Genomic DNA, 71,629 nt, shown 5'->3' with positions numbered 1-71,629 from the left:
GCTATCATCAAAGGTTACAGATGGTGCCTAAGGCATGGTTATGCGTACCAACCTACCTTTAACTGCTTGGGGAATATGAAATATTACAAGCATCTTTACTTAATTCGTTTTAGAACCCAATGTTAGTCAACCTTTTCTGCATACCAGTTGGTATCTGGATTTAAGCATGACATTCATGTTCTTACGCATTTTTGGTTGCACTATATATGTGCCATTACGACTCCACATAGTACTATGATGGGTCTTCAAAAATGTTAAGTAATTATGTTGGAAATGAGTTCCCAATAATTATCCGCATTTTAAACCTTTTTGACGGGAGATCTCTTACCGCTAGATTTGCGGGTTGTCATTTTAATGAGACAGTTTTCCCGTCGTTAGGGGGAGATAAGAAAAAGTATTTTCTAAGGGAACGACAGGAATTATCGTGTTGTGTTCCCACTGTGTCTCATATTGATTCTTGTACTCCACAAATGTAAATGTGAAGTGACAAAGAATAATCGATTTCAGAAAGTGCACTGATATCGACAACGTGACAAGATTACACTTAACTGCTGCAAATGTTCCTGCAAGGTTAGAAATCCTCAGTATGGGGTACACCATAGACTAGGGTGTTGTAACTACTACACTTGGTGCAAGTGTAGTTAAGGATGTGGCTCCACAAACGAAGATGGAGAGACCACCAGGTTCGATCAATACTCACCTAGAAAGGAAGTAGATGAGTAAGGCACAACCTAATTTGTATCATTAATGAAATCATCTCATTTGATTGTCTCTGACTATGTCCATGAATCAATACAGGAGGACGCTCCGAAGTTTAATGATTTCAAAGAACAATGAAATCCTAAAGGATTATGAGAACACACACGAGTCAATGGAAAGATCGTGAGAACATATTAATGATTATTTTTATATATAGTTGCTCAATAAAATAGAGCACGACGAGATCGAACCATGCTTCTTATTGCTTAATGTCAGCGAAGAGCATATTTGGTCTATATAATCCAGGTAGAACTTGGTTCTTTGACAAATATACAGGTATTTGGTGTGGTAGTGCTTACCAACCAAGTGTAAATCCTATTGGACATACATGATTATTTTGTCACAAAGCATAATGAGAGGAAAGCAGTCTTAAAGTATAAAGACTCGCCTTGTGGCGCGAGGTTTCTCACAAATCCCTGGAATTGTTCTCTTGTAATGAACTTTATAGTGTTCCGCTACTTAGTTAGCTTGGTAATTTCAAAAGGAGTTGAAATGCAGCATATGTATGTGGTTGTTACGTATCTCTGAAAGAATCAAGAGATAGAAGATATTTACAAAAGTACTTGATAGTCTTTTGTTGCCCAAATTAAGTGACTCTAAACCACAGAGTGCGTTTGAAGTAATCAGGCGGATGTGGTATACCCGTCTAAGTGACTATTTGATTTGGAGGGGATAAACAAGTAAGTTATTTTTCCTTGCGTATTCACAAGAAAGTTCCTGATTTGGAATTGTAGCTATCTATGTCGATGGTACAGACATGATGGGTACTCTTGATGTAATAAGAGACCTTAAAAGCTATTTGAAATCCGAATTTGAGATGAAAAGTCTGGGGAAAGCTCGACCGAATACTGAGCTTGTAGTATATTATTCCACCAGTTTGCATATGTCTAAAGTTGTCAGTAAATTTAACAAAGACATGCATCCTGATAGCACTCCCATGATTAGTCGAGGTTCAAATGTAAGTAAGAGACCATTTCTTCTAAAGGAAGATGACGAAGATGTGTTGGGAGATGAAATTCCCATATCTAAGTACAGTAGACGCATTTTTGTACTTAGTATAATAATGTACTCGATTAAATTTTATATCATCAGGGAACTTGTTAGCTAGATATAGCTCAGCGCCAACGAAACGTCATTGGAATGGTATAGTGAATGTAATCATGTACTCAAAAGTAACCATTGACATAATTTTTTTTTATCCCTACAAGGACATAAAAATGAATGCTACTGAAAGTGCAATCCAAAAGCTGTTGATTATGAAGGAACAATAATATCTTCTCCAACGAAAGTAACCAGGGGGAGATATGATAGACTATTTTCTAAGTCATTACCGATATTCAGTTTCGAAAACTACATGACTAAAGGAACTGTCTGGAACAAATCTGAAAGTAATCAGGGGGAGATGCCGACATCAGGGGGAGGATCCAAGGATATGATGTCGACATATGTTACTTAGAAATTGAAGTTGTGTTGTACTCTTTTTCCCTTCGATCGAGAATAGTTTTTCCCAAAGGGTTTTGTTACTCGACAAGGTTTTTAGCGAGACAACACTAAAAACATCAAGCATGTTGAACGTTGAAGACATAACGATCGCGTTGATATTACTGAAAATATTTTAATCAAAGAAATGAAACGCGATATTCTCTTAAGCAACGAAACTTCCAGAATCAACAACAGGGTCTTATAAACATTCAAGTCACCAAAGTAAAGTGTGATAAACTCATTTTGACTGCATTAGACTAATGAAAATTGTCTGACATCAGGGGGAGCATCTAGTGGTGTGTTGAACTATTTTCCTTAACCGAGGTTGCTTTTTCCCACAGGGTTTTAATACTCGGCAAGGTTTTTAATGATACAACAACAAACACCAGGAAGTAATTTGCTAGCTAAGGCTATTGTCTTCCCCACAAGGATTTTCTGCCTTATGAGTTGTGAAGCAACTAATCAACTTCAACGGAGCAAAGTGATCATCTGCAACGGATCACCTTTACTTACATCTGTCATGTTGTACTCTTTTCCCTTCGTCAAGGTTTTGTCCCATTGGGTTTTCCCTTGTCAATGTTTTAATGAGGCAACGTATACGCATCCAACTATGTTCTAAGTTTTCTTAATATTGTACTTTTTCTTTAGTTCAGGTTTTGTCCCTCTAAATTCTCCTAAAGAAGTTTTAACGAGGCAATTAACTTAGACATGTCGGTCTTTAAAGATCGTATTGCATGTGATGAACTACATGTAAAGTACGAGACAACATGTGAAGTACATGTGAAGAGTTGTAATAAGGTTTTGTCCCACTGGGTTTTTACCTTGTCAAGGTTTTAATGAGGCGACTGATTTCAGCACAAGTCATCAAGGAGAGAACAACATTTGAAGTACTATATGTGAAGCACTATGTATAAAGCTTTGTTATTGAACCGCACAAGGGGGAGTGTTAAGGGACTATGACCCATGGATGTGCGGTCCATTAGATGAATAAGTCTTCCCTTTCATGTATATAAGAGAACATTATATGTATGTAATAGTTTGATGCCTCTTTATCAATATCAAGTTATTCTCCTTCTCTATCTCTTACTTTTCCCGATTATTTCCACTGCAAAACTTTTTGGATACTAGAAAAGTATCTTAAATATGGATATTTAAACATTATTATATGTTATCCGTCGTTTACGCCCTGAAAAAATATTTTATGGGTTATTTAACCAATTTTGTGCTAATTAACTAGTAGTATAATGATCGTTCCCACAGAGAGATGTGTAATTGATAGGTTATTTGGATTAACAAAACAAGAATTAAATAAAATGATATGTGGGGATTGGTGGATTAATTTACTAAAAGGATAATATCTAAAGGCTTAAAAGCCTAGACAAATAAAGCTCCCACGTTGAACGGTGAGGAAACCTTCGGTTCCTATTGGCCGAAATAAGCTTCGTTTGAGTTTTGTGAAACAAGCGTTCTGGTGAGGACACTTGAAAACGTATGATTAGTTTAAAAATTACAAACTCAAAAGGAAAACTTAACTTACCGTGCTTGGATTTTTATGGAAGTCCAAATTCAATTCGGAATGCATGTACCTACCGTATTAGGACTCTTTTTCCAAAATAATACATAAAGGGAAAAAAACACATATTAAGGAAAAATCTGCACATATTTCCTATATTTTCTCCACCCATTAATGCATCGAGACAGGGTGGGGTGACACCAAATCAAAGATACATCGCCACAGGGCGGGCGAAGCCCCGCGTACAACAAATCTAAAAGAAAAAAATGCCCAGTGCGTAGCACGGGCGCTAATCTAATAAACAATAAAAATAAAAGATGATTAAGAATTCCTTTGCCGTTACCAAGCATTAACAAAATCAGTATACTTATATATCTTTTGACAGAACCATTCATCAACTACCGTAGAATAACAGCTGGCGCAATGTTATCCCAAAGTTCCTTTTGTAACTTGATACCGAAGCGCTCGCATATCAGATTCTATCCAAACAAACCACCAAGTATTAGCGAAATCAAGATGTAACCCAATCAGAAGCTTTAAGTTATGTGAACTTAGGTTGATCCTAGCAGTTAGACTCTTAGTGCAAGATCCCCTTACTAGTGTTGTCTTCACACACAATTGCTCCACAGAATCCCTCTGCGAGGTCTCACGTTCTCTACTTGTGTAGGAGATGCACGACAATTACGGATTGCTCCTACTCTCTACGGGCAATAAAATGATCAATAAAATAATCCAATTGCACACTTGAACAATCTAGAAATCAATAATAAACCCTAATTATAGTAAAAACAAACGATAACATGATTAAAACTCTGAATAGATTTATATAACTAATAAAGTTTTACGTCTAGAACACATTGAATTCATCCTTAACCAACAAAGGATTAGCTACTCATAATTAAAAGAAGAATTGTGGTATGAAAAGTAGAATTGTGTTTCCAAGGCGTGGAAGATGTCTTCTTAATGTATTGAGGGCCTTTTTATATAGTGCTCACAAGGTCTAGGGTTCAGATCCTTCCGGGACCGCGTATTCCTTGATTTAGAAGCCCAAACTCGTGCCAAACACCTTAGTTACGGTTGGGTTGAACCCAGCCGTAACTCTGACAAGAAAATCGTGTTAAAATACCCAGAGTTACGGTTCGGTCCGAGTCTCATGGACCTGGCCGTAATTATTCTTGTATACTTTTTTGTTCTTCACCATTTCGGCCGTAACTTCTTCACCCGAAGTCCGATTGACCTCTTTCTTTTTGGGTTGCATTCATATCGTCGTACTCTACAAGATGGTAATACCCAAATCTTCATATATCTTCACTTTATTTTACGGCTAGGTTGGACGTATCCGTAACTCCGTATGCAAATTGTGTTGGAAATTCATGTCTTTTACGGTTAGGTTTGGGGATGCTTTCCTAACTGTAAATATTCCTGGAACTTGTATTCAAGAGTTTTCTTTTCACCTTCCAACTTCTTCTTTTCATGCTGGAATGAAATCCTTTCCTCTTCTTAGATCCTTTTAACACCATTTCCATTGATTTCAGATAGTTCACCTAAAGAAACAAATAAAATAAAAAAGAAGAGTAATACAAGGATAATATGCAAGAATCATGGCAACTATTAGTATGAGCTTGACACTCTAAACATTTAAATTAAACACCTATTAAGCTGCACTTTTGAGTACCACTTTGCATACTTTAAACTTTTCACTTTAAGACATGTTTGAACAATTCTTGTTCTCTAACTTTAGTTGTCTTCTTGTTAAGTCTTGCACGACTTGAATGCTGACGACTCATTTTGATCGTCAAGTAGCTGGATTTCTGGTTCCACCCGTTGTTTTTGCATGTGTTTTCAAACCCTCCTAAAAAATATGGGAGATTTTTCTTCTCGGTTTTGGAGCACTTGCAATGGTTTGAATAGACAAGTTGACTAGGTTCTTTGACAACAAGTCGAACAATGAGTGGACTAAACCTCTGACTAGCATTACCTAGTGTTGTGCAACCATAAGTTATTGTTTTTTATTTTCTTTGGATTCTAGAATGCAAAATCCTTTTTCACCTTTTACCAGCTTCCGAACATTTTCTCACCATAAGAACGTCGCATCTCTATCCCATATGTAAGTACTACCAGGAACAATGTGACACATCTAACGGTACAACATCGCATGGTACCTGATACACATATTCCCCCATCAATGGCGAATTCGAAGGTGCATTTAGTCGTCACTGCAACTATGTATCCTTCTTCAACCATCCTAACAGGTATGGCTTAGAGTGTGGTGTTGGCTTCAAATTAAGCTTGTTCACAAGTTTCTCGGATATTATAAGTTTCATTGTACCCTCTATCAAATAAAGTAAAGACATATATATATATATATGTGTCTTATCGACTTGTGCACACATCTAAAATAGATCTTATTTATAGATTCTGATATCATTGGTTCTGGACTAGTGACTTTTTCTATTGTCGTAGTTGTGACTCATTTTCTTGTCATCATCATAATTTTGCCATCAAGTTGAGGCTATCTGTCAATTACCTCAACTTACTCTTCTTTGTTAATTTTCTTCTGCATTGTAAATGGTTGTGGTAGTTTGCTTACGGTCTTTCCACCATGCTTGCCTCAACTCCGGATGCAATTTCCAACATCCTCCCTTCTAATGCCGATCAGTTTTGCAGTTCTCACAGTATTGGTTGTTCTTGTTTGATATAACATGATATGTCCTCTCCTTTTTATAGATAGTTTTCACAATCTCTCTCTCTCTTCGGTTCTTGATTGCTTTGGTCCAAGGGGTTGATTCTTCATCTCAATATACATAGTTTTTTACAAGGATTGTCAATGTCAATCTGTGATAATAGTGCCAATTTTTTTTGTATTGAGAAAATTAGTCCTCATTTATATATCCCAATAGTTTCTGGATTTCTCATATTCACATTCAGTGTTATAGCTTACTTGCGAAATTCAGTAGTGTATTCTTGCACGTCCGTACCTTTGACTTGTCACAAAAACGGCCATCTTTCACGTAATTTCTCCTTATAGCCAACCGGATAGAATTGACTTTGTATAACCGTTGTAAATTTTTTCCAAGTAATCACCGGAGCCTCCAAACCTGATGTGTAAGCTTCCCACTAAATAAAAGCATGATCACCAAGTTTAAGCCTAGCAAAACTTACCCTTTGATCCTCGGTAAATCCCTTGGTGCTGAAATAAACTTCTAGAGATTTGAGCCAGTCATCCAAATTTTTCGGCCTCAAATCCCCGTTGTACACAAGGATTTCGATTCTTGTCTCCCCTTTGAATGACAAATTGTCATCGAACCCTAGTTGTTTTTCCATATTCAAAGTTAAATCAGAACCGTTTGTTGATTTGAAATGTGTAGGCTGTAATCCTTCTATCATCTCCATTAGAGTTGTCATATCATTCATCATTGTTTAGATATCTTCCTCCAATTTCTCCATATTTGTTCCTTGTAGATTTGAGGATGATGAAACTGATGCTTTTTTTTTATTCTATCAATATTAGGATCTAACGGTAATACCTTGTTACATTTGTATTGAAACCCTTCCATTTTTTGCCGCAAAATCTCTGATACCACTTGATCAATTTGAGACCCCAATATGATAGTTATAAAATAGTCACAAGTAGAATAAAAGAACAAACAAGAGTAAGAACTTTACAACGTTTACCTTTAAAGATTTTTTGCACTAGGTGCTCTAGAATGCCTACTTATAGATTAGGAATATGCTAAAACTAGTAATGGTCCGGATCATGGGACTCTTGATTTGAACACATAATTTATACACAATTTTATAACCGTCCATTATACTTCATCCAATGGTAGTAGATGCTAGTGAGGTGGCATCCTTTTTTAAGGCATAAAAACGTTATACGGCTTGAATCCAAGCCGAGCCGTTAACCACCGTATATATCTATCCATATATGACTTCTTCTCTCTCTTTTACTTTGATTCTGCTTCAAGATTGATTCTAAGATTTAGTTCGTTGTTCTGAATTCGTACTAATGTATGCCCATGTATGATCTTTCTTAATCCTAAGTACTCTAATTAATTTATTGTTTCTTATTTATTTGAAACAATTGAGCCGTAATTTTGGTCTTGGTTTGAGTAAATGTTTTTAGTTTCTTCTTGTTGAGAAAAGTATCATTCAGCAGGAAAAATTGTTCATTCAATAGTATAGATTGTCCTAAGAATCATTGACATATATTATTTTATTACATGTGATATGCCGAACGCTAATGTGGTGTTCTTACGTTAATTGCATTTCTGTTTTTCCCTTTCTATTTTTTTTTGGTTTATTGTAGCTAAGGTTACTTCATCTGGTTTTACTTTTATGCCAATTTTTTTCATTTCTTTCGGAAGTAATGCCCCTGACAGTAATCCCTAATCATGGTTGTCCAACAAACTAAGTCTCTTTCTTCCATCCGATTGAAGAGTTCCTGTACCAGCTCAAATAGAATGCCATCATAGAAATTTTTGATGCGATATCTAATGATAATCATAAGCAAGAAACAGAAAATGATCGTAAGCAAGAAATGGAGATCTTCTTTATGATGGAGAAACAAAGAAGAAGCTTGAAAATAATTTTCCTAAAAACAAAATTTGGAATCAAGCAAAAAAATAAAGAAGAAGTCGTGGTCGTAGCTAAATTCGGTAGGTTTACAGCAAAAGATGAGATAATATATGCACGTTTCCATATTTCTTTAGTCCCGGACTCAATTAGTTAACGGCTCGGCTTGTATCCAAGCCGCATAATGCTTTGAAAAGATGCCACCTCACTAGCATCTACTGCCATTGGATGAAGTATAATGGACGGCTATAAAATTGTGTACAAACTATGCGTTCAAATCAAGAGTCCCATGATCCGGACCCAACTAGTAATACCCAAATTAGAAAACTCCCTTACTTTTTGTAACCTTCTAGAAATAGAACTCCAATTATTTCTTTTAAGAATAGAAATCTACTTCTAGAATTACTCGGGGAGTATTCATATGTATTTTGGACTTTAGGTGTAGGGTATTCTAATGGGTCCATAGACTCCATACCTAAAAAAGGACCAAACAGTTGGTACACTAGTTGTTATTTGGCTTGTGTACATCTTTGTTCACAAGTTATTGTGTTTTTAATTAACCATGTTTTTATCATTATTATCTTTTGTAATGGTTCATGTTTGTAGATGTCACCAGATTGGGTGAAAGAATACCTAGCTCAAGAGCAAAGCAACATAAAAGCCAATGACTCATACACTGAAAGAGAATCTGTAGAAACCTGAAATGCAGAAAAAGGAACTACAGGAAGAGCTTGCTGAATTGGAGAGTAAGTATACAAGGCTTGTTAGTTTCATTGCAGAACAGAAGGAATATTTTCGAGAGATGAATGTCAGCAGAAAATGAAATTAATATAACATGAGGTAGGCACGGCTCGTGACACATATGAGTCCATCGAAAACTCACAAATCTCAGGTGCAGCCATCTAAAGAATGATCCTCCCCGGAATGGCTTTTTTCAAAATTACCAACAAAATTCATACAACTGAAGATATTATACATAATCTACAATTGATAATACAGAAAAGCGAGTCAAGTAAAGGGATAAAAGTTAGAGAAGAGTAAACTCCCAAGAAGGATGTATGCCGCAGAGTATGCCCAAATGACATATGCACATCTGCCACAGGACGCCATCAAATACGAAGAAAACCAATACAGAGGAGGGCTGGAAGACAAGAAGCGAGTTGCCACCTGTCAAAACGTGTGTAAGAAATTCGATACAGTTCACAAACCACAAATTGTGGTTCTTTTATCTAGCATCTACTGTTGTCCTCTCCAACAATACGTGGTTGAGTTTCTCACCGGGTTTAAGCCGCCCGATGCTGCATCACTACTTTTGGGTTTTAACCCCTAAGGGCGGGGTATGCTGGCTTGGTAAACATAGGTGAGCTTGGATTGGGTTTCAAGCACAAACTGAACCCAGTGAGAAGTCTAAAACATATAATACAGGAAGCTAAACGTGGACTTTGTGCATACAGATACTTCTGAGTTTCCATATAAAAACTTAGAGAAGAGATGCCTAACAGGATGACCCCTGATCCCTTTTCAATCCAATTTTTTAAGTCTACCATTGGTTTTCGCTCAAGTCTGATGCATCAATACTGACACCAACCTACTTCCAGCTCTTGTTGGAACTGGGTTGATTGAACCCCAGCAATTCATTAAGTTACATCCTTAAGCATAAATTATCCACCTGACCATTATGGTCAATCCAGCATAATTAGGTATAGTAGACGCAATAAGAAGAATTGGAGTTACAGACTACTCTCCTGAACTACTCGAATATGAACCTCTTAAAAACCCGGCATGTTAATGACGTACTCTAGCCAATGAAGGAAAGCAAAAAGACACTTACTTGAACGTGCATCACAAAAAATGCTGTGGCTGACATAAACGCCAGGTGTAGAACGAACGGAAGAACTGATATGGAAGCATAGTCTGACTTTGCTGGAACTACTTCATCGTTCTCTGATGGTATAGTGTCTAGAGAAGAACTAAGAGTTTGTTCTTTGCCCATCTTTTTCCTCTGTTTAAGAGTGGGATTTTCTGTTACAAATTGAACCAAAGCCACGTTGGACACTTGCATATGTTATATATACCAATACATAAAATTAAAGAATTGACAAGGTAAAGAAATATGTTCCATGCAGATGGGCATCTCAATATAAATAGCATAAATTATTTTACCACAGAGCTTGAACTTTGCTTGGATTAGATTTTCACTACATAATTGGTAATCTGTATGTTTTTATTCCGTAAAAAGTCCAACTGGCCAAAGCATGTAGATATGGTAGATGACGTCCCCGATGAAGAAATACACGAGAAATGGTAACTCACTTGTGCAAGTCTGTTTAGAAAACATACCTTTGAGGACTTCAGAAGAGAAGTTCGCTGAGACCTGAATATCGTTCAATCTTCCTTTTACTCCAGAAGGGTATAGAATAGCAGCTAAGTTCTTTTCCTTGTGAGAAGCTCGGAAACCCAATGAGATAACAATTTCAGGCCGCGATTTCACATAATGTGCAATTGAACAGAGTGCCAAAGATAGTATAGGCGACGCAAGAAGAAAGTTGGGCAACTGTTTCAGCTGGAAATACTTAAAGAAACCAACCCCCCTGCGGTAAGAATTGCAGAAGCCACCCAAGAAATGATAGAATGTTATTGCTAGTAATTTAGAGTCGTAATGAGAATAATTAGAATTGACCAGACATGCATTTAAATTACTCCACGATTAGCTGGCAATGCATGGTCAGCATCAACAATTTTTTCATTTGATAATGGTGAAAACTTCGTTTCTATAAACCATCAGGTTCTGCAGCTATCATTTATAGTTTAAGTAACTTAACTGACCTACCAAGTTACTGACCAAAAATGCAACCGATTCCATGATATTTTGACAAATTTCAGTAACTAATGGTTATGAAGTTGCAATTCGAACAAAAGGGTAAATTTTATATACATGAGCATACCAGTAATGGCCTTGAAGGAAGTCATACAAAAAAGGCACTCTTGCTTTGCACCAAGGCCTCATTTCATCTGATACGAGCCCCCGGCAAAGGTTGTGGTATCCATAAGCTTGAAAAGTAACGAATGGGGCAAAAATGCATAGAGATCGCAAAGCTCCATCTATAAGAGTCATCACAGCCAACTTCAACAAAAATAGTTAGAATAACTAAAACCCGCATCTACTTTAGTCCATCGCAGGATTGAGTGAGTACAAGGCAAAATTATAGCAATAGCATTCATATCACCCAAGCATATTTTCTAATTATCAGTTAATTTTTTGCAACAAACAGAGTAACAAAATAAATAACAACTTACCCCAATACGTTTTTTCTGGACGATAGCATCGTAAGCCCGATGTATTGCCTGAAAACAGATATAGCCGGCATTAAGCACACCATTTGATCTTGCAGCACCAGAGAGAGCAAACAGAAGCACAGCGATAGTGCTTCCACCAGATAGTAAGTGGTATATACCACCGAGAGAAAATAAAGAATACAAACTCTCTGTATATCTGTTTAAACAGGACGATGGTTCAGTTCAACCATTGCCACCAAAAAATGTCTCTCTTAATGAAGCTTAAAATTAGAAAAGGCGAAGGAATTACATTGATGAATAAAATATGGAAGCTGGATTGAAGCAAAATAACATGGATGCGCGAAATGCAGTTTTACCGTCCTTCAAAATAATAACTGAAAGCCTGTGATTGCAACATGGCAACATGGGATTCAGCACTTATATTATAAAATAGAAACTAAGCAACAATGATGTTTGAAATAACTGAAGTTATAACAAAACTACAATTAAATAAGGACAATAATGAGGTCATTTTACCTGTAAAAGTAAACAGCTGAAAGCAAAAATGCTACATTATTGATAAAGTATCCTGATAAACCTAACACCGCTCTGTATCCAATAATAGGTACCAGTGGAGCAAAAACTGAAACTCGGACGAATCAAAACCATTAAAACAATCTATAAATTCTCAAACCTCACTAATTAAACTTAAATACAAAAATAATTCACTGACCAGTTCGAGATAGTATATAAATAAAAATGGGTAGAAGAGGGAAAAATGCATAGGTCTGTTCATACTCATAACCACATTGAGCGATCCTGATGAAATAAACTCCATCCCACACAATACTTCCTTCTATGGCGGATCCAATTTTAGGCCAAATAGGCAATTCAGAAGAAGTGTACGAATCTGAAGAGAGACAGTTAGGGTTTAGTATTGCTGAAGTATCGTAAGGACTGAGTAGAGATCTCCATAAGATGATTAGAGATATAAGAAGAATTCTTGAAATTAGGGCAACTCGTAAGATTTTGTGGGATTCGTTGATTTTATTGATAGAAAGTTGGGTTCTTGGGGTATTAGTCGACATGGAAAATCATGTACCGGAGTATGACGAGTGAGAACTGAAGAGAGAATGGAAATGGGAGTTAACTAGATGACTGCTACCACGGTGGGGCCCCGACTTGAGTCAGTTGCTAACGGTGCGTTGAGGCAGTTGTTAATGGTACTTCACAGAGATTACTGGCTCCTGTCAGAGTTCTACTTGTTTTTCTTCTACTGGGTGCACTTTGAGGTTGCAACTGTATCTGGAATTAAACGAGTATTGGCACATCAACGAGTTCATCAAAGCTCATCATCTGCAATGGGAAGTCTAATTACAGTAAATAACTAATCGTTACATACAAATGTTTCCTGGTTGGTTTACATCTACAACAAATTTTAAGTGATAAACATTCCCTTATTAGCGCCCAACTGAAAACTACAAAAAAAAAATAGCTTCCTACAAAACCGAAGCACTTTGACTCATTTGCATCGCGCAATCTGTTCTTGTATACCATGCACAACTATTATTGGCAATAAATCACCACCAACTAAACACCAACAAAACCTGTTATCAACATGGCAACCTTTTATTATATATAATAATCAATACAAACCAATACTAATTTTTGTTTTAGTTACTGAAAGTTAATCAATGTAACAGCAGTTCTGTTTAATGAAATGCTTGTTTTTAATTGCTCAAACAAAACTACAAATACGTACCTACGTAAAAAGAGCCAGAAAAGTTCTAGTCCTATAAAATTTCAATACCCTTCAGAATAGATAGAATTAGTTTGCTGACTAACAAGCGTCACCTGCTGATACATAAAATTGTGTATCATTTCAATTTTTGGATTTCAAAATATCAACATGTAAATTGATTGTGGGGCAAGGAATGGGTTACCCACTACATTACTGTTAACACATAAGTCTTCGGAGGCATATTCCGGATCGGATGCACTGCTTCCCCTAGCGGCGTTTGTTAGGATGATTCTTCAGTCTCGATTAGGCTCTGGTGCTTTAGAATTTGCTTCGTCCAGTTGTTGGCTAGTCTTCGTGCTTTGGGAAATCCTATATTTCAAGTCTTGGTTCTCCCTGGCCAGAAGAGCTACGACATCTGCGTAGACCTGCTGGCTCTTTTTCAATTCTTCGAGCTCTACCATCAGTCGGTGGGACTGGTTTGATCCCTAATTGGGAGTTCCGGCTTGTGCCCCTACGGCCATAGTTCCCCCTTCGTCTACTGTGTGTATTAAGGGTGGCAGAGGATCAGCTTCAATTGTTGGTATCTCCAAGTTTGGTCCCCTTCGTTGAGCTTCCACCCACGGTGCTAAAACCACTGGTATGGTTTGATTCTGACCGTTGGTTGACGGCATTCCGAAGACTGGTGGATGTGCGGGCTGATGTGTCATAGATTCTGCCATCCCTTCTCTTTGTTGATGGATTTGGTTTGAAACCAAAGTCTTGTTAGCTTTTGTTTCCTGGAGGGCCGCGACAGTTGCGTTGTTCTTTGTGGCTGCTGATTTGAGAGACGCGGCTGCAATGGAGTTATTGTTCATAGGTGAGGTGATTTCCGCAGCATCCTGCCTCTGAGTAGCTTTTTTAGCTTTGTCTCCTTTCTGCTTGCTTCGGGTCATGACCGGGGTAATCCTCGGTGTCTCCTTTGATGAGGCTTTGGTTTTTCCTGCCTCTAGTATCTTTTCCGTTTTTAGTCCTTTTCTGCATAGCGGGATAAATAAAGAGAACCAAAGATATCCACGAGGATCGGGTTAGTGCCATTCGTATCCGCAAAATTTGTGGAATAAAAGGAAATGAGCTGCCCAAGGGCCCTAGTAAAAGAGAAACATAAAGACTCCTTCGGTCTAGTTTTCGCAATACAAATCCTCTAATAAACAATCATGGACCTTGTTTTCAGACTACTTTGGAAAAGGAAAACTCTTGAAAAGGCAGATCCGTAGCGAGAACTCATGAATCTGGATTATTAAGTCTTAGTTTTAAAAGAAACACGCCTCACGTGCAAATCTTTGATAGATAGTCGTGGACCCAGAATAAAAAAGGTTTTGAAAGCACGCTGAATCCAGAATAAAAAAGGTTTTGAAAGCACGCTGAACCCAGAATAGGGCACAACCATAATGCGCGTTTAAGGTGAAATCACGGGATAAGATAAATCTTTTACCGGGACAAAGTCCCTGTTTCTAGCGCCAGATTGTGAACACATAAATCACGAAGCCATCCACGTGTTCACAAACAATACTCGCATACAGTCTGATTCTAGAATTGTACGTTGTATGCGTAAAGGGGATGATTATATCGATTCATCGACTCGAAGCCTTCGAGCTTGTCATTGTCTAGTCGAATATTATCATAAATAATGTTCGCATAAAGTAATAAACAGAGAATCGAGTATAAATGTAAAGCACATGAAGTTCAACGATGAATGTAAAGTGCTAAGATGTAAATAAGACAAAGATTTACGTGGTTCAGCACTAAGGCCTACATCCACGGGGCTGGTGTTTCACTATGTATTGGATGATTAAAAAGATAGTCGAATGACTTTAGAGTGTACATAGGTCTGCGGAAGTAGGGGGATTCCTTACTCTTCTTATTTCTCTCTCCTATATTCTCCTATAATTGCTCTGGATCGGTCGACCCCTTCTCTCTTAGTGGAGAGGGGTATTTATAGGGTTTGAACGTGGGTCCTACTTCTGAGGTGACGTTGTAATCTTATCTTCTTGTGCTTTGTGCCCATTACGCAGAGGTCTTCGGTATATGATGCGGCCTGAGCTTGAATACGAAGGGTTATCCTCGCCTCTTCCACGAGTTGATTGACACGTGTATATCTCTTTGGTATTTAATGCGGGTAGATGGATGTCTGCTCGTGTCAGGCAAGTGTCTCTTTATCTGGTCACATCTGTGTCAGTCAAACTTCCTTTCAGCCGTTGATCTGGGACCTTCCTCGGGATTGGTTGTATTAACACCCAAGGGGTATTATCTGGTGCTCTTCTGAGCCATCATACCTCTGTGATCCTCTGTCCCTGACCGTCGGATCTGCTGACCGGTGGAATCTTCTGATGAGATGCTTGCTATCATGTTTTGATATCTTGTTTTGCATGCCTTCCACGTGTCTCTTTCTGTACACGTGGTGGATGTTGAAAGGTGTACATACAACTACACTTTGAAACAATATCTCACTTAAACACTGGACTTAGTATGGTTACATATTTAACTACAACATAGGATACCTCTCATCCATGGTACTAAGAGAGGAAAATGTAATTGTGTAATATATAAAGATTAATTTTTAGTGTAGGTAATTGCTGTTTTTGTTAACCCAAACACGGAGTTAAATACTATCACATGTGGTATTTAACACACCAGGTCCTTCAAAGTGTATGATTCAGGATCCCTTCTGCTTGGCCAATACAATAACGACATCATCTTCTTTGGGGGTAGTTATGTTTCGTACTTAGCTACTGCCGCTAGTAGCTTCAGTTGTGGAAATCACCAATGCCAGTAGAATTAGTAGCACTGCATATATTATTACATCAGGTATGAGTCTTGATGAAGTGATAAATCGATCTGGTTAAATTAGTAGACTTAAAACTGTTTTCAAGTCATAGAAGCATATCATCAAACAAGGTAGCTGCATACTTATCAATCAATTATAAATGAGATAGAAGAAGATGCATAATGTGTTCAAAATTGCAGAACATTGGAAAGAATCTACAACCTAATTCCCAACATACACAAAATACCCACTTCTCGAAATCACCCATTCACCAAATTTAGGCTACAAATATTATTCATGACTCATAACAAAACATATCAGAAATAAATTTCTTAACACCATCATACCTTGCAAATTGGAGCATCATCCATTTATATTCCTGACTTAGTCATGTCTTGCACTTTAATTAGATGTGGGTAGTTCAAAGTTTCAACAAAATCTTACGTGTGAACTGTGAAGATCGAGAATTCACCGATGTAAATAGATGTGGTTTTCTTGACTGGCATCAATGTTCCACATTGTTGGGCAATCTAAGATCCTGCGGTTTATAATCCCTTAAGGGCTCTCCACTCATTGCCAATTGGTTTTGAGTTGGATGCCCGTATTCTAACATGGTATCAGAGCAGGCTATTTACGACGAGTCTTTCGATCACGCCTTTACTCCGCGTCACCCGATTTAATTGTCCACGTGTTAGACCCAACGAGGCTACACGTGAGGGGGAGTGTTAAGATCATTAGTCTCACATTTTTGGGCAATCTAAGATCCAGCAGTTTATAATCCCTTAGGGCCTCTCCACTCATTGCCAATTGGTTTTGAGTTGAATGCTCGTATTCTAACAGTTTTGTTGTTGTCCTTCTTTCCGCATAATGTCTGTGGCATCAAAGTTTCCACTGAAGCTGCTTCTTCTTATATTTTCTTTCTTCTCTGTTTTATTTTTCGGAGAAATGCTGGGTGGAAATAACGTTGTTAGGAGAATTGGGTTTTTTTTCGGATTCTGTAAATCCGATCCGAGAATCCGTCTTCTTTACCTGAAGTGAAAATCTGAAGCTGATCTGTTCTGTTCTTTCTCTGTTTTTCTACTGTCCAATTTCTTAAAATCATAATCGGTCGACTGTTATACAAGGTAACTGCCCCATTATTTGTCTGTTACACTTTTATGGTCTCAAAATTGACCTTTTTTTCCAAAACAAAAAAAATCTCAAAAATTGTTTAATTTTTGGTCATTTCTTTTCAACTTTTTTAATCGTTATATCTCTCTAAAAATAAAGGGAATTTCGAAAAATTTCATCCATGAACGAATAATTTCAAGATTAAATTTCAATCACAAAAAGTATTTTCAGAAGATATTAATATTTTGATTTTGATCATTTTTAGTTCGTTTTTCTTCAAATTTCTTACATTATGCTTAATCATCATTATAGTTTATTTAAGTTGAAATAAATTTCGATAAATTTGATCCACAGACAAAGAATTTCGCAGCTGAATTTCTACCAGAAAAAAGGGTCAAAATCGGGTAAAACACGGGCGAAGAGCAAATTACCTGTGAGAATTAGCAATTACTACAACATTTATGAACAAAAATATATGTTCCAAATTTAGGTTGGCTCCTAAAATTTTCTGGTTGGCCCCCCACTGCTTCAGCGGTCATCTAGTGATTAAAATGTTCAATTAATTTAGGACATTTGGTTGCTTTTCTTGAGCTAAGTTGAATTACAGAGTGCAGAGTGGTTTAATTTGATGATTTGGTATAAAATTGAATTTTGAGTTTTCTAAACTTATCTTATTTGATCATAATGGTGGACTCCTCTTAGAACTTTGGAATCAAACTATTTAATTATTAAGAAATTTGTATTAATTAAAAACAATTTAATCAAATTGATGAATTTGATTGATTTATGATGAAATTGAAAACCAGTTTCAAATGGAGGAGAAAAATCATTCCATGACAACAAATAATTTAGTCACTGTATAAATGCCTAAAGTTAAACAACTACCAAACAAAAAATTGGATTGCAGTCCAACAATGTTAGACTTTGATCGAAATATTTGGGATCCAAAAACTATTGAATTTCCAATTTAATTTAATTTAGATACACAAAAGAAATAAAGCATTGTTAGAAAGAAAGCTTGTAAAACTAGATGTTATATGACTTGCATGATAAAAACTCTTTGACAATTGATCCTATGTGGCATGTACAATGGTGAAAAGATTTGTTTTTGTTTTTTTTATCTTTAACAACGTCATTTATAACTAGTTTTCCTTTATTACTTATCCTTTTAGTTTACAACACGGCACCAACTTAAACTCCATTAACTGGATGTGCATCTGTATGGATCAAAATCCAAAACCAATGTTTGGCTTGAAGGATATGATCGGTTGTGGATTCTTACATCCACTATTTTATGTAGGAATGAAGGCGCTCTTGGCTCGACATCGTTTGTTCTTTTCCACTAGAACAATCCATTTTTGTTGAATTTCTAGATATATAAATTTTCCTTGATCGATTTAGAGTTTTAAGAATGTTAAGTACTGGGTACAGATTTATAATTTTAAGAATGCTAAATACTCGGTGAAATTGAATTCTCCGTGAAGATACTTCGAGGTAATATATCTTCCTCGTTAATCTTATAGGTGGTTACTTGATAAAATTCAGAGAGACCATGGTGAAGATTATCATCTTTTTTTAAAGATTTATATCATGTGTTAAGGTAATAAGAACATTAGTAAAAGAGGTGAAATCGTCGGATTCAGAAGACGATAAGCTAGGTGAAAAGGCGGGGGTCTAACAACCACACCCAATATTTCGTTCAGCAATCTGTATGGACTAACTCCAATATGATTCCAAGAGAATCAACTAGACATTCAGGCTCAATCAAAGAAAGATATCCAAGAGTTATATCTCTATTTCTCATTGTAATCAACAAATCAAACAGATAGGAATCCGTGAGCCTGATTATTATGAGAAACAACTTGCACGGTATCAAAAACCAATGTCCAAGCGTCAATCAACTTTTATCAACAACCAAATATTGGATTTACCAATTGATTGAACTACACATAACCTGTAATATTTCAGTTATATAGAAAATATAATGCGGAAAAGAAATAACACAGACACCAGAAATTTTGTTAACGAGGAAACTGCAAATGGAGAAAAACCCCGGGACCTAGTCCAGTTTTGAAAACCACACCGTATTAAGACGCTACAGACACTAGCCTACTACAAGTTAACTTCGGACTGGAATGTAGTTGATCCCTAACCAACTCTCACATCGATTAAGGTACAATCGCGTTCCTTACGCCTCTGAATCCCAACATGACTCTACACACTTGATTCATTTAGCTGATCTTACCCATAACTAAAAGTTGCTACGACCCAAATTCGAAGACTTATAGACAAATCTGTCTCACACAGAAAAGCCTATTCTGATAGATAAATCTTTCTCCCACAGAAGTACCTATGAAGTTTTCTTCCTTCTTTTGATAAATCAAGGTGAACATGAACCAATTGATAATTCGGTCTTATATTCCCGAAGAACAGCCTAGAAATATCAATGACCTCACAATAACTTAACTATATGGTAGTAGAAGAAGTTATTGTGGAATCACAAAGAATGAGACGGAGAGCTTTGTGATTACTTTTTATATCTTACCCATCGGAGATAAATCTCGAGCAAATCTTAGAGAAGATAGTACTCAATACAATAGAATAAGTAAGATTAGAACACACAACTATAGAGAAAATAGTTGGGTCTGGCTTCACGAATCCCAAATGAAGTCTTCAAGTCGTTAAGCTATAATGGTTTTGGAAAACCTAGGTTAAAGGATAATCGACTCTAGTCGCAACTAGTATCACACGGAAGTGTGGGGATTAGGTTTTCCAGTTGCTAGAGTTCTCCCTTATATAGTCATCAAATCAGGGTTTGATAGCTTTGAAACAAAGCAATCAATATTCACCGTTAGATGAAAACCTGATTTAAGATTCAAGCTAAGTTTTCTTAAAACCAAAGCAATATCTCTCCACAGTTATATGGTTTTAGCTTGTTACATACAAATGAAATATACCTTCACTTAGATATGGGTAACCGTACCTAAACGTGTATATTGAGTTAGCTCAACAATAGTTAACTGAAGTTAGTCATATGAACACTTTTATCTTAACCACATTCATCTAACACTTATAAATCAAATATGATAATCAATCAAACATGAAAGATAATCTAATGAATCTAATTGTGTTACTCATAGAGTTGTTCAATTGTATATATCTCATAGAAGTATATAAGAACCAATTGAAACAAAATCGGATTGATTCGTAATCGTACAAAGTACTTATATCGAAATCAATTCATGAACATTAAGCCACGGTTTGCAAAGATTGCATTCCTTAATCCATAAATGTATTTGTTCATGAGTATGAAAACATACTTAACCGATTTTAGAACTTTAACCACTAAGTTTGCAAACGGGTATGCAAACTTTAGTTCCAGACTGTGGTATTGTCCAGCAGTTTGCAAACAGGTACGCATACTGATGTCCCAAACCTTGACTCAGGTAGAAACGTTCGCATATTGGTATGCAAACTTGGTTCCCAGACCTTAACAGTTAAAACCGTTCGCATACTGGCATGCAAACTTGGTTTCCGGACCTAATTCATACCACGACAGTTTGCATACTGGTATGCATACTATGTTGTATCCAGACAAAGGTTAACAGTTAAAACCGTTCTCATAAGTCCATATTTTCTGATCCGTCACAATACCACTACCTTAAATTAGAGCCTCGCTCCGCAATGTATTCAAGCTCAGATCTCTGACGTTTCCTTCTCTTATGGGATAAATATGTTTCCCAAATCGTCTTCCATCCTCAGCAGCTGATCCGTCGTCTGCTCTGATACAAGATGTAGTAGCAGCTTTCCAGGAGGTCACCCATCCATGGATTATCCCCCAGAACCCGCTTAACTGCAGAGCCTTTTGCGAACTCTGAAACCAATCGTGTTGAAAATTCCTCGGTATAATTTTAGGATAAATTATTACATATATTATATTCGGCTAACCACCGTTGAATATTGGGTGTTACAATCTCACGCCCTAAGATTGTAGCTATCCCCGGTTCCAGAGTATACGAGCCTAGATCTCAGGCCTTCCCTGCCACTCATGACTCAATACATCTAGCATACTCTTTCTTCCTCGACAGATGATCCGTTGTCGGCGCTGATACATTTTCGAATCTCCACCTATATTTTTCCCACTTAGCCAGTGCGGTCATTCGGCAGTGTAGAGTTTTTAATGGCCACCATTGCGGTCATCCTACACCAGCTTCCCTGAAGTTCATTCATCCCTGGGTTATTCCCTCCCCCCTGAACAAACTTAACTGCAGAGTTTTTCTTCTAATTATAAAGCCAATTATCTGAAAATGCATCTGTGTTAGGAAACGACAAAGGAATGCCTATATTCCATTTTGTAAACCCTACCTGCTGAATCGGGGTATACAATACCACCACATTAAATTGGATACATCTTCGGCTCCAAAATATATTCAAGACCAGATCTCCGACGTTCCATTCCCTCATGAAATAAGTACATGGACCAACCCGTCCAGCGTACTCTCCTACCCTCGGGAGGTGACATGTCAGCGGCTCTGATACTATTTTTAATGACTTTATCCTACATCGACATTGTCCCCACTAATCCACTGTGGTCATCTGGTTGTGTAGATTTTTTAACGGCACCGCTGCGGTCATCCAATAGCAGTTTCCCAAGAGGTCACCCATCCTTGGATTACTCCCGCCCGGAAAAGCTTAACTGCAAAGCTTTTTGCCAACTCTTGAGCCAATTGTGTTGTAAATGCCTAAGTATAATCTTAAGATAAATCATTACTTATACTCCATTCGGACAACCATGCACCGTCAAATATATTGGGTGTTACATGGACTTTTTTGTAGAAAAATAAACATTCAACTCAATCTCCATAGTGCTTCTGGATTTCTTGAATCTTCAACACCTTTGAATTCTTTATTTTTTAAATTTCTTTTATGGTTTATCATCTTTTCATCGAGTACTTTATTGCTGAAGATACATAGCTTAGCTTGATAACAACTTTCTAAAAATCGTCGATTTGAGATTATATGAATGAAATATTGATTCACTCGATTTGTTATGCCAATAAGTAGTACCTTTACCTAACGTAAAGTTCATTGTACACAATTTGTAAAGCGATACTACGTTATATGTTCCCCCCCCCCCCTTAGTTTTTACCTATGGAGCACTGTTACTGATACAGGGACACTGATACGACGATTCGTCATTTTTCCCAAAATGGGAGACGAGATACGACAGGATACGTGTACTTATTAAAACATATTTTATATACTAATAATTCATTCTAGTAAAAAAAATCACATAAAATAAAAAAAAATCGATAAATATTATTTGAAATATTAAAAAAATAGATAAAAACTGTCAAACATCTCGCTCACCCATCACCTATTAATATTATCTTCATAAAATATTACTACTTATATTTCTAACTCATCAAGTGAAAAGATTTACTACTTCAAGTTCTCCCACATCGTCAAGTGGATGAATGTATCTTCAATACACATTCTACTTTCTCCGATCCTTGCGTAGAAGATTAATTATTGTGAGCAAACATTAAATTCTCAGCATTTTGGGGTTCAATCTTATTTCTCTTAATGGAATGGATAAAATTATACATGCTCAAATTTCTCGCTGAACAACAGTGGGAACATGGCTTCCAGAGAAGCCTTAAAGCTAAATTTTTGTAACACTTGAGATGAAGCATCATAAAATAACCACTAAGTTTTCTTTCTTTATAGTTAACAAGTTATTAGGCATATATATAATTATTCGATATGTTCATGTATACAAATATCTATAAATATTTAGATTTTATATATAAAAGTATCTTAGAGTATCCGAAAGGTATCCCTGAGTATCCCCTACCATTTTTGTAATAAAAAAAGGGGATACTTTAAATGGAGTATCTGATACGTATCCTCAGGTATCCCCAAGTATCTGATACTGATACGTCGTCAATACGGATACGAAACTACCAAAGAAAAGTATGCCTTTAGTACATTACTACCAAATAATTCTTCCCTTTTTTGTCACAAATAACAAATGTATCTATTGAGAATAGTGATCTCTATGAACTATGTTTTTAAGAGTATCAAGACTACCAATAACGTACAATTTTTTTGATGATGTCAATAAGTTTCAAAAAAATATAAATAAAACTTAGTTTCTTCACCATGGAGAGACTAAAAAGTACAATTTTCTCCTAGATTGCACAATCGCATTCCCTATAAAGATATAATAACTAAGCACAAGTTTAATGTGAACTCTCCCCAATTGTTGTCATTTTCAAAAGGAACAACAAAGGAAATCTTTCCGAGGAAAAGGAATTTTCCCTTGAAGTTTAATAATAAAAAGATGTTAAACATCAATCCAAAGGTTTTTTTCTCTTAGAAAAGAGATAAATATCTAAGAAGATCATCAAGAAACATGTCCCGCATAAGAAAGATCAACAAAAATAACATGAAAATACCAAGCATACAATGAACACTATAAGAATAGAATTGTCAATGGAAAAGACCATTATTCTACGAATTTCCTTTAAAGAAAGCAGTTCAAAATTGAAGTTCTCGCATGTTGATACAAGGAAAAGATGTTCCCCAAAATAACTGTATGATGTCATGTTTTTATGAATTCAACCCATTTATCGTAACTTAAGTTTGAATATCAGCATTACGATAAGATAATTTTATCTTAGCGCATAAACTTCTCAGCTTATTATGCAGTTTTTCCCATTGATCTTGTTCTCGACTCTTGCCTCAGGAGCCAGGGGTAGAGAGAATTCTGGACATGACATAATTATTTACACCGACATCGAATGATTACCTTTTTGAATCACTGTTAACGGTGTGGTAGCTCCTTGAGTCGGATTTTTCTGAAATTTATACTCTTCTTCTTTTATTGGTGCGTAGAAGATAACAATGACAACCACTTTGGGACTTATGGTCAGAAAACCATTCAACAAAAGGTTACATAACCTGTTAAATAGGGACATATCTCTTTGGAACAAGATGGATCAACAAGAAGGAGATGAACACTATAGGCTTCCCTTAATATAAGCAATAATTATAAAGAATAAATAAATGATCAAACTTATACTAGCAATCCAAAAAGATCACTTAACGAAACATAATAGCGAAAGAAAAGTGAAAAAATGGTATAAAATCAGGAAAAAAATAAATAAATTCCTTTATTAGAACCTAAGCTATATCGCCCAAAAGATATACATAAAGCACATTGGAAATAGTATAAGCTTGTTTTAATGGATAATAATGGCACCAGTAGTGTGGCGGACCGGAAAATTACGCTCGGCGCACCTGGGCACGCAAGCCATAACTTCTCCGATGCGCCATGATGATGCTGCTTACCGGGCCTTAAAGTTAGGCTAACGCATGTCCATTTGCCCTTGCAAGCATGCTCGTGGAGCATGATGCAACTAACTTAGCTTCCACACCGTTCCAACTTACCCTTGTTCTACAAAGGGTTTAAAACCTTGACGGCTATGGCCGATGCACTTGCATGCATCACTGGCTTTCGGGTCCAACTCTTTACTTAGTTTAGGCACTGCTGAGAGCATGTACTTGTCTTGCTCATGCCAAGGGTACATCAATCAGGCTCATGTCGTACTTTCCTTAGGCTTATGCAAGCTCTGCTACTTGCGTACCTTTAAAATCTTATCTTCATGGCCATGACCATTGTGCTAATGGTGCATGCCTACGTCGAATAGGAAGTATGAGCATCCATGGAATGGAATGCAACTTACCTTATCAACTTTGGCCATAATCATCTCTTGCATCGATCTACCGAGCCAGATGATATGAGAGCTCAGAATGTCGCAATCATCTCACAATTAGATGATATGAGCGACAAAGTGTTGGACCAGCAACGGTGCAACTCATTGCGGCTGCCTATGTACCCTTCCCTATTCTAAAGGGATCAAGCGCACTGACCGTAGTTCATCCTCGAAGGGACCACAACTTAAGCCAACTCGATCGTGAGGCTTTGGCCAAACAATAATGGTGATGGCCTAGTCCGTGTAGGTCGTTCCGTCAAAATGCATCCATGTGATGCATATTTAATCCGAAACATGGAAAAGTGATGCATAAGCATCCTATGCCACATTGGTAAGGCGGCAACCATAAATGAGGCCTAAGCATCATTTTTAATCTTTTGGCTAAGCTATAAAGCTTACTTGGTACATGGTCCGCATAGGCACATTCAACCAACTAATCCTCCATATACATGTTTACTTGACATTTTTACAACTTTGATTAGGTGAGCAAAAATCATTCATCAACTCCCACTTTTACTATTCATGGTCGTTGCCATATATTTCAGAATAACCGGCCAAGATGGTTGTATATTCAGTTCTGGATCACAGGCCAGTTCCAATATCCGGCCATGGTGGCTGAACATTTCCTGAGCCAGGTCCCGTGAAGGGCCGTGATGGCTGTATTTCCGGATTTGGCCCATAAGCCACTCCAATGTCCAGCCGTGATGGTTTTACATTGCCAAGGACATCATGCTCTGTCCTGTTGCATCATTGTGGTGCGATATTGGTCATATGCCAATGACATGCGTATTGAGCCATTTTGGCGCTTTGTTCTGGGCCATCCTCCCAACTGGCCTAGTGCATCATTTGATGCGAGATTGGCCTTCGGTCAATGTAGCCTACAACTTACACTCTCTTGGTGCCATATTGGTCTTGACCAATATGCATAGGCAATATGCCATTTTGGTAGCGTATTGGCCTAGGCCAATGTTCCTTTTTCAACGCAACGGAAGCTTTGGATGAAGCTTCATCTCAGGCCATGGCGCATCTCTGAGCATGCGCCAAGCTAAAAACATGGGGTGTTACAAGTAGACATCGAAGATGGTAAAAAAAAATGGTTATCTAGTAGTTAATAAGCATATCAGCCAATTATCGTTCAGTGGTACATTGTTTGACAGTACCTTCTTCAAACAAACATCTGATAAATTGATATATAATATGTATGTGTTTCACTCTAGAATGCTCAAATGAGTTTTCAGTTATTCTTATTGCACACAAATTATCACAAAAACTATTTATGGTTTCAACGTCAATTACATAATTATTTAGCATTTGTTTCGTTCATATGAGTTAAGTACAAAATGAACTTATAGCATTGCATTTTGTAAACACGTTGATAAGCATTGTGGGTTTCGTTTTATTCTGTGCAAGGCTACAAGATTTTTTTCCATATAGAAAAGTACTCCCGATATCCATTTTCTTATCTTCCACCGCATCGAGCTCAATCAACATATGAATAAGGTGTAAGACTGAGCTTAATGTCAAATGGTATGCTAAACCGAATCCAATAGTACCACGGATGTAATGAATTGTTCTTAATGCTGCAGTGAGATGTGACTCTCTGGGTTCATCTTGAAACCTTACACAACAACCAACACTGAAAGCAATATTAAGTATTGTTGTTGTTAAATAAATATAGCTTCCAATAATTGATTTATACATCTTTGGATCTACTTGTTTTCCTATTAGATCCCTTTGTGGTTTTCCAGTTGTGGGCATGAATTCAAATTTGGAGCTGAACCTTCAAGAGATCTTTTAAAAAGGACTTTGATGACATATTTCTCTTGAGAGATATCCATTTCATCCTCAGATTGATGAATATGTATGAAGAATTTTAATTCACCAACATGGTTCATCTCGAACTCCTCGCTCAACGAGGTTCGAAAATCTTCCGTAAGTTTTTCATAAGTAGCGATGATGTCGTCCACATAGATTTGATTAATAAACACTTATTATTCCTTTTATTGAAAAGTGTATTATCAGCTCCACCTATTGATAATCCCTTCTTGGAATAGAAGTTCTTAGCTTTTCATACTAATCTTGTGGGCTTACTTAAATCAGTGTAATGCCTATTGAGCTTAAAGACATGATCTGGAAATTTTGGAATTTCAAATCTTTTAGGTTGGGCAACAAAATTGAACCTTTTTCTTAAGATATTCTTTCAAGAACGCGGATTCAATATCCATTTGATATAACTTAATCGTGAGAAAACCAGCATGAGCAAGAAGCAATTTTATGAACTCAATGTGAGCTACAAGAGTAAAAGTCTCATAAAAATAAATTCCTTCAGTTTAAGAGTATCCTTGAGCAACAAGTCTTGCTTTATTTGGGAGATAATGCTGAATTCATCAAAATTGTTCTTGAATATCCATTTTGTTCCTTATTAGTAACACAAGGGACAAGTTCCCATTTGAATTGATTTAACTGCTCATGCATAGTCTCAGCCATACAGGGTTGTTTAGAGCTTCATTAATATTTTTTAAGTTCAACACATGACAAGTAACATGCAAAATTTCATAAGTTATGAAGTTTACTTGTTGTCATGACCTTACTGTTTGGATCCCCGATGACATCATCAGTGGTATGACAATGTTGAACCCATTTGGGAGGCTTCAAAGAAGTTCGTTCGACGCGAACACCCTCATTAGGGGGTTTCTCCTTGTCACTATTTCCATCAGGATCGATAATAGTTGCAGTAACTTTCATCGATGATGGTACTTCCTTGAGTTTCCCAACTGTTTCAATAGGAGGCAACTCAGCAGAAGAGATATAGTTTTGATGAAAATTACTTAAGTCGTCAGTAATAATGTAGTGATCATAAGTACAGACGATTAATTAGATAGAATTCCGTAAAAACCGTTTTCCACAAAACTTCAAAGGTAAGTTTTTATTATGGAGCATTATCCTGGCCATTTCTTGAATATTCTTGTTCTTCCTTTCTACAACTCCTGCTTGTGGAGTAATAAGCGGAGAATATTGTTGAATTATACCTTATTTGTCATAGAATTTAAATAGCTTGATATCTTTAAATTTTATTCCATGATGGATCCTAATTGTGACCTTGTTCATTATGAATTCTATTCACAATAATCTTAAATTCTTCCAAGGAATTATTCTTGTGCTCTAAGAACGTAACCCATGTAAATCTGGTGTAATCATCAACAATCATCAAACCATATTTCTTCTACCCAACGGTGGCTTGTTGAATTTGGCCAAAGAAATCCATGTGAATTAAATCAAGATGAACTTTGGTTGCAGTGTCTTGTGAAGACTTATGTGGAATTATTGCTTGTTTACCCTTTTGGTAAGCACCACAAACACTATCTACTAGCTTGATTTTGGGAACTCCCGTGATAAGTTCTTTATTAATAATCTTGCCAAATAAGTGATAATTGATGTGACCAAAATGTTCATTCCATAAATGAGTTTTTTCCACTTAGGTCAAATTGCAACAAAGATTAAACTGAATATCTAGATAATAATTATTTTCCCCACGAATATCATGGAAAATTACTTTTCCCGACTAATCTTCAGTATCATACCTTTCAAAATTGAAGATAACATTATGGCCTTTGTGACAAATTTGACTTACAAAAAGAAGATTTGCATTCATGCCTCAAATATTAAACATGTCATGTATTTCAGGCACACCGGGTTGTTTAATCGTTCCTTTTTTGTTGATGTAGCAACAACTCTCATCTTGAAAGGTTATAGGTTCGCGTAGTCATTTACACCCACAAACTAAGATAAATCTCCTGTCATATGCATGCCAAATTCACTTTCAAGACACCATTGAAATTGTGATATGGATTTGAGAAAATGCTCTCATACTGACAATATTACTTCCCCTTCTAGGATGTTTAATCAGATTCTGTGTAAAAAGCTTTCTGATCTTAAACAAAAGCATTTTTGCGAAGATCCTTAGCTTCATCAATCTTCTTCCTAAAATGTTTACAAGTTCATTGGTAGTGAGTATCCAAGCCAAAAAACGTACAAGGAATTTATTTTCATCTTGACTCACTCTTTATCCCCTCCTCCAACCTCCCCAAAAAATTAACACTTAATTTGGGACAAGTATTTAAAATGAAAAGATCCATTTTTTTCAGCGAGGAAGAGAGTAACAGATAGAAATCTAAGCACGGGAGAGGGCGAGAAGGACGTCTATAGGATTGCTCAGATGTGCGAAAGGAAGGCACACGACGTAATCCAAGTCAAATGCATAAAGGACGCGAACGATCGAGTCTTGATGGAATACTCAGAGATAAAGGCAAGATGAAAGGAATACTTCGACAGATTTTCCAACGAAGGGGGTGATACTCCCACGATCGAACTTGTGGACCCGGTCAAGGACACCACCGTAGGAGTGAAAGGAAGGAAGGCGTAGGGACCTGATACCATCCCTATTGAGGTGTGGAAGTGCCTGGGGGATGAAGGGATAATTTGGATAACCAAGTTATTCAATAGCATCTTCTAGTCAAACTGGATGTCGAACGAATGAAGAAGAAGCGTAATAGTACCGATTAAACAAAGGGGACATCCAAAACTGCACGAACTATGGAGGCATCAATCTGATGAGCCATACAATGAAGCTGTAGGAAAAAGTCATCGATCGTCGCTTACGAAAGGAAACACGCGTAACAAAGAATTAGTTTGGATTTATGCTTGGGAGATCAACCACAAAAGCGATATTCCTGGTAAAACAACTGATGAAAAGATACCGGAAACAAAAGCGATACTTGCGCATGGTGTTTATTGACCTCGAGAAAGCTTACGACAGTGTTCTGCGTGAGGTGATGTGTTGGTCCCTCGAATAGAAAAAGGTGTCAACGAAGTACATGACCTTAATCAAGGATATGTACGAGGGAGCCGTGATTGGTATCGGGACGTGCGATAGAGTCACGAACGACTTTCTGATCAAGATAGGGCTACACCAAGGATCATCCTTGAGTCCCTACATCTTTGCTCTAGTGATAGATCAAGTTACGGAGGACATTCAGAGAGAGATCTTGTGGTGTATGCTCTTTTCTGATGATGTGGCACAAATTGACGAGACCAAGACCGATGTCGAAGAAAAAGTAGAGTGGTGTCGACAAACTCTAGAATAGAAGGGCTTTAAACTCAATGGCACCGAGACTGCATATCTGAGGTGTGATTTCAATAATACCCGGTCTTACGACGGGGATGTTTTGCTAGACGGGCATCTAGTACCAAGGAAGGACTCATTGCGTCTGGGATCAATGATCCAAAGCGATGGCGGAATCGATGAGGACATTAGACATAATACCCAAGTAGGGTGCGCAGAATGGAGATTGGCAACAGGCATCCTCTGCGACAGAAAATTCCCACCAAAGCTGAAATGAAAGTTCTACAAGACAACGATTCGATCGGTGGTGCTGTATGGAGCGGAATGCTGGGATACTAAAAACCAGCTCATTAGGGAGTTGCATGCAACAAAGATATGTATGCTGAGATGGACTTGCGGACACATGAGGCACGACCGAATCAGGAATGAATATATACGCAAGAAACTTGGGGTAGCACCAATTGGGGTGATGTTCACCCAGCATCGGTTGTGCTGGTTTGGGCATCTCCAACAAAGATCGCTAGATGCACCTGTTCCCACAGTACTCATCAAACGGGTTAAAGGAAGGATCGGCTGCAAAGGTCGGCCGAAATTGACTTGGGAGAAAGTTGTGAAATGGGATCTGAACCGACGGAACATATCGAGTGTCATTGGAATTGGAAGGACGCACGTGGAGAGCGTCGATCCACATTAAAGAAACATGATATCTGAATTTGGACCGAGAATTCAACTTACAACCAATAAACATGTAAAACCATCCTAGCAAGAATGTGAAGGGGGATTTCCCCATAGCTTTGCATCCCAGGCAGGGATAAAGTGGATGTGCCCACTGTGGTGGTCGTGAATACATAAGCTCATACCAAAACGAACCCGACATGGAAAGTTCCAAGGACCTTTGCTCCACCTGTGTATTACCCACACAACTTGTACCTTAAAGGAATGGGTTGGGTCGAGTTGGGCAAGCCGGCGAAAAATATGTCATATCTTCATGAGATGAACCGATAGAAACGCCGACCTCTTGGTCTTTCTTTGCGTTCCTCTCTACCCTACCCCAACTTGCTTGGGAAAAAAAGGCTTTGTTTTCAGTTTTCAGAGAGAGAGAAACTGATAATATGACAAGACACCAGTCCATATTGATCTTGTATTCTCGATAATTACTCCCATTTCTGGAACTCTTAAATACCTTACGGAGACAGATATGAGACTCCAAAAAAAAAACAACGATGAATTATTACACTTTGTAGCAAAATAAAAAGTACAGTTAGGTGATACACCAACTTATATTTCTAACATGTGCTTTCGACATTTTTATTTACATGGTAAAACAGAAAGAAGTGGCATATATAGAAGCTAGAAAGATGTTAAATTGGGTTTACAACAATCGCATGTGCACTTAACACTTCATCAGTGTGCAGAAAGATGTGGTGTGGTCGGGGGACATTTTAGGAGTGCAATCACGATGTTTTAGTTTCAAACGCATCGGTGAAAACCAACTTCTAATTTTAACTGAAGTTCCCAGTTTGTTCGGACTTCATATTTCCTGTTATTTGCTCTTGGGGTCAATTTATCTTCATGAGTTGCTAAAAGGTAACTGTTGTAACCATCATTAGGCGTCCATAGAGCTGTGATTCCTGAAATAAACATTGCTAAATTAGTCACGATGTTTCGATCAATTTCTGGGTTTGAGCATAACACATTTTTATTTACCAATTGTTGTTTTACGAGAAAAACTTATAAATAGTGCAACTTGGGAAACATTCACCAAAAAACAGCTTAATAAGGTTCCACATTACCGTACACAGCATCTGTTTGGCCTCTGTGATGACTGACTCCCTTCATCATTACTTCCACCAATTGTGTAATGCTGAGAGGAGGTGATTGCCCGAGTCCATAACACTTCTCCTTTCTCATGTTTTTAAGAAGCCTGTTCCGCAGTTTACTACATTAGATCTCAAGTTGCTTCCATTTTAGAACCAATTTTCAGCTTCCACAAAAATGAGACCCCCATCTTATTCATAGACTCCATAACTTCCCCAGCTCTTATCTCATTTCCAGCTGACCTGTACAGGTGCACAGCTGCACTCATGATAAAAGTATCTGGTTCCACAAAGTTGCTTATCCTTTCAAAGAAAGAGATGCCTTCTTTGGTATATCCGTGGTGCATATAACCCCTCAGCATCGTCCTTTCACATGCTAGATCAGGATCCAATCCCACACATTTGAGGTCTCTATAGACCCTTTCAGCATCACCCATTAATCCCGCATTCGTAAACGCACGCAATACATGGTTGAAATGTACAAGGGAAGGAGAGATTCCTGTTCTCTTCATTTCATCAAGAATTTCCTCTGCTTCTGAGTATTTACCGCACTTTGTGTAAGCTCGTATTAGGGCTAGGTAGGTGAAGGAATCAGGGGAGCAACCATTTTTTTGCATGGCTTGGAAAAGTTTCTCAGCTTCATCAGAGAGTCCCACAATAGCATATGCATTGATCATAATATTGTAGCTAACCTATAGTTGAAACAGAAATAGATAGAAATAACGAAATACATCTTGCTAATAAAACCATCCAATTTGCAAATTTAATACTAGTTTGGAATTTCACCTGCCCGGGTTGTATCCCTTCTTCCTGCATTTGGATGAACAATTGAGAAGCCTCACGGCACTTACCTACATAGAAAATACAATGTAGTATGAAATTAAATATATTACAAATAACTAATTCCAATATGAAGTGAAGTTATGAGAAAAAAATGAAGTGAAGTTATGAAGAAAAACAAGTAAAGAAAAAGCAAAAAAAAAAAAAAAAGTCTGGCATTCCAAGATATACGAGTATGATTCAAACTGCAGTTCCATAAGATCTCATTTCTTGGATCATTACCAGCCTTCCCGTAATAGCTAATCATGTTAGTGTATGCTTTCTCATCCAATGAGATATTCAAATCCCTTGCCATGCTAAGCATCTCCACAGCCTTGTCCAGCTTTCGACCACGGCCGTACACACTGCCGTTATTAACCAACAAAAGACAAATATCTCAGAAGAATTGAGACAAGATTTAACACCTAGACCAATAATTATTCTCTTTCTGCTGATCATTTTTTTTCTTCTCTTTCTGTCTTTTCTTATCTGTAAGTTCATGGTGATAGTTACCTAATCATTGTGTTAAATGTCTGAATTGATGGACTAACTCCATTAGAAATCATGCGATCGAAGATGCTGGTTGCAAAATGCAACTTACCTACAAGACATTAAACGTATCATTTAAAGCTTTCTCTTCAGTTATTAACAGTCAACTAAAAGAAGATCGGTAGCCAACTAACCAGCTTCTAACATGGCCTTGATAAATGTATTGTATGCTATGGTATCAAGCTTCACATGTTCCTGAAAGCTTTTGCGGATAATTCCATCTGCCACTCCCAGCTTGCCTGATTCCCCAGAGTAGCAATAAAATTAGGAATGAAATACAAATAAAAAAGAACTATATATAGCTAGATTTACAATTCACTGAAGTATGACGAAACATTTTGCAGAACACACCGTAAGTGGTCAAAGTGTTGACAACCATGCTGATCAGTACAGCATCTATGTTATGCCCTTTCTTGACCATTTCGTCATACATCCAGCTTACTTCTTCCAGTTTACCACACTTGGCAAATGCATCAATCATAGAACTATATACTCGTTTCATTGAAGCAGGGAAATCTGCAGCAGCTGCATACACTTCCTGGGCTTTATCCAATTGCTTTAGCTTTCCATATAGATTGATCATAGAAGCAATTGCTGCATCCTCAGGTCTATGACCTAGCTTGATTACTTCATTATAGAGAAACTTGGCTTTAGATGAATTACCTTCAAAAGAGATGATTGTCAGATCAAACAAATATCAAAAGCCATGTGGAAGAAGTATTCTTTTGATTACAGAACTTGCATAAACAGAACAACAGCAAACAAGCTAGTGCACATTGAAGACGTCTTACCTTCCCTATTTGATTTGCTTATAAGTTGGCTAGCTATTGACAAGCCAACAGAGGTCTGCAGCAAATCTTTCAGGGTTTGCATCTTCTCAGTGGTAGGATCATCTACAGAATATAGACTAATCAACAGTTCAAGTGCCATACTGTCAGGAAGATCTAGAGTAACAGAACTATCCTCTGCTATCTCAACTGTCTTGGATTTTCCACACAGAATCATCAAAAATGCCTGTAAGAAATTGCTACTCATCGCAACCGAACTCTGTCCCATCTCTTCTGTTAATTGCTTGGCATCTTCTAACATGCCATGGTTGCAAAACATTTTCATGACCATCTTGTACAGTTCTTCATCAAATTGTACTTGATCTTTTCTTAACTGAACAACGAATGCCTTGGACTTCTCAGGAAGATCAAGTTTCATATATAGGCTAAGCATATCCTTACAGGAGGATGCATCTGGAAGCCCAGTCTTGTATAAAGACTGGAAAGAAAGTTCGGCGGACCCCACGTCATCCTTCGCAACATAACACTGGAGTAAGACAGTATAAGCAAACCTAGAGAACATAATGTTCCTAGACTTCATAAGATCCAAAACATTTAACGCTTTGTCAAACTTTCCCGCAGTCAAATGTACTTGTGCCATAGACACAAACGTTTTCTCATCAGTGAGAATCCCTAACTGCTCAATCTCTTCGAATGTTTTTTGTGAATCCTCGTAAAGGCCGAGTTTGCCATATATTCTAATAAGTAAACCATATATAACTTCATCTGCAACCACCTTACACTTCGCCATCTCCGAGAAAAGAGCTAGGGCTTTAGGATAGTCTCCATTTTTGTAATATAAAGCTAAAAGTGAAGCACAAGTATAGTTACTAGGAATGATTCTCAGAGATCTCATTTCTTGGTAAAGCTTCAATGCTTCGTCTTGATTCCCGTGTTTAGCACTTAAAGTGATGAGAAGGCTATAAGTAACTTCCTCTGGGGTGAATCCTGATTTCTTCATTTCATAGAATGTCTCAAAGGCCTCTCTGACAAGACCTTCTTTTGAGAATGAGCAAATAACCACCGTATAGGTGAAATGAGTGGGGGCCACCTTTACATCCATCATCTGTCTCCACAAATAGATAGCCTCGGTGTGCAGTGATTTCTTCTGCAAAGACGAGATCATAAAATTGAAAACTGAAACAGAAGGTACGATTCCACGTTCTTGAACTGCAGAATAGAAAGACAGCATAGGTTTATGGCGCCCCCATCTAGCGTATGCACATAACATAGTCCCACAAGCCACTTCATCTGCTTCACAGTCTGCTTCAAGCATTTCCAGAAATGTTTGTTCAGCGAGTTTGATCTTTCCAACTTGGCCGTATATACGTAAAACAATGGTGTAGACGATCACGCTGGGACGGTAACATAGCTGCATTCATAGTCACAGGTAAATTTCGAACTTGAAAAATCTAGTGAAAGTATGCGAATTGGCTTTTTACTGGTACCAAAAGAACTGCATAAACAGAACCAAAATCTAGCTAAAGTTTGCAAATTGAATTTCTATTGGTGCCATATGACTGCTGAACCATAAGAGCAAACTAGATGAAGGAACTCGAAGACGTTAACATATCATGAACCATATTATTTTACCTTTCGTTGTTTGATAAAACATGTGGTTTTCCATATCGAAAACCTTAGCTGCAAAGTGTTAGTTTGGTATTACAGCAGAATCAATAAATTTCTCATTTTCTCGCCAATTTTCTTAGAATAAACATCTTAATGAAACCCGATTAGTAAATCAATCATAATTCTAATTCAAGATGAGTTTAGTAAAAGAAACCTCCTCATGATTCCACAAATTCAAGTAACCAACAGACCGCTTAAAGTTGCCATCGTTTCATGTTAAAACTAATTCCTTGAGGTTGAGGGGTGACATTTGCCAATGCCTTATTGTATAGCATATAGTTCATTAATCTCATCAATCATCAACTGAAAAAACTGAACAAATCCAATGAAATTAGAGAAAACAAAAGAGCGGTTATGCGAATTTACCTGCAACTTCATCCAATTAAAGAAATCTCGAACTTGTCGCCAACCTTTCTGCTCCTTCAAAACAATACACATCTCTCTAAATGTCAATTTAGTAACAAAGGAACTCATAACTTGCCTCATATCATAAGAGCCGTCAACCCTGGTTGACAAATTCCTAACAACCCTAATTGCAGCAACAACATGTTTCCCATAAATATGTCCATCTCTATCATCTTTCAAAAACTGTACCATTTGTTCAGGAGTTCTCTTAATCCATTTGGGCGTTTGAGCTTGTGAACCTTGATTTCTTCTTAATACACTAAGATAACGAGCTTTGGCGTTAATTATTCGACGAGCATCATCATCTGAGAGGCGTTTTTTAGGGTCTCTTTTGTAGGGTTTTGATTTGATTGAATTTCCGTCACTTAGTGTCCAAGGATCTGGTTTGACTGAACAAGTAATGGTGAATATAGGGGTTTTGCGTGGTTTAAGAGAGGTACGGTTTTGGCGGGAAGGAGGATGAGGAGGAGAAAGAAAAGGGGTTTGAAGGGAATTCATTATCACTTCCAGAAGGGTTTAAGGAATGGAGTTGGGAGTTTCACAAGAGCCATATGATTCATTTCGTTGTCACTGTCCGAGAGGATAGAACTTTCAAACTACTCCATCCGTCTCACTGATAAGTGACCTAGTTACTTTTAGATTTTGTCCCACCATTAAGTGACATATATCATTAAATAAGGAGATATTTCTAAAATTATCTTTTCAATTGATTATAAGAAATATGCATAATTTGATAGTCATGTTTATATTCGTTATGTAGGTGTTTTAAAATATTTTTCAATGGTACGAAGTTTAAGAACATCCGCGGTGTAGTTTGAGATATAAATCATTTCAAAATTTCACTATTTATTATTCATAAGGGTATAATTGTAAAAAGTGCTTAAAAATATATTTCCTCTTGCTTACCTTAACAATTGTGCAAACTTGAACTAGGTCACTTAATGGTGGGACGGAGGGAGTACATTTTTGGTTTCGTTTGTTATTTTGGTTTTGTTGGTTGGCAGTTAATTCGCAAAGTAACCTTCAAAAACCAAAAAAAAGAATCCTATTATTATTGGGGCTTTAAAGTCAAAGGTCTTTTGGGGCTTTTTTGGGTTCTAACATCCTAAAATGGATAGGGAGAAACCAAATCAATAGTAAAGGTCAAATATACCTTTCCATAAATATATTCTAACCATTAAAAAAAATTAATCTTTTCTTTTTCTTTACTTCTCCTTCATTTCATCATGATGAAATCACGATGAAAATGATGATCATAATTTCATCATGATGAAATCGTGATCATTAGAAAACTTAAATTATAATTCTTCTTTCTCTCTTCTATTTCTTCTCCATCACATCATGATTTTCCATTGCATCGTGATGAAGATGATGATCATAAAAATAACAAAATCTATTATTTTTCTTTCTCTCTTCTTCTTCATCTTCTCCATTGCATATAGAGATGATGGAAAAAACCAAAACTAAGAAAACCCATCATTTATTTTTACTTTTGATTGACTTACAAATTTGATTCGATTAATTTGAGAAAAAAAAAAGTTTCTGAAATTGTATAACGGCTGGGAGTTCACACTTTCCCAACCGTGAACCCTGTATTACGGTTGGGAAAGTACATGTTTACCAACCGTGAACCCTGAACCTACCTGTACGGTTGGGAAAGTAAGAACTCCCAACCGTAAAAGAGTGTGTACGGCTAGATTTTCCTAACCGTAAGCTATTCTGATAATCACATAAAAAATATAAACAGAGGTCTAATTTCGGTTAGGTTTTCCTCGCCGAAAATGCTTACTCTCGGCTAGGTTCCCCAGCCGTAACTTGAATTTTCGACTTGGAAAACCTAGCCGTAACTGTTTCTGATACTTACAAAAAATCCTAGCCGTAACCGTTTTTTCGTTCTACGGTTGGGTCGACAAATTATCCCAGCCGAAAACCAAGCCGAAGTGCAGTTATGGCTGGGAAAACCTAGCCGTAACTGGTTCTGAAAACCAAAAAAAAAAAAAGGAAAAACTTTTGGTTGGAAAAACCAAGCCGAAACATGGACTCTCGGTTGGGTCGACAAACTATCTCAGTTGTAATCTTGATTCACGGTTGGGAATCTAAGAACTTCCAACCGTAAATACTTTCAGAAACTGTTTTTTTTTACCCGAAATTCATCGAATTTGATTTTTTTAACCATTTAAAACAAAAATAAATAGTGGGTTTTCTTAGTTTTTTCTTTCTATGATGATCATCATCTTTATCATGATCTTGAATGAGAAGGAGAATGAGAAGAAAATAGTTTGGGTTTTCTTGATGATCATCATCCTCATCATGATGAAATTATGCTCATCATCTTTTCACAATTTATGAATGAGAAGAGAAGGATGGGGAGAAGATAATAGATTTATTTTTTTTATTTTTTATGATCTTCATCATGATGAAATCATGATCATCATCTTCATCATGATTGTAAATGAGAAGGAGAATGAGAAGATTATAGATTATAGATTTAAGATTTTTTTTTATGAATAGTGAAATTTAGGTAAGGGTATAATAGACATTAGGAATATGATGTGATAAGGCATAACCTCATTTACTATTTCATGTCATGACCCTAAAAAGCCCCAAAAGACCATTGACTTTCAAAGCCCCAATAATAGGATTCAAAAAAAACTTTACGCAATTCCGATGGGATGGGCAAATCTTTTGTTCCCACTATGGAGTGACCAAACTTTGAAAATGAGTCGATGGAAACACATCATCAACATATTGTGTTTGACAGTATAAGAATTAATACGAGAAAAACTGATCATTAACTCATAAATGCTGGCGCAAGATGTAAATAAAATGGTCTAACAAACCACAAAACGCCTCCAACAAAAATTGCGGATATACTAGTATGTCCACTGCGGATCAATAAAAATCGCACATTTCACCCAAAATCTCTCGGGCCAATAAAATTTACCGGTGGATTAACTTCATCCACACATATCAAAATAATTGGTTGGCGGCTCCACTAAATCCGCCCATGGGCTCCCATGAAACGTCAACTGTAACATCTGAATGGCTATATAACCTAATTATCCATCGTTTTTCAAAAAAAATCCACTATAAATGCTCCTCATTTCAATTCCAAATGCACACCTTCTATACCTCTAAATCTCTTCACTCAATATAATTTGTCAAAAGATGTTTCAACCTTGATAGTTCGGCGAGCTCCGTATACTTGAGAAGAAAATTTATCAATTTGCAAAAATATTGCGTTGTTACAAACTCATCTTGTTGAAGCACAATTTATGAGAGTGAATTTCTGGGCGATTGTTTACGAGAAGTTCTACATTGACACATGTAACCCGAGTCGTCGTGCTATACGTGACATACAAAATTGTTATGAGACAACTAAGAAAAAGAGTAAATGAATTTGTATCTTTAACCATGCAAGTCAATCGATTTAGACTGCGGGGTGAAACTGATGCCGAGTTGGTAACAAGATCTTTAGAGGAATGGCGAAGATGGAAAAATATGGAATTTCGTTTCGAAGATTGTTTCGATATCCTTAGGTTTTGAACAAGTTCAACCCCTTGTTAGTTGTTGTTCCCCCGAGTGCATCTCAGCAAACATGGTCAATTACAAGTTTTTCGATTGGTTAATTGAATGGTTATTTCTTATTAAAAGTAATTTGATTTCAACGACCATCAGTACTTTTTATTAATTAAAATTAGAATCACAAAGTAGCAGAAATAAGACTTACAAGTTTTTTTAATGTCCATCATTATTATCTTTTTTCCCTTAATTTCATTCTCCAAGATCCGAAATACTCTCACTTGCCAACAAACTTGAGAACTGTTGAAAAACAGTAGGACATTGTAGAAAAACAGAAGGAGATTGTTGGAAACTAGAAGTATTTTGTGCTGCAAACGTAGAAGAGGTTAGTTGTGGTGGTGTAACAGTGTAACAACCTTCATTTTGGTTGTCGGGCGATAATAATAATGGAATGCATCTCGGATCTGGTTGAAATACTTGATGTTGAGAAATAGGCAGTTTGTGGTTCAGTTTATGGCACTTGTGTGTCTCCTCCACTAGTGTTTCTCCCACATTCTCGTGCCATGAATGACTCATAGAAGAACTGCCAGAATATGATCATCAGGATTTACAGTTGGACTTAATCCAAACATGGTAGCCTACTGCCATTCCTGAAGAATACTCAAGTGCGTAAACCACATTTGTTGAGTCAACCAAAAATGTTGTTAGTCCCACCTTGCCGTAAAAATTCAACTTACTTTTCTTAAGTCAGTGATGCACGCAAAATGTATTCGCGTAAGACTTTATGGTCTTGGAGACTAATGATCAAATAAATCTATAAATGTTTTAGAAAATATCATAGGAGAAAGTTGGTTATGGAACTCACCGTCCATCACTACACATGTTACTCAATCAAGCATCAATGTCATAATCACTCTTATGTTTCCACTAACCATAAAGTATCCTCAACTGGTGTAGTACTTCGTTACGCCTCCTAATGTCGACAGGTACTGCAATCGCTAATACATGAATTATTTTTCACCAAATAACCTAGTGCTCATTGTAAATAGGTTCAAATTGATTAAATCATTAAGGTATGTGAGACGGGTTAATCATAGGCAATACAAACACAATCGTGGCATATTCAATGTATATCAAGTTTTGCTTGTGACTTCCTTCGTAATTCGCATCGCTAGTGATCACAAATTAAGTACTTATTGTCAAGGTTCCTGATAAATTACCTAGGAACTCTATCTAGATATAAATAAGTTGTTAAGATACTTAATTCGCGACTTAAACATATAGATGAACTAATCATATTATTTGAACACAATTAAATAATTATTACGCACAGTAAAAATTGCACAATAGACAAGAGAGTGACTAAAAAAAACTAATCCGTTAAAAGGATAACATGTCATGACTTTAGGTTACATCCTTAACCAATGAGCAAATCATATACTCAAGGATTTCTTAAATCCATGGAAAATAATGAAAGAAAATATTGCAAACCCTCGGTTCAATTGTAGAGAAATCACCAAAATCACCAAAGAAAGCCCTAGCTTTGTGTTCTCCTCTCTCCACAAGTATGATAAAATATCCTCAAACAAAAGTGAAATTATCTCTTAAATATGGTTCCAAAAGTAGAAGCGCACGTGCTCAAATTCCAATCAAAATAGGTTTCCAAAAATGCTCACATAAGCCAAAATTCCAGCCCAAATCCGTCATAAACTTGTCATTGGCATGTCAGTTCCGTATAACTGGTTGTATAAACTTCACCTCTCCTAACAGTCAGTTCCGTGGAACTAACAACATACTTTTCTTCTTCTCGATAAATTTTTTCCTTATTTCTCCAACCTAACCGTAGAGTTCTTTTTACCCTTCTTATTCTTCTCTTATGTCTACGTTCAACTCCACAATCTTCCCACGTCTTTGTAAAAATTCAACTTATTTTTACGGTTCGTTTCATACCAAACCGTAAAGTACTCTGATCTCCAAATCCAATCTCATCAATATCCATCACAGCTTCATAACCCATAATACCATCAACTTCTCATCACTATCAACATCTCCATGACGTACACACGAAGTCCAAACTTGCTTCTTCCAAAATCCATCACCATCATGATCAACAACTGAATGATCTCGACTGGTTTTTATTTCCGTTACCAAACACGAGCAACGACATCATAAGTTCATGGATCTACCATGCAGTCCAAAGAATCCATCATCATCACACTGATCACCTTCCTCCAAACTCGTCAACCATCTTCATATCCATCACAGAGATCCTAATTACTGCCACTAATGGCAGTACTAATGGCAGCAACCATATCATCGTTTTGCCGCTCAAAAAATATCCAAAACCCTGAGTACGTAATTGGTAACCAAAAAGTTTGTGTTCTTCAAACAACCATCAACATGAGATAACATCATCATGGATCTATGTTGTAAAAGGTGCACTGGGCGCCTGCCTAGGCGCGCGAGGCGCCCAAGTGGGCGCCTAGGAAAAAAGGTGCCAAAGTAAGAAGACTTTTGATGTTTTCGAATGTTTCCTCGGCGCTAGGGGAGGGGCTTAGTGCCTCGCCTCGCCTAGCGCCTAATACAACATAGTCGGGGATCGATTGAACCAGAGAAAACTGGTTGCGGATAAGGAAGAAGAATATGAGGTCACCCGAAAAAAATTGTTGGTGGCCTTATAAGTCTTTGCTTCCCTGAGTAATTCTGATGGTTGTCCTTAAAAATTCTAGCTGCCCCAGGTATAAACTCCTTTTTATCGCGTATTATTCACTTCTCTTGGTCTTAGGTCCTTCCACACTTGTAGTACTTCACTCCATAACACTTTCAAAACTATTTTTACATCTTTTCAATTATGTAACAAAACATGAAATACAAAGGTAATAATAATAACAATGACTAAATACAACCACATAAATATTAAATACAACCCACACAAAATATTATAAACCTTATTAATGTTGGTGAACAAAACTTACCTTTATCATCTTCTCCCTTTTCACTCTGTATTAATTTTACCCTAGACCAAAAATCTTATTCTTTCTGGTATTCTTAATCAATTCAATCAAAGTAATCATGAAACATGATTCTCAATCTATCTAAATTGACATCAATCACTAAGCTTGATTCCCAATTTATCTAAATTGATGTTTCAATTAAGGGTTTCAGTCGGGTTCTTCTTTCATACGCAAAATCTTCATCTTCTTTTTCAAAATTTTCAATAAGCGGTAATCCAAAATAATGAATCTCCCCAAACCCTTACTGAAGTTTTAAGATACATTCTGATTGTCGTTTTTTATTAAAAAGAATTATGCTTCCATCACAGTAACAAGTAAGGGAGGGGTTTCAATTATTGAGTTGTTTGAAATTCCAAACACTTAACTCTCAATTATTTATAGCCTCACAGGTCAATTTGATAGAACTTATACCTTGATGGTAAGTTCAATAATAAATTAAAGATAATAGTGATTTAAATTTGATATGATGGGTTGAGATTCAATTTGGTAGTTTTGATTATTAAGGTCTTATTTTCTAGAAAAACTCCTAAAGGAACTATCTCAATAAGTATCGATATTATCATTAAAATTTGTTGTTTCACCATTAATTGAATGCAACTCTTTATATTTGTGTCTGCAACTGTAAATTACAAAAAAAAATGTGGGGTGTTAGTCGGGAAGATCATGGTAAGTTGAAAACTAGTTTCGGTTACCCACGGTTTATAGGGTTTATAATATTCTAATAGGGTTGTATTCAAATTAGTGTTGCTTGTATTTAACTGCTCCCATAATAATACAAGGTAATTCACATCAAAACTATCAAATAGATACAAGAAAACGTTAGTCAAAGTATGCAAATTATACATTTATCAAATTCTTGACTCTAAGATTTCATCATAATTAAGCAGATGAGATCTGCATCTATAGGCTCTATACCTGCAAAGGCGTCAAAACAAAGTTCTTGGTGCTACAAAGTTCTGGATGAAGTTGCGGATCAGCAGACTTACAGTGTTAGTGGGAAGATTACTGCTTCTTAGCCTGTTGAAGTTAATGATGTCCAAAATGATATTACTTTGATCATGAAAGAAATTTAAAAAGGATAAAACAAAGGTATTGGGTCATAGCCAAATTGAGCATGATGTAATCATTAATAATGCTACATGGAGTGTTTGAAAAAGCAGGGGTCAAACAACCACACCCAATATTATCGTTAGGCAATCTGTATGGACTAAATCCAATATAATTCCAAGAGAATCAACTAGACAGTCGGACTCAATCAATGGAAATATATCCAAGAGTTATATCTCTTGTTTCTCAATGTAATCAACAAATCAAATAGATAGAAATCCGCGAGCCTGATTATTATGAGAAACAACTTGAACGGTACCAAAGACCAATGTTCAAGTGTCAATCAATTTATATCAACAACCAAAGATTGGATTATCAAACTGATTGAACTACGCACAATCTGTGATATTTCAATTATATAAATAAATATAATGCGAAAAAGAAATAACACAGACACCAGAAGTTTTGTTAACAAGAAAACCGAAAATGTAGAAAAACCCCGGGACCTAGTCCAGATTTGAACACCACACTGTATTAAGCCGCTACAGACTTTAGCCTACTACAAGTTAACTTCGGTCTGGAATGTAGTTGAGCCCTAACCAATCTCACACTAATCAAGGTACAGTCGCGTTCCTTAGGTCTCTGAATCCCAGCAGGACTCTACGCACTTGATTCCCTTAGATGATCTCACCCACAACTAAGAGTTGCTACGACTCAAAGTCGAAGACTTGATAAACCAATTTGTCTCACATAGAAAAGTCTATTGAATAGATAAATCTGTCTCCCACAGAAATACCTACGAGTTTTCTGTTCCGTCTTTTGATAAATCAAGGTGAACAGGAACCAATTGATAATCCGGTCTTATATTCCCGAAGAACATCCTAGTAATATCAATCACCTCACAATAAATTAATTATATGGTAGTAGAACAAGTTATTGTGGAATCACAATAAAGAATGAGACGAATAGCTTTGTGATTACTTTTTATATCTTACCTATCGAAGATAAATCTCGAGCAAATCTTAGAGAAGATAATACTCAATACTATAGAACAGGTAAGATCAGAACACACAACCACAGAGAAAATAGTTGGGTATGGCTTCAGAATCCCAATGAAGTCTTCAAGTCGTTAACCTATAATGGTTTTAGAAAACCTAGGTTAAAAGAGAATCGACTCTAGTACGCAACTAGTATCACACAGGAGGTGTGGGGATTAGGTTTCCCAGTTGCTAGAGTTCTCCCTTATATAGTCTTTAAATCAGGGTTTTATAGCTTCAGAACAAAGCAATCAATATTCACCGTTAGATGAAACCTGATTCAAGATTCAAGCTAATATCTTTCCACCGTTGGATGGTCTTAGCTTGTTACACACAAATGAAATATACCTTCATTTAGATATGGGTAACCGCACCTAAATGTGTATATTGATTTGGCTCAATAACAGTTAACCGAAGTTATCCATATGAACATTTTTGTATTAACCTTGTTCAGCTAACACTTCTAGATCACATATGATGATCAATCAAACAAGAATGATAATCAAATGAATCTAATTGTGTTACACATAGAGTTGTTCAATTGTTTATATTCTCATAGAAGTATACAAGACACAATTGAACCAAAATCGGATTGATTCAAAAGAATCAGTTCATGAACATTTTAGCCACGGTTTGCAAAGATTGCATTCCTTATTATATAAATGTATTTGTTCATGAGTATGAAATCATACTTAACCAATTTAAGAACTTGAACCACTTAAGTTTGCAAACGGGTACGCAAACTTAAGTTCCGGACATTGGTCACAAGCCGACAGTTTGCAAACAGGTACGCAAACTTTAGCTCCGGACCGAACTCAGTTGAAACCGTTTGCGAACGGGTACGCAAACTTGATTCCCGGATTTCAACAGTTAAATCAGTTTGCGAACGAGTATGCAAACTTAAGTACCATGACTTAAACAGTTGAATAAGTTTGCGAACGGGTATGCAAACTTCCGGTCCCGAATTCCATCAAAACAGTTTGCACACTAACCATAATGTATCCAGACATGGGTTTTAGCTCTTAACTCCCATTTCAATTATTGAAACATTCTTAGAAGACGACAATAGCTGTCTCACACAAACTATTAGCTTATAAGCAATTTTCAAGTGATCAAATGATCAATACGAAACATTTCGAGCCTACATCAAATGACTGTCTCACACAAATCATGTAAGATGTTACCAGGTGATTTTCACATGATCATCTTTTGACTTTCGTCAAGAATAATGATGAACGTGGTTAAAGCAAAAAACTTTCCAACACATATTTCGAGAAAGATATAAGCGAGTTAAACTCAACTCGAAATATCAAATGTGTATAATGTAAAGTTTATATAGCTATACGACTTTGTCTCAATAGGTGATAAAATAGAATAGACTTCTGAGTGATAGATGAGTTCAAGTCTCCACATACCTTTTGTTGATGAAGTTCCACAAGCTCCCCTTAGTAGTTCTTCGTCTTCAATCGATGAACGTCGTGAAGTCTAGAGCTCAACTTACACATTCTATCCTAATCCGAGACATAATTATAAATAGACTAGAAATCAAGACATGTAGTTTTGACAACTAAACTTGACAAACAAGCTTTACATAGCAACGCTTGCGAGTTCGACCGAGCAGTGGTCTAACACTGTTAAAGGGTACTTGTTGGTTGTTCAGAAATACAAAGCCAAAATTCCCTTATCAAACTACAAGTTCACAATTCATAAATTTACATTTTGAATTTTTAAGTGTTATATCATCAATGAGATAATACAAGAATTAAGTGTTGAGCAAGAAATGGATCAAAAAATTATCATCCTAAATTGCGAATAACGACGTCGCTTCCAGGGAGCAGCGAACGATTTTAGTTGTTTTTATTTTTTCTTTTTGCTTTGTTCTTGCTTTGTTAAATTCTATTCTCGTATATAACTTAGTTTTTGAGAATCTTGTTTCAGATATACTTGATTTCTGGCACCTAAACAGTGGGATTGTCAACGTTGTGAGATTACAACTCGCAAGGAAACAGTACAACAAGAATCCCATAAACTACAACAAGAACCGTCTAAAACAGAAGAGATGGTTAATCCTCCACCTGCGGAGGAGAAGTTGAGAGAGTTGGCGTCTCCATGATTAGATTCGTAACCATTGTGTATTCCTCTAACTGACACAGTGGAGCTGAAGTCGAATCTCATTCACCATCTACCGAAGTTCAAGGAACTTCCTGTTGAAGATCCAAACCGTCATCTTCAAGTATTTCAACACAAGATGACAAGTCTTAGGCAAAGTACTGAAGACGAAGATAGGGATATGGCTATGTTACAAGCCTTTTCATTCTCCTTACACGACTTAGCCGAAGAATGGTTGTATTATCTACCCTCAAAGAGCATTACAACATGGACCGAGATGAAAAATGATTCCTAGAGAAGTAATTTCCAGCTTCAAAGGCGGCTATAGTTCGTAAAGACATTAATGGAGTCTTACAAATTTCAGGAACCGAGCTAGAAATCCTTTGCCTAAATTGCTCATCAAACCCATGGAACCCTGGCGCTAAAATGATCTACAATTTTATCCTTACCTTTAATGATCTTCACGTGACATGATGGTTGTATCTCTGTACAATTTTATCCTTTTCTTCAAAAAAAAAAACAACAAGATTTCTGGAACCACGACTTGGCATAAGCTTATATAAGATTTAGCAAAATTTTCTCCATAATACATAAATTAGGTCGAACATGAATAAGATTCATTTTCCCATTATGAGTTTTTACAGCTACTAGCTGATGCCCTTTAGAGACTATAGGAACAAATCATCACAGAAAAAATTGTTAAACAAATAACCTATATGGAGCATTCTAGTTGCTGAGGCACAGAAGATTCTCAGGCTCAACTTTCATTTTAAATTGCTTCCAGTAGACAAAGACCAACACTTACTGATTTATCTCAAACAAACCACTATTTGGCATTCATCCGACACCGAAAGTGAAGCAGGATGGGAGCTTTTGCAGTTTTGCTGTTTGCAGAAGATGCAATCAATCTTCATCTGAATTGTCGAAGGTGATCTTTGTCGCCTTTGGAGCATCTGCACTAATTCCCTTGAAGTGGGCTCCATAGAGCTTAGATTCCTGAAACAAGTAATTGAGATCAAGCAAAATTTCGACACGAGAACATATTATCTGTCAAGCACTTAAGCTGTTGCACTCTCATAGCATTCCACATATCGATATGCTTAAAGCATGGCCCCAGCCTACTCCCCAACCATGTTATGAATTCACATGACAACAAAAAAATGCAAGAAAAGTTGTCCACTGTGAGATGATCACCTTTTTCTTCACATGAGTGCCAAACTTCATAAGGGATTCAGGCACAACCTGTCCAGCTTCTCTAAGAACATTCACCAACTCCCCAGCGAGACCCTGTGGTGGTGCGCACATTAAAACTTATATTGAATTGAATATAATGAATTCTAAAAGAAAAAGCAGAGTTTGTTTTTGCCTTCTCACTGCAGTTTTTGGAATGGTGGAAAGGAACTTAGAAAATGGTCTTTAGATCATACCCTGTTTTCGTGCATGAAGAAAGTATGAGCCACACCCTTTTTACCAGCTCGGCCAGTTCTCCCTATTCTGTGAACATAGTCCTCAGTGGTAAGAGGAAAGCTGTAGTTGATCACTACTTCAACATCAGGAATATCCAATCCTCGAGCAGCTACATCAGTAGCTATCTGCAGACATTTAAATGTTCACTAAATAAATCTTTTTTGAGGGTATATATTCCACCAGTACAAACAATCACCCCTCCCTCTCTCCCATTCTCTATCATGTTGTCATTAGGTGATTATTTTATTTAAGCATTTACAAATACCAGATAAACACTAATTCAACCAGCTCACATACATATTGAATTTTTGGTCCTAAGCGGACCCCCTATTACACAAACTGCGTATCATTGAGAAATATGCCCATGGGCATCATGTAGTAAGTGACTTTACCATTAATGGGCATGTTCCATCTTTGAATAATGCAAGTGATCTTGTACGCTCACCCTGAGCTTTATCTCCATGTACAGAAACAACCTTCCAGCCCCTGTAATCAGAAGTATGGGATGTTAGCTTTCAAAATAATAATATACTGTACAATGGGAAAGTTCATCATATGACACAACTAAATATTATTCTGGAAGTATCATTGTGTGATCCACAAAATAGTGAAACAAATGAAACCTACAAAATAAGGGTCAATGACATGTCAACATAAGAGGAACTAACTTAGACAAATGTCAAGGGAACAAGGGTCTTACTTCCTTTGGAGCATGCTTTCCACACGAGATGCTTCCTTCTTGTACAACACAAACACTAAAACTCTGTTACTGTTAAACAAAAACAGCAACAACAAAAAAATGCATCAGCAGGAGGTCAAAGCAGTCGAATCTTAAAGAGGAGTAGGGTCTAAAATACAATAATTTCTTTGAAATATAACATCAGCTTTTATAATAATCACTCATGGTGACACTATTACACTCTGATTATAAGTTGGTTCTTCGAGGCGCTCGGAAGGACCAGGCCCCTTCTTAGCCATTAATTACATATATAGCTAAATCAGAAAGCTTGGGTCATGCAAAATAGGACATCGTTTACTTCGGATGACAAAACCGAATTCAGAAACAACTTGAAAAAACAACATTACCTTTTCGACTTGTGATACTTCTCTAACAAAGTGGTCAAACGTGCATCACGCGCTCTATCATCCAAAACCTACAACAAGTAAAGGTGCTTAAACATCCATCTAGATTTGATTAACAACTAATTAAGAGGATCGACTGCAAGCAAATCTTCCATAATACCTCTACTATCTGCAAAACATCGTGGTTGGCAGCCAAATCCTCAGATCCCACAACCACCTAATAATGAAACCAATGATTAAGAAAACGGCAATGTAAATTGTTAACAGAGGGACATTTTATGAAGATGCACACCTTAACAGGATTTGGATCCATGAACTCTTGAGCCAACTGATATACAGAAGGAGGCCAAGTTGCACTGAACATAACCATCTGGCGATCTGCACATGTTACACCAGTGTCAAATATCCATGCAAATATCAAAAAGAGGAAATGCTTTAAAGTTTAAAGGTTTTTAAGTAGGATGAGCATGTCACTTACTAGAGCTTGTCTGGCTCAATATGGCACGAACTTCGGGTTCAAACCCCATGTCAAGCATTCTATCTGCTTCATCCAGAACCTAACAAATGAATTTTCAGCGTGTGTCAAGCAGCGCCTAAACTAGTATTTTCATTTATTTCAAGATGACTGTATTTAAAGTGAACGATGTCGATAAATGTATTCAGCATATATTTTAGATGTCAAAAAAAGAAGGATAAGTTTGAGGATTAGAGGCAATCACAAACAAAAAAATTGGTTACAGATCAATAAAGATGAGATATTAATCAACCACACTTCTGAGACCCCACTAAACTTACCACAAAAGACACTTCGTTTAGACAACAAAATCCCGAATCAATCAGATCCCTCAAGCGACCAGGAGTTCCAATAACAATGTCCTGATATTCAAATGGAAAAAGTAAATAAATGAGAAGAATTTCATGATGTTCAAGTAGTAAGATGATTCTGTTCTAAACACAATTACGCAATGTGGAGTTACATGGAACATTTCAGCTGCTTTTTCCCATAGAAGTTAAATTCAGTGTAGGAAACAAAGCAGTTCACACAAAATAAGAAAAACGCTTTAGAGCATCCACAATGCTATATGCTAAAAAGGTATGGAGAACCTAACTATAGCGTACCATTTCAACATTCAAGAGACAAAACCACAACGGGACATTGTTATGTATAGGAAGCGGAGTTTTATATTTATCATAAATGAGGGTATGCGGTGTTTAAAACTTCTCCTAGAGTTAGGAGGTGTTTCAAACATTGCCTAAACTCTGGGAGGTGTTTCCAACATCGCCTAAACTCTAGAAGGTGTTTCAAACTGGTTTGACTATCACGCAGTACTTGTATACATTTTCAATCAAGCGGAGTTTGAAACCCTGGTGCAGGATTTTAAACTTCACCAGTTAAATGCTAAACATAAATGGTATATATATACCATTCAGCTTTATCATTAGCCTTTTCACCTACACAATGGCGATAACTATGTGGCATAAATACCATTTTACCATAACCAATGTGGATGCTTTTGCATGTATGTAACTCATAATTTTTTTTAACAGAGATCAAAACTGTCTTACAACTCCCGACTTTAAAGCAGATATTTGAGGTCCTTTAGATGTTCCTCCATACACGACAACTGACTTTGCACCACATGGCTTTCCAGACTCACAAAGAACATCTGCAATCTGCCATCAATAATTCATATGAGTAAAATACATTATATCATATCAACTCAAAGAGGATTAAAATGTAACTATAAAACGCCCATTAAAATTGCAGCAACAGAAAGCTTTCTGCAAAATTCAAAAAGAATTTCTTCCTCTTTTTGTGCAATTAGAAAAGCCATAGTAAATGAAATATATACAAATATAAATGAAATACAGAACAATACATACTTGTTGAGCTAGCTCCCTTGTGGGTGACAATACAAGACAAAGAGGATTTTTTCTTTTAGATGCTTGGTTTTTCCCTTTCTGCAGAATATGCATGAGAGCTGGAATCCCGAATGCCAAAGTTTTCCCTGATCAAGAAACAGGTTACACAGTCTATCATCAACTAGCAGCAGAAACTAAAAAATGCTGCACCTAACAAACGGAAAAGCCTAACCATGGTATGGTGGAAGACAGTTCTATTAAAGAGAGAATACAGTAACACTCCTAGATGTTCATGGATTCCAGCACACTGAGATTATTGTATATTTTTGCTTAAGCTTTTACAGTTACTATTTCAGATACCAGTGACTAAGCAGGTCATACTTGTAGCTATAAGATTGTCATTATTAAGGTCTACAATTTTCTCTGGCTCAAGCATCTAATAATAAATAACAATCCGAACCTCACTAGCCAGAAAGAAGCTAAGCTTTCACCCAAACATCCCAGCCACAAATTCTAGCCACCATATTAACTATCAATCTCAGTAATTCGTTCTTATTTTCCATTTTTAAAAATATCAACACTGTCTCATAAATGAGATACCTGTTGAATATCACAGTTTCATGGCTGAGTTTAGGGTTTAAGGCCTTACATCATTCTACTGGATAAATTCAACATATTTAGCAGAAAAAAAGTTAAGATAAAAAAATATACCTGAACCAGTAGCAGCGATACCAATAAGATCCCGACCATCTAATAGGAAAGGCCAAGCATGAGCTTGAATAGGAGAGGGTTTACTAAATGTTTTACAGCATTCAAGTACTTCGTCAGTTAATCTGGTTTCACTGAAAGAACTCAAAGGCTTATACTTCAAATCTTTACTATTATTTCCCGATACAACTACACTTTTAGCTACACTCTCTTTTTTCATCTCTTCCTCAACAACAACAACATTAATTTCATTCTTCTCTTCATTTGATTTCTTCTTCTTATTCTTCTTATTTGACTCTTTTTTATTACTCTTTTCCACTTCTAAGGTTTCAATTTCTTCTTCATCTTCTATGTTTTTCCTTTTGCTCTTCTTTTCCTTCTTTTTCTTCTTGTTGATTTCTAGGGTTTCTGGTTCGCTGTATTGTTCTTCTAGTTTCCCTCCCATGATGACTGCAACCAAAAAACGAAACAGAACCAAAACCTCAAGCTTGTGATAGTTTCAGTTTTATTAGGGTTAGCTACTGAATACACTTTTCAAATTACCCTTTATTTTTAAACTTAATTACCAAAAAGAAAAGCACGTGCTCATGTGTCCGATTCCCGAGTCCAATCGGCCGACATTTTCTACTGTGTTAAATCCTCCGAGTTTTATGAGCACCAAAAAAAAATGTTAGGTTTAACAAACCGTTAAACTACCACCAAATTTTGTGACGGAGATTACAATACAAAAAACATACAAAGCTGAACTCCCTCCATTCAGAACACTTTGTCTCTATTGAATTCTTTCTCATTCATCTTAAAAATGATTCATCAATCGATTTCAAAACCCTCAATTCCGTCGATTTCATTCTTACAACCAAAACCGAAACCATCAAATTCAATTTCATGGAAAAAGATCATTAGATCTGAAGCTATAAATTCATCACCATCAGAATTGAAAACCGTAAGCCAATCAAGTAATTCTGAGTTATTTGAGTCTAAACATAAGAATGGGGATTCATATCCAGGTGGTATGGGTGCTTATACTGGTAGAGATCCAAATGTGAAAAAACCTGAATGGCTCAGACAAAAAGCACCCCAGGGTGAAAGATTTCAACAAGTTAAAGATTCTTTATCAAGATTGAAACTAAATACTGTTTGTGAAGAAGCTCAATGCCCTAATATTGGAGAGGTAACTTTTGTCTCCTAAACTTCATTCATTTTATGTTTAGACATTTACATTGTTGAGTGCTAAATCAAATTTTAAGTACAGTGTTGGAATGGGGGAGGAGATGGTATTTCAACTGCAACAATCATGGTTTTAGGAGATACTTGTACTCGTGGCTGTAGATTTTGTGCTGTGAAAACTAGCAGAAATCCAGCTCCACCTGATCCAATGGAACCCGAGAATACTGCTAAGGCTATTGCAAGCTGGGGGTAACAAATATTACCCACTTAATACTGTTATACGCATTCAGAAAACAATTTTGGTTTTGAGATTTCATATAGTGTTTTTGTATATTGGCTTTGCTTGTAGAAGTGATACTTTTCTCTCTAATGGTGGTTATTGTCTGTAACAGTGTGGACTACATTGTGCTGACAAGTGTTGATCGAGATGATCTACCCGACGGTGGAAGTGGTCATTTTGCTCAAACAGTCAAAGCTATGAAGGTATATATGTTATTCCTCAAGAAAACAATAACGACTTGTTTACAAAACCAGAGTTGATTTGATTTTAGAATTTAATTTGCAGAAACTCAAGCCTGAAATTATGGTAGAATGTTTAACTTCTGATTTCGAGGGAGATTTGGAAGCTGTGACGATGTTGGTACACTCAGGCTTAGATGTTTTTGCTCACAATATTGAGACTGTAAAACGGCTTCAACGAATTGTCAGAGACCCTCGGGCTGGGTGAGTACACAATAATCTTATCTATCTTTGTTTCACTTTTGCTATATTAACTCTTGATGAAACCATTTTAAAACTAGATAGTAGGAGTGTTCCTCCTCTCCAGATTAAGGTTTAGTGCAGCCAGAATTTATCTAAGTAACTCGCCTCAGTTTCTTTACTAATGTAGGATGAGTATGATGAGCATGCATATATGAATCCAACGTCACCCTTTAAGAGCTTCCCCTGCCAATTTTCGATTCTGAACAGAGTTGATGTTCCATTTAGTGTGCTTCAGAGGCTACTTTTTGGGTATCTTGGATATTTACTGATTTCTTCAGTTAACAAAACAGGTATGACCAAAGCTTATCTGTACTCAAACACGCAAAGCTGTGCAAAGAAGGGATGGTGACCAAATCGTCTATAATGCTTGGCTTGGGTGAATCTGACGAGGAGTTGAAGGAAACAATGACCGATTTAAGGGCTATTGGTGTTGATATTTTGACACTTGGGCAATATCTACAGGTGAAAATAACGTACATATTTATTTAGTTGATAATATATTCAACACTTGTGGTATGTGTCACTAAGAATGAAAGGTTTGTTTTGTGTAGCCAACTCCATTACACTTGACTGTCAAAGAGTATGTTACTCCAGAAAAGTTCGCCTTCTGGAAGGAATTTGGAGAATCAATTGGTTTCCGTTATGTTGCCAGTGGACCCTTGGTAAGTGTCTAGAGCTGTAAATTTTCTGAAATTTCATGTATGTGATTTGCTCGTAAGAATTCAAGCAATACATGTTCATTACCTAATACTAATCAAAGCCATGATTATTAGTATCAAAAGTCAAGCAGCATGGCAGAAGACCATTACCATTTCTTATTTTTATCGAACAATTTTACAATCCTGAAAGGAAAATGTGATCTGGATTTTACTCATCCTAGTTCTTAAGCATTGCATTCAATCTATATCTTCTCAAGAGGTCCTTGCTGATACTTGTTTAATTGGATGGTTTTTCTAGGTTCGATCCTCATATAGAGCAGGCGAGCTCTTCGTTAATAATATAGTGAGAGAAAGTGTCAGGAATGTTTCTACTGTAACCTAAAACTTCCACCTTGAAGACTGCATACTTTTCGTGACAATTTTTCACCAGAAGCAGCTCGAACTAGAGGTGCTGATTTTGGAGCAGGCAAACGTCAACCGTTTAAAAGCAGGGAGTACATATGCAAAAGTCGGCTTCTTAGATAACTTCTGGCCTTGTTCTGAATCTTCAGCCTTTTCCCGTTCAGAGGCAGAAGATCAAGTCTTCTTCTTCATTGTGATTCAATTTTATGTGATAATCATTTGTGTTGTAATACAATAAGGATCAAGTAGAAGCTCTTTTTAGTTATGACTTTTATGAGTATAATTATTGCACCCAAGAACTTGGCATTTCAGTTCATGCAGATCTTCGTCACTGTAGTTTTGATTATTCGAATCAGACTTTACCTTGGAGGTTCTCCAATGGAATGTATGTGAAGATAAATGTCTAAGTTCGCATAGGATAGACATTCATTTTTTCTAAAATTCTTCTCCGACCCAACTTCTTAAATCAATGCGAAGATGACATGGCCTAAATTTCTCTCCAACCCAACTTCTTAAATCAATGCGAAGATGACATGGCCTAAAAATTTTTTAGACATTGTCAAGGTGAATGTCTAGTTTAGTAAGCTTTTGCTTACCTAAACTAATTCAAATATATTAAATAACCATTGTTAGCTCTAATAAAATCTAAAAATGTAAAAATAAATTTTACATTTAATCCATAAAAAATCACAAACAACATCATTGGAGATGAACTATTTTTCCTCCCTAAATTTAAGGAAAAATTGGAATGAGGATGTCTTGTTTGTGTTGCCACCTAGGAAACACACACAACCACCATTGGAGAAGCTCTTAACGGGTTTAGCAAAAGGAAAGAGTTTGCGCTTGCTCAAGTGAGCATCCATCCCAAGTCTAAAGCCAGTTTGTTGAGCTGAGCTGGGACCAAACATAAGGGATACTCCCACATCTACATATCAGGAACTATTTTTTTTTGATGGAAAAGATCATATATTAGAACTAGCAAATGCAATACAACAGATTTACAGAATCATTTTTATCAAACGAATTAGAATCTATGATAGATTTGTGAACTCGTTGGTTTAGGCTGTTTGACATGTGTTGTAGTCTTTTTAGTCTTGCCTCCTTAGCGATGTAGTCCGCTGCATTGTTGTTCTTTCTCTTTATATATTTACTTTAGCTTGAGGAAGCTCGTCCAGAATTATTCTTATTTCCTGCAATGTATTTTCTGCCGACCACGGAGATTCTGAAGCCACCTTGTTTAATTTGTCTGCGAAAGCTTTACAATCCATTGCAATGACCATACTTGATAAGATATTGTCCTTTAGCCACGTGATTGCCTTCAGTAAGGCTTTTGTTTATGCATGAAAAGCTGACGTAGCCCACTCCGAACCCGCCGAGAGGTGCATGAATGTCTCTTCATCAGCAGAGTACAATATGAAAGCATATCCCATCGAAGAATCTTCTTTTTGTAAGATGCACCAATGAAGATTATCCAGTATGAGTTCAGGTTGGACCAAGAATTGTTGATTGATATTTTGTTTTGGTTCTCCTTATTGCTTTTTGGGGTATTTGACGGGGTGGAATTTAAGAAACCATTTATTTGTCCTAGTAAACTGACTGGGTCTGGGCAGATTTCCTCAAAAACAACCGAACATCTATATTTCCAAATGAACCAAAGTTTGGTAGATATTTTTACCTGAAGCTGGCTCAGATCAGCTTCTGTAATCCACCACTTAACCCAATCAATCAATAGCAGAGCTGGTAGAGTGTGTGATGATTATATGATGTAGATATAGACCAAACAAAATTGCTCTTGCAAAAGGGCACTCGCAGAAAAAATGAGTCTCCGTTTCTTGCACTTGATTATTACATAAGCGGCAAATCGGGTCAATTTCCTTATTGTGGGCACCTAATCTAGCCGACGTTGGCAGGACTTTTTGCACTATTTTCCAGATGAAAATCCTAATTCTAGGGATGGCTTGAATTTTCCAGATCTTGATCCATGGAAATCTAGGTTATCATTATTGTCGAGATCCTGATTGGCTAGAAATGTATAAACATTTTTAGCCGAGAATTTCCCCGATTGATGGTGTCTCCATCTAATAATATCTTGCTCATGATTCCTGGGATTTATAGCTTGGATGTTTTTCTTGTCCTCTGGGCAGAAGAATTAGTTTAACTTTCCTTGATCCCATCTATTCTGATATGTAATTAGATCTTGAACTCTTGTTGGTGCCTGTTTTTGACTGTTGGGAATTTTTTGAATTATATATGTGTTGGGTATCCATATGTCTTCCCATATTGTCACCGAAGCTCCGTTTTTGACTTGCCAAATAAAATTACCTTTTATTAGCTCTAACCCTTTTTGAATGCTATTCCAGATCCACGATAGATTCGAATTTTTGGATTTTTCGAGGGGGTGGGAACTCGGGAAGTATTTTGCTTTTAACAACTTGACCCATAGTTGGTCTTGTTCAGTGACCAGTCTACTAGAAAGTTTGGTAAGAAGGGATAAGTTAAAATGATGGGGATTTTTAATTCCTAAACCGCCTTGGGAAATGGGTTTGCATATACTTTTCCAAGCCCTTATAAATCCTTCTTGTCTTTTTTGCCCATCTTTTTTCCACCAGAAGTTTCTCTGAATACGGTCAAGCTGATCAAGAGTTGTTTTCGGCAGGGCAGGACTTGCATTTGATATGTTGGGTATGAATCGTATGATTGAAGGATAGATTTTATCAAAAAAATCCTCCCTTCTTGAGATAACAATTTCGATTTCCAACCTTGTAACGTGGAGTAGTAACGTTGTAATAGCGGTTCAAAGTTGGCTTTTCTGTTTTTGTCGAAGAATAGCGGTGTACCCAGGTACCTATCATTTTTGGTCATCAGCTGGACTTTTAAAATTCTTGCAATTATTTTTCCATGTCTTGGGTGTATTTTTTGGCTGAAATACACACTGTATTTTTGTAGGTTCACCATTTGACCTGTGATGTTCCCAAATAACTGTAAAATTTCCAATAAACTTTTCGCTTCCCCCAGGTCTGCTTTTGTGAAGAAAAAGCAGTCGTACGCAAAAAAGAGGTGAGAGATATTTGGAGCATCTTTGTTTATCTGGAACCCATATATTCGCTTGTCTTCGATTGCCTTTTCGAGAAGCCTAGAGAGGAATTCCATACAAACTAGGAAGATATATGGTGATAAAGGGTCCCCCTGTCTAAAACCCCTAGATGTAATAAAAGATGGCCCCATGGACCCATTCAGAAGGATTGAAAAATATGTTGTAGATATGCATTGTAGAACGAGCTTTGTCTAGAATTCCGAAAAACCAAGAGCTAATAGGACTTTCTCAATAAAATTCCAATTAATAAGAGCTACCAGTGCTTTTGGTTTTATTTTACTGTAGATGATTGTCAACTCATTCAAGAGCTTCAAATTCCACGCACTTCAATAAGCTCTATTGATTGCCTTTGGAGCGCGACATCTTCTGCATATAGCTATAGGAATGTTCAATCCATGTTGTGCCAATGCTGTAGAGTATTTTTTGTAGTTTATATACCTCTATTGATTGCCTTTGGAGCATTACATCTTCTGCATATAGCTATAGGAATGTTCAATCCATGTTGTGCCAATGTCGTAGAGCATTTTTGTAGTTTATACCATGTCTGGATACATAAATAATTTTTTTATTTTTAGAAGTCAAAAAGCAAGAAGTTGGGTGTAAAATTTGAAAACGACTTTTAGAAGCAGAAAAATCAACTTTTTGTGAAGCAAAATGCATTCGCTTTTGATTTATGCTTCTAACTTTTACTTCTGGAGAAGCAGAAACACTTATGCTTCTAGCATCCAAACATGTTATTAGTGACCGGAGTTGAGTTGAGTTGAGTCAGTAGAGAAGTTTGACGGTGGATTTGCCTCCCATTAAAACCCACGTGGAAAGGAAGAATATGAGAAGTAGGATCGCGAATCAAGTCCGTGCAGCACTGGAACAGGGAGCTTTCTTTTCTTTTTCTTTTTCCTTAGACTTATTCCAATTTTACCCTCAAATTCAGGTAAAAATGACAAACAAAGACGATCGTCTCTAATTGTCTCTGCTTCCTCCTGATTTTTCTTTTTTCAGTTTTTGGCCGTTGAGAGAGTTTTGATTTGCAGTCTCTTCTGCGCGGCCGATCTCTGACTTCCTCTCTCTAAAAGTCTCTCTCCCTATCTCTAAACGCAATCCCTCCCTGTATTTGATCTTCAGCAAAGGTAAATTCATTAAGCTCTCTAAAATTCGAGATCTTAGATTTATTGTTATCGAAGATCTACTACTCATTCCTCATTTTTTACTCCAAATCAGTATCACTTAACTTGTTGTTTACCTAGAAAAACTTAAATTTATAAGATCTGTGCGAAAAATTTCAATTTCCTGTTTCAATGAATAATCATGTTCTGCTGCGAAACTAGATTTAGGATAATGTAGAATTTCCCAAGTGACCAAATACAATTAGAGAACTTAATAAATCATCTCAGTTGAGTAGTGGATCTTATTATACCAACACAGTTAATGGCTTTCTTTTATGTGTTAGGATGTGATGGGAAATTGACCATATTGATAATTGAGATTGTTGAACCTTCTATTGTTTCGAAATTACGCATTTTGTAGTACCTACTTGTTTGTGGATATGATACTATAAACTTTATTTGACGTTGTAGTTTGTTCAATGTGGTTTAGGTATATATAGGTGTACTAGCTGGGGCAATTGGACTACTAGATGCACATGACTTTTGAGTTATTTTTCTCGCTCGTTGTAGAGTGATAGTAAGGAGGCATAAATGTTGAGGTAAGCTCTTCAACGCTATCTCTTTTGCGTTGTGGACATCATTTAAGGTTATATTCTAATTTGTGCTACTTTTTTAGTTTGACATCAACTTGTATGCATGAACTTTTCGGGTATTGTGGTTTATAGTTGTACCTTTGTATGTAAATTAGGTTACATGTTCCCTTTCCATGGACATAGATGATGTGTACCAGTTGATCTCTAATACCTTTCTGTGTCGGGGGCAATCTGAATTAGAGTAGTTAGTAAGAATGACTGTGGGGAGCTTAAAGATGCATGCTGGAATTGAGGAAAATGGGCACGGCGAGCCTGGGCAGTATATACCAAGCAGTACTGCTTTTGCATGTATGATAAATTCAGAAATTGGTGCACTTTTGGCTGTTGTGAGGAGAAACGTATGTTGGGGAGGCCGTTATATGTCTGAGGAGGATCAACTAGAGCATTCTCTGATCCAATCATTGAAGTCATTACGGAAAAAACTCTTTTCCTGGAATCGACAGTGGAATGCAGTTGATCCATCCATTTACCTCCAGCCATTCTTGGATGTGATTAGATCAGATGAGATTGGAGCACCAATAACAGGAGTTGCATTGTCTTCTGTTTATAAAATTTTGTCTCTTGGCATACTTGATCCAACCACTGTGAATGTCAAAGATGCAATGCATTTGGTAGTTGACGCTGTAACAAGTTGCAGATTTGAGGTCACCGATTCTGCATCCGAAGAGGTTGTGCTTATGAAGATACTTCAAGTTCTTTTGGCGTGCATGAAGAGTAAAGCGTCATTTTTATTGAACAACCAGCATGTCTGCACTATCGTGAATACGTGTTTTCGAATAGTTCATCAAGCAGGCACAAAAGGCGAGTTACTGCAGCGTATAGCTCGCCACACGATGAATGAGCTTGTAAGGTGTATATTTTTGCATCTACAACATTTTAATCACACAGGAAAACCATCAACGCATGGAAATGGGCCTCCTGGAGAGACAGAGGTATTGACATCTAGCCACTAATTTATCTTGTCTGCATGATGTTGTTATGCTGCTGTCCAGATCAAAATCTTTCTCAGAAAGGAAAAAAACTAATTTGTTCATATAATATAACATTAGATATTTGAATGGTTACATCTACTCCACCGTATCATTAAAACTATTATATATTTTATAAGTTCCCTCAGGAGTCATATTTCATTGCTCCTTTTTCAATCATATTGCATTTCTAAAACTCATCGTGTATTGAGATATTTCATTGCTCCCAGAAATTCTTCTGATTGATTATATATTCAAGTCGAATGCCTCTATTTGATGCAGGTGAGTGTGCTTCAAAAGGAGTACACATCTGAAGATAAACAGTTAGATAGAAGTAATGGTAGTTCCGAGAATGCTTCTGTCTCTGTGGGTTCTCTAAGAAGCTTGGTAGATGATTCTGTGGTTGGTACTGGTCACAGTGAGGTAGCAGTTGATGCAGTTCCAAATCCCATGAACGAACCGTATGGAGTCGCTTGTGTGTTGGAGGTTTTCCAATTTTTGTGTTCCCTCTTGAACGTTGGAGACCAAATTGGTATGAGCCCAAGATTGAACTGGACAGAATTTGATGAGGATGTGCCACTTTTTGCCTTGGGATTGATAAATTCGTCTATTGAATTAGGGGGATCCTTTATAAGCCAGCATCCGAAGTTATTGATTTTAATTAAGGAGGAGCTGTTCCCAAATCTAATGCAGTTTGGCCTGTCTATGAGTCCCCTGATTCTCTCTATGGTCTGTAACATAATCCTAAACTTATATCTCCATTTGCGAAAAGAGCTAAAATTACAGTTAGAAGCGTTCTTGTCATCTGTAATTCAAAGACTTGCACAGAGCAAGCATGGGGACTCTTCATATCAACAGCAGGAGGTTCTAATGGAGGCTCTTGTTGACCTCTGCAGGCAGAAGACATTCATGGCAGAACTGTACGCTAACTTCGATTGTGACATATCTTGCTGCAACCTGTTTGAAGATGTTAGTAACCTTCTGTCAAAGAGTGCTTTTCCAGTTAACTCTCCATTGTCTTCGATGCACGTTCTCGCTTTGGAAGGTTTGGTTGCCGTTGTTGAGGGATTCTCTGAAAGAATTAGTAATTCACCATCATTTTCTGATAAATCGTTATTAGTTCTCGAACAGTATACTCCATTTTTGAATGAGAAGTGCAAGAATTATGCTGATCCAGACAGTTGGGTTGGATTTGTTCGTCATAGGAAGCAAATTAAGAAAACTTTGATGATGGGTGTTGATCACTTCAACAGGGATCCAAAGAAAGGTCTAGAGTTTTTGCAAAGAACACATCTCTTGCCTACTGAACTTGATCCCCAGAGCGTAGCTTTGTTCTTTAGGTATACCTTAGGGTTGGATAAAAATATTGTGGGTGATTTTCTGGGAAGTCATGAAGAATTCTGGGTTCAGGTGCTTCAGGAATTTGCTCGAAGTTTTAATTTCCAAGACATGAATTTGGATATAGCTTTGCGTTTATTCTTAGAATCATTTAGGCTTCCAGGAGAATCCCAAAAGATACAGAGAGTACTCGAGGCATTTTCGGAGAGATTCTATGAACAGTCACCACAGATTTTAGCTAACAAGGACGCTGCACTTGTGTTATCTTATTCTATTATCCTGTTAAATACGGACCAGCACAACGTGCGAGTTAAGAAGAAAATGACAGTAGAAGATTTTGTGCGAAACAATCGGCGAATAAATGGTGGGGATGACCTCCCTCGTGAGTTCCTATTGGAGCTTTACCACTCAATCTGCAAGAACGAGATTAAGATGTCTCCAGAGCAGGGTGCCGAGGTTGTGACGCCAAGCCACTGGGTCAACTTGATGCACAAATCAAAGACTGCGCCTCCATTTATTACTTGCGACTCCAAACCCTTTCTTGACCGTGACATGTTCTCTGTGTTATCGGGTCCTACACTTGCCGCTATTTGTGTGGTATTTGATAATGCAGAAAATGAAGATATTTACCAGACATGTATAGACGGTTGCCTGGCCATGGCCCAGATAGCATCTTGCAGTCATTCAGTGAACATACTGGATGATCTTGTTATTTCCCTTTGCAAATTCACAACTCTTCTTGATACTTCTCAAATGGATGATCCCATTTTAGCGTTTGCCGACGACACCAAAGCTATGATGGCAACAGTTACAGTTTTCACCATAGCAAATAAGTATGGTGATTATATTCGTGCTGGCTGGAGAAACATCTTAGATTGCATTTTAAGTTTGCACAGAATAGGTTTACTTCCATCTGTTGCGGCCAGTAATGAACAATCTTCAGATCCTGTTTCTGGAAAACCAATAGCGCAGTCTACAGCTTATGTGCCTGTGAAGACTCTTGCTCCTCAGAGGTCATCGGGGTTCATGGGCAGGTTTAGTCAATTATTATCTCTTGATACAGAACAGCAAAGCTTAGAACCGACCGAAGAAGAATTAGAAGCTCAACGACGCGCTCATCAAACAATTGAGAAATGCCAAGTTAGTACCATTTTCACAGATAGCATGTTCTTGCAATCTGATTCTCTATTGCAGCTCGTGCAAGCCCTAATCTGGGTTTCAGGTCCATCCCAGAAAGGGAAAAATGGTTCATCTGAAGATGAAGATACCTCGATTTTCTGCCTGGAATTACTTACCACAATCACACTTTACAATCGAGACAGAATTGTTCTTCTTTGGCCAGGTGTTTACGAACATATAGCTGGCATTGTTCAATCTGCTGTAATGCCTAGTGCGTTCATTGAAAAGGCAGTCTTCGGGTTACTTCACATCTGTCAGCGTTTGCTCCCCTATAAAGAAAACCTTGCTGATGAGCTCCTGAAATCTTTGCAAGTTATCCTAAAGCTTGATGCTCGTGTAGCCGATGCATACTGTGAGCAAATAACACAGGAAATTGCTGATCTTGTGAAAACAAATGCAGGTTGTATCAAATCTCAGATGGGATGGCGGACAATTGCTTCCTTGCTCTCAATCACCGCTCGACATCCTGAAGCCTCCGAAGTGGGTTTCGAAACACTGGCTTTTATCATGACTGATGGATCTCATCTTTCAGCGGTAAACTATAGTCTTTGCGTGGATGCATGTAGGCAGTTTGCAGAATCACGGGTTGGGTCCGCAGAGAGATCGATTCATGCATTAGATCTAATGGCAGGGTCTTTCACGTATCTCACTCGATGGAAACTATCTCCTCAGGAAGCATCAGAGGTTTGGCTTGCGTTAGTGAAGGGACTAAAGAAGGTTTGCTTGGATCAGAGGGAAGAAGTTCGAAATCACGCAATTTTGTCATTGCAGAGATGTACAATAATGATTGAGGGATTTTCACTGCTGCCAGAGTTATGGTTGAATTTCTTTGATTTGATAATATTTCAAATGCTTGATGATTTCCTTGAGATTGTGCAGGGAAAATCATCGAGGGATTACCGTAATATGGAAATCACACTTTTGCATGCTCTGAAATTATCGTCAAAGGTGTTCTTGCAGCAAATAATGGATCTCTCTTCATTATCCAGCTTTCCGAAGCTATGGGTGGGAATCCTCGGCCGCATGGAAATTTACGCCACAATCAAGATAAGAGGTAAAAAGAACGAAAAACTACGTGAACTTGTTCCTGAGCTTCTCAAGAATTCCTTGCTTGTTATGAAAACAAGTGGAATTCTCTTGAACCCCAAAATCAATCCTGGTTCTGATCCTACATTGTGGGAATTGACATGGCCCATCGTAGACAATCTAGTTCCTAGTTTAAAATCTGAAGTATTTTCGGATAAAGAACCAGATGTTACCCAACAGCAAAAAGATTCAACAATACCGGAGCTCTCCAACAATGGCATCAGTACAAGTACGGCTTCTATACAGTCATAAATAGTTAGAATTTTCATTTACATTTTTTTGATCAATTTTTTTTCCAATATCAGCAGCTTTTTTGGTAAATTTTTATGAATGCATCTCTCCATTTATCAATTTGAGATGTTTTGTGAATGCCATATGTTTAATGTATAAGATTTTTTATAAGAGGTTGCGATGGGTGCCCAAAACTTACAGAATGGGCACCTAACCGAATCATACCTGATGTATACCAAAAATTCAGGGTTCTTTTTCTTCGGGTTCTTGGGAACATTACTCATTTTCATCTCTGGATATTTGTTGCAGTCTTTTGGTTCTTTAGGGCTTTCTGATTTTATTCCTAATCGAATCATTTGTAAGCTTGTTTTCTTTGTATGGTTAACACAGCAGGAACGTATGAGAAGACATAATCAGTAATGATTTGTATGAAAATCAATGGATTCAAAAATGCAAGAGCAGAACTAAAATAAATGAACCAAGAAAAGAAAAGGTGATTAACTAAACCATGAAACCAATTAAAAAGATTTTTTTTTTTAATTTTTTTTCTTTTATTAATATTCTTCGAAAGAATTCTCATCGGACAAGAAACTAGTCGGTAGCCGAGCAACAAGCTGGCTCCAACTCCTTTTTGAACGACCACACTTAACCTATGAAAAAGGAAATCTCCTACTCGCACATTAGCATCATGGTTGGCCATGTAATTGCACAGACGTTTAATAAAGTCTATCGTTCCATCACCAAGCTCACTAAGAGTAGTAAAGGTTAAAGCACAAAACCCGTAGCCTTGAGATGTGCATTTTTCCAAATACTTGGTATTTTTGCGACTGACAACAGCCTAGATAGCCTGACCCACCTCCTAAGTACGACCATTACTCCCAGCAAAGGGTGAAACAATCGTCACATCGAAGCAAACATCCCGACCATTATCCTAATTTAGAACTAGAACATCAGCAGGTCTGAGGGAAGTATCATTGTTCGCAAGAAGACCCAAGTCGACCTCTTTTCGTGCCGGCACTCCAGCCCGATAACATATGTCTGCAATCGTGTCACGCACCAAATCATGTCGAAATTTTAACCCCACTTCTTTCGTACAATGCACCACATGGTCGCCAAAAACATCCATCTCTCACTTGCAGTAGGGGCACAAGCTGCCTGATTCAAACAAGGGGATACCAAGTCTATAACATAGTACCGCACCGAATTGCCTCGCACCAATATGCTGATTTAAACCATCAATAGGAATAGCCAATAAGAAATCCAGGGCATGCTTCCTTTGGTTACTCTGTCATAGCAATGAATCACGTTCAGACAACTTGTAATTGGAAGTCAAGTTCTTCTTTACTGCATCGAAATAGACAGTTGCCAGAGTTGACATAGAATGAGTGGCAGTGCTATCGATGCATATAGGAGAACCGGGACACAAAGAGAGTTGAAAGACGATGTAGCTCGCTCAAGATGGGAGCTAAAACCACTGATGCCAGTACGCCTAAAGATAACAGAATGCAGTTCTAATGTTTGCAGACACGACGCCAAATAGCAATATTGCGTAGTGTCTTGCATCGAATAAACGCCCAAACCACCCAGTCTGAGAGGCAACGTGGAAAACCGCATTTACAAAGGGCCAAAGCCTGGACCATCTTCAGTAATTACATGACGTAGGAACTTGTAGAGACGAGAGTCAAACAAGTCTTGAGCCGCAAATATGCAGTCTGGAAAGGTAGTGCGTAAGGCAAAATATAAGCGGGAAACACCAGCACAATTTCTAAACAAAAAAAGCTCACACTGTGGATCTTCAATTTTTTCCACTGCATCGATAAGCTCCACTGTTTTACGCACTCTTTTTACAACCATATCCGCATTTAATTGAGCATCAAGACTAACAGGGGCGCCTAACAGCTCAACCCCTTTCTCTAACCTACTAGTATCCGACAGAAACATACCTGCAATGGATGCTCTGGGATCTGGAGAAGGCCAAAACAATTTAGTCTTCTTGATGTTTAAAAACAACCCCCTCGCAACACCTTCCTCCTGTATGATCTTCAGTGCTTTTGCAACCATAATAGTGTCCCAATCACCGTACCATGCCTGCAGTTCTAAATCACACCTTTCTGAAATACTCAAGACTAGCGGATGGAGAGTAAGGGCAAATAAAAGTGGCCCTAAAGGATCACCTTGTTGCACCCATGATCTGAAGAAAGTACACGATCCATGTAATATAATCGTGCCAGTGAAGCGTAACAAAATTCAACGCAACGAGATATTGATGGACATAACCTACGTACCTCTGAGATCATGGATGTTTTATCTATGAGATTGAACGCATTAGAGAAATCCACCAGCAACATGGATAACGTATTTTGATCCCCTTTCTCTTCAAGCACGCGATTAACAACATGAAGAATCGCTTCTCCACCGCACTTACCTCCCACTCCAAACTGGAAACCACCCAGATAAGAGTTAATTTCCTTGCCTACAAAAGATGCAGCACATTTAGAGACAAGTCTCCTCCAAATGGTGCCAACTAAAAAGAATCCCTTTTTTTGAACCAGATGTCAATGACTGGGTCAAAAAGAGGGGACTCAGTAAAAAAGAATCCCTTTTTTTACATTGACTTAAAATGATAAGGAGTTATTTGACTGAGTCAAAAAGAGGGGACTTGGTTAACCAGATGTCTTAGATCAGCCCCTCTTTTGGAAACTTGACATTGAGTTCGGACGTCTTTAAGAAAAACATCGCCCCCAAAAAGTAAATGTAAGAGAAAATATTTTTTATGTCCAATGTGGAGAAAATATTATTGAAAAGGTGCGGATACCTAGTATGCCACCAATGTTTTTTGGTATAAAGTACTTATATGGCGCTATTGTACTATGATATTTTTCAAATCATCTTATGAAAAAAGATAATGTCACAAAATAGACAAATAAATTAACTACTTGACTACTACTTTAAAATTATGAAGTTACAAATGAAAGAAAAGAATATTAACATTAGAATTTCGGAACGAAGAAACAATCGCAGCCGATTACTCCCGGGACCTAGTATCAAACTCCCTCCTCTTATGTGAAAGCGAGTCGGACCAATCGACCAACCAATTACACTGCAACTGTGCTCCAGGGCTCACAAACTGTTTGATCTACAGATGAATCCCCTTATTACTAACCTCGTCAATCTATGTAAGTTGTTTCTAATATATCGAGAAGACTATCTCTAACCTACCTCCAACGTGATGACTAAGGTACATCCCTACACTTAATCAAGATGATGTAAAATCTCTAAAATACTTTCTACTATGTTTTATGGGTTTGACTGTGCACGTAGAACTAAGTTTCTTATGCTCTATACTTAAAAATATAGATTTTTTATTTAAGATATGGAAACCTCAGTTCTTACATGGAAGAAGATATATATTGATCAGGTATGTATGTACATTTAGTTCTAATCTTAAAGAAGGTGTGAACTAAGTGAATCAAGCAAGTTTTAATGATGCAACAAAGTTTTAAATTAATACTTTGGATCTTGATAACCGACCCTTCAACTATTGGCGTTAGTGTTGATGATGGTTTTTAGCTTAGGGTTAAAATCGTAAAACCTTACATCTGACGTCACTCTGTAAGAAAACGGTGCCGTGAGTACTAACCTCTCCACCGATATATTTATTGAGCCATTCGATATATTTACATGAAATTTATCCATACTGGTGAATGTAGCAACCATCCCAAACACTCTGTAAATTTCGACACCTCGCCAATACAAGACTCACTGAGTACTTTCCTGTGCTATGTTCCCCAGCAGAACCCTTAATATTGGTATGACATGACGGATTTATGTTCATTCGCAGCGGAGTAGCATGAACCTCCAAGTACCAAAGTTAAGGCCATCGCACGAAATGCTCAGACGGAAAGCACACTGCATTCTGTAGATAGGATTTTTGTGGCAGAATGCAAAATCCAGACAATTATTGTGATAACTCACAAAAAGTTCATAAACCCGACTGATTTGCAAAATTAGGGTTTCGCGCCCCGCGCAGTACACTAGACCCCGTTGGTCGAAAAACTATGCTTAGCCAAACTAGGCGATTAATTCCGCCACAACGCACTGGAAGTGTGGCCACGCCCTAGCTTGCCGGCTCCACTACCCATCGACTAATCAGGTCGTTTTAAATATGCCACACTCACACAGAAGTGTAGCCACGCCCATGCCTAGCCGGCCTTCTAACATTAACCAACCAGGTTACTTTAAACTCGCCACAGTGTTGAAAAGAAGAAAACCGCTCCAGATGGACGCAAAGCCAATTGGCTTCCCAAAAACGCACCAGCATGCCAAGCAGCATGCCAAACGCACATACCAGGCACACATGCCAAACACGCCAAACATGGCCACTCACCCCATGCGACGTGCCATATAGGCTAATTAGGGTTTCGACAAGCCAAACCCTAATTTAGGCAAGATTTCCACACCAACGTGCCAAAAATTTCAGTGGCTATGGCTACGCGCGCAACCGTGCTAAAGGCATGCACGAGCCATGCCATCCATGCCGCAATACCGCAAGCGCAAGTTAAAGGCGCCACTGCCAATTAAAGGTAGCCATGATCGACGACTACCTTTCCTCCTGAGATGCGATCTCAGCCATCCAAGTTCGCCACCAAACTAACAGGCTTGTGGCAACTTTTGAGCGACCATGCTGCCAAACCCTAAACTTTGGCCACGACATCAAATCACAGTTTGTCCATGACGCCTAATTTCGGCCACAGTGCCAAACCCTAACCTTGGCCACGGCGCCAAGCCCTAGCCTTGGCCATGCCGCCAAGCCTTAACTTTAGTCACAGAGCCAAATCTTAACTTTGGCCATGCTAAACGCTACAGGCGTGGCCATGCCACTGACATGCTGTCATGCCACGGCCACTGGCATGCCACCATGCCACTGCTACTAGCACGTCATTATTCCACCATGCCACAACTACTAGCATGTCGTTATGCCATGTCCATTGGCATGCCACCATGCCACAACTACTGGCATGTCACTATGCCACAACCACTGGCATGCTACCATGCCACAGCTACTAGCATGTCGCTATGCCACGGCCACTGGCATGTCACCATGCCACAACTACTAGCATGTCACCATGCCACGGCCACTGACATGCCACCATGCCACAACTACTAGCATGTCGCTATGCCACGGCCACTGGCGTGCCACCATGCCACAACTACTAGCACGCCGCTATTCCGCGGCTACGCCATCGGCATGCCACTATGCCATGGTTACGCCACTGGCATGCCACTATCATGCCGTTATGACATGGCTCCACCAGGCGCTACTATGACAATGGCGCCACTTCGCTATACAACAAGATGCGGCCATAATCAATGGCCATTCTTCCTCATGAGATGTAATCTCAGCCATCAAAATTCGCCACCGAGCCGTTCAGCTCGTGACAAGTTTTAGGCGACTAGCCAAAACGGGCCTAGCATCACATATGCTATTTACCTACGGCAAGCCTCTCATTTTTAACTTGCCACACGTAGAAAAGTGCTACATGTTTTCCACGAAAACACTCGAGACATCAAAACATGTCACAAACTGGGGGATACTCATCAGGGTATTGGTCTGGCGGTTTACAGCGTGCGGCGTGCAATACGCCCGTTACAGAAAGTGTCATAAAGCGGGGCGGTTAGTAATGGCAAGAAGTAATGGTGTAAACGTATCCTTCATTATGGAAACATAAATTCCAGGCGTTACCCGTTACTCCCTTCTTCCACCACTCAGTCGCTTCCACTTCCCACGAGACCAGGGTAAGTTTTGTTGCGACTTGTATAAATAGGTCTCACCTATTTTCCACCAAACAACAAGTTTTGGTCAAGAGAACAATACAACATCCAGAAATCATCTGATAGCTTTTCATTCAGCTAGCCAGTTCAACTTTCTGATACAAGTCACAAAACACCCACACTTCCAGAATCAACTATTCTGGTCTCAACACTTTCTTCGCTTCCCTCCCTAAGATCATCCCTTCTCCTTCACTTTGTGACCGAATCAAGCCTGGAACGACCATTTCTTGGTTTAGGCTAGGATTGTACAGATTGATATCTCGAATCAAAAGTACTCCCGTGCAGTACATTGTTTAGGGTTTAGACTCGTTTCTTACCTACACGCACGAAATTACCAAAATCAGCAGAAACAGTTTTCACCCACAAACAATTGGCGACCACAGTGGGAGATCAATCTCTCGGTTACAATATCCGCTTCCAATTCCAAATTTCATTCTTCAACCCGGACATTAGAATGGTAGAAGCAAAGGATCCGCGCGGGCTTCAATGGCTCGGTGGTCAGTTATTACACGATGAGGAATGACTGGGGACTTCTCACAGTCACAACGGCGTCGCCCATAAAACTCAGACTTACGCCCAGAAGATCCATTTTGTTGGGAGACCCTAAAAACGAGTAAGTCTTGTTAGACAAAGTACATAATCTACTACTTCAAGTTTTCACATAGAAACCGATAGCCATGTTACCCCCAAAAATTTCATCCCATACTTTCTACCGTCATACAACATTCACGGTTCCATGACTCTCCAGGAATATTCATGCTTCTAACAGTCATGACCAAAACGGCATTATTCTAAAATTCATTTCAAGGAATAATCCAAAACCCTCGTAGGTAACAATTATCTGTCAATCCAGAAATATCAAACCATAAACCAGGTGTTTCGTTTTCCTTTCAAAAAAAAAAAACTAAGCAAAGGAAGTTCAGAAAATAAAAAAATTCAAGGAAAATCGCCTAGCAAAGGCTCGTTCTTCTTGGAGAAAGCGTCCTTCATGCTTTGAAGAGCCGCCTGCTTCAGCTTCAACTCCTGGGACAACTTCTCGATTTCTGCCTCCTATTGATTAACCAAATCCGTGGAAGGGCCATCAACCGCTTCAGCCT

The 71,629-nt window shown here is 37.6% G+C and overlaps 5 protein-coding genes across 7 annotated transcripts; 2 read left to right on the top strand and 3 right to left on the bottom strand.

The window, feature by feature from the left end:
• Nucleotides 1-9,258: 9,258 nt before the first annotated feature.
• LOC113297617 (GPI mannosyltransferase 2-like) lies at nt 9,259-12,906 on the bottom strand. Of its 2 annotated transcripts, none has more exons than XM_026546148.1 (8): nt 12,339-12,906; nt 12,143-12,248; nt 11,916-12,008; nt 11,627-11,822; nt 11,275-11,453; nt 10,670-10,920; nt 10,161-10,351; nt 9,259-9,470 (listed from the first exon to the last, which is right to left on the bottom strand). In XM_026546148.1, exons 1-8 carry the CDS (start codon nt 12,691-12,693, stop codon nt 9,357-9,359), a joined length of 1,485 nt encoding a protein of 494 aa, XP_026401933.1. In that variant the 5' UTR covers nt 12,694-12,906; the 3' UTR covers nt 9,259-9,356. The 2 variants fall into 2 exon arrangements, with proteins under 2 accessions (XP_026401933.1, XP_026401931.1); XM_026546146.1 differs by having other exon boundaries at nt 9,259-9,496; nt 12,339-12,903.
• An 18,468-nt stretch (nt 12,907-31,374) lies between these two features.
• On the bottom strand, nt 31,375-36,761 carry LOC113297616 (pentatricopeptide repeat-containing protein At5g27270-like). Of its 2 annotated transcripts, none has more exons than XM_026546144.1 (9): nt 36,170-36,761; nt 34,139-35,546; nt 33,699-34,010; nt 33,482-33,586; nt 33,312-33,399; nt 33,042-33,163; nt 32,766-32,830; nt 31,956-32,671; nt 31,375-31,793 (listed from the first exon to the last, which is right to left on the bottom strand). In XM_026546144.1, the coding sequence occupies exons 1-8, from the start codon at nt 36,704-36,706 to the stop codon at nt 32,114-32,116; spliced, it is 3,195 nt and encodes a 1,064-aa protein (XP_026401929.1). In that variant the 5' UTR covers nt 36,707-36,761; the 3' UTR covers nt 31,375-31,793; nt 31,956-32,113. The 2 variants fall into 2 exon arrangements, with proteins under 2 accessions (XP_026401929.1, XP_026401930.1); XM_026546145.1 differs by having other exon boundaries at nt 31,961-32,671; nt 36,170-36,706.
• Nucleotides 36,762-47,465: 10,704 nt separating this feature from the next.
• LOC113297615 (DEAD-box ATP-dependent RNA helicase 5-like) lies at nt 47,466-52,547 on the bottom strand. Its single transcript, XM_026546143.1, has 13 exons — nt 52,062-52,547; nt 51,372-51,496; nt 51,054-51,161; nt 50,283-50,363; nt 49,966-50,044; nt 49,780-49,865; nt 49,648-49,704; nt 49,491-49,558; nt 49,105-49,173; nt 48,797-48,890; nt 48,365-48,529; nt 48,132-48,224; nt 47,466-47,933 (listed from the first exon to the last, which is right to left on the bottom strand). The coding sequence occupies exons 1-13, from the start codon at nt 52,501-52,503 to the stop codon at nt 47,841-47,843; spliced, it is 1,560 nt and encodes a 519-aa protein (XP_026401928.1). The 5' UTR covers nt 52,504-52,547; the 3' UTR covers nt 47,466-47,840.
• A 214-nt stretch (nt 52,548-52,761) lies between these two features.
• On the top strand, nt 52,762-55,359 carry LOC113297614 (lipoyl synthase 1, chloroplastic-like). Its single transcript, XM_026546142.1, has 7 exons — nt 52,762-53,229; nt 53,311-53,474; nt 53,618-53,708; nt 53,791-53,948; nt 54,278-54,449; nt 54,539-54,649; nt 54,945-55,359. The coding sequence occupies exons 1-7, from the start codon at nt 52,861-52,863 to the stop codon at nt 55,026-55,028; spliced, it is 1,149 nt and encodes a 382-aa protein (XP_026401927.1). The 5' UTR covers nt 52,762-52,860; the 3' UTR covers nt 55,029-55,359.
• Nucleotides 55,360-59,093: 3,734 nt separating this feature from the next.
• Nucleotides 59,094-64,997, top strand: LOC113297613 (ARF guanine-nucleotide exchange factor GNOM-like). The gene is made up of 4 exons (XM_026546141.1): nt 59,094-59,269; nt 59,736-59,844; nt 59,994-60,830; nt 61,149-64,997. Exons 3-4 carry the CDS (start codon nt 60,093-60,095, stop codon nt 64,719-64,721), a joined length of 4,311 nt encoding a protein of 1,436 aa, XP_026401926.1. The 5' UTR covers nt 59,094-59,269; nt 59,736-59,844; nt 59,994-60,092; the 3' UTR covers nt 64,722-64,997.
• The last annotated feature ends 6,632 nt before the right edge of the window (nt 64,998-71,629 follow it).

The sequence above is a fragment of the Papaver somniferum genome, chromosome 7 (genome assembly GCF_003573695.1).
Source record: "Papaver somniferum cultivar HN1 chromosome 7, ASM357369v1, whole genome shotgun sequence".
In the NCBI taxonomy this organism is placed as follows: domain Eukaryota; kingdom Viridiplantae; phylum Streptophyta; class Magnoliopsida; order Ranunculales; family Papaveraceae; genus Papaver; species Papaver somniferum.
Note: the sequence above shows the minus strand (reverse complement) of the source record. Positions and strands in the feature narration are given on the sequence as shown.

Bases quoted from the DNA above. Each gene is read 5' to 3' on its own strand.
- LOC113297615 (XM_026546143.1), bottom strand. From the start codon at position 52,503: ATGGGAGGGAAACTAGAAGAACAATACAGCGAACCAGAAACCCTAGAA. The intron at 51,162-51,371 runs GTATGTATTGTT...TATTGATGGCAG, and splicing joins CAAGGGAGCTAGCTCAACAA to ATTGCAGATGTTCTTTGTGA. The intron at 50,364-51,053 runs GTAAGACAGTTT...TTTGAATATCAG, and splicing joins CTGCTTTAAAGTCGGGAGTT to GACATTGTTATTGGAACTCC.
- LOC113297617 (XM_026546146.1), bottom strand. From the start codon at position 12,693: ATGTCGACTAATACCCCAAGAACCCAACTTTCTATCAATAAAATCAAC. The intron at 12,249-12,338 runs GTCAGTGAATTA...TCCGAGTTTCAG, and splicing joins TTATATACTATCTCGAACTG to TTTTTGCTCCACTGGTACCT. The intron at 11,454-11,626 runs GTAAGTTGTTAT...TTTTTGTTGAAG, and splicing joins TCCAGAAAAAACGTATTGGG to TTGGCTGTGATGACTCTTAT.
- LOC113297616 (XM_026546144.1), bottom strand. From the start codon at position 36,706: ATGAATTCCCTTCAAACCCCTTTTCTTTCTCCTCCTCATCCTCCTTCC. The intron at 35,547-36,169 runs GTAAATTCGCAT...CTATGAATGCAG, and splicing joins TTAATTGGATGAAGTTGCAG to CTATGTTACCGTCCCAGCGT. The intron at 32,831-33,041 runs GTAATGATCCAA...TTTTCTATGTAG, and splicing joins TAGCTATTACGGGAAGGCTG to GTAAGTGCCGTGAGGCTTCT.
- LOC113297613 (XM_026546141.1), top strand. From the start codon at position 60,093: ATGACTGTGGGGAGCTTAAAGATGCATGCTGGAATTGAGGAAAATGGG. The intron at 60,831-61,148 runs GTATTGACATCT...TATTTGATGCAG, and splicing joins GGCCTCCTGGAGAGACAGAG to GTGAGTGTGCTTCAAAAGGA.
- LOC113297614 (XM_026546142.1), top strand. From the start codon at position 52,861: ATGATTCATCAATCGATTTCAAAACCCTCAATTCCGTCGATTTCATTC. The intron at 54,450-54,538 runs GTGAAAATAACG...TGTTTTGTGTAG, and splicing joins CACTTGGGCAATATCTACAG to CCAACTCCATTACACTTGAC. The intron at 54,650-54,944 runs GTAAGTGTCTAG...TGGTTTTTCTAG, and splicing joins ATGTTGCCAGTGGACCCTTG to GTTCGATCCTCATATAGAGC.